Below are 72,089 nucleotides of genomic sequence, written 5' to 3' on the forward strand. Positions count from 1 at the left end.
AGATCTCTTTCTTGAGTGGTAACAGCTAATTTAGACCCCATCATTTTATATATATATAGTTAGTATTATGCTTTTCAATGTGCATTACTTTGCATTTATCAACATTAAATTTCATCTGCCATTTTGTTGCCCAGTCACCCAGTTTTAAGAGATTCTTTTGTAGCTCTTCGCAGTCTGCCTGCGTCTTAACTATCTTTAGTAATTTTGTATCATCTGTAAGTTTTGCCACTTCACTGTTTACCCATTTTTCCAGATTGTTTATGAATATGGTAAATAGGACTGGTCCCAGAACAGACCCTCTGGGGGACAGCTCTATTCACCTCTCTCCTTTCTGAAAACTGACCATTTATACCTACCCTTTTTTTCCTATCTTTTAACCAGTTACCAATCCATGAGAGCACCTTCCCTCTTATCCTGTGGCAGCTTACTTTGCATAAGAGCCCTTGGTGAGGGACCTTGTCAAAGGCTTTCTGAAAATCTAAGTACACTACATCCACTGTATCTCCTTAGTCCACATGCTTGTGGACCCCCTCAAAGAATTCTAGTAGATTGGTGAAGCATGATTTCCCTGTACTAAAACTATTTTGACTCTTCCTCAACAAATTATGTTCATCTTTATGTCTGACAATATTGTTATTTATTATAGTTTCAACCAGTTTGCCTGGTACTGAAGTCAGGCTTACAGGCCTGTAATTGCTGGGATCACCTCTGGAGCCCTTTTTAAAAATTGGTATCACATTAGGTATCCTCCAGTCATCTGGTACACAAACTGCTTTAAATGGTAGGTTACAGACTGCAGTTGGTAGTTCTGCAAGTTCACATTTGAGTTCCTTCAGAACTCTTGGGTGAATACCATCTGGTCCTGTTGAGTTATTGCTGTTTAATTTACCAATTTGTTCCAAAAACCTTCTCTAATGATACCTCAGTCTGGGACAGTTCCTTATATCTGTCACCTAAAAAGAATGGCTCAGGTTTGAGATTCTCCCTCACATCCTCAGCTGTGAAGACTGATGCAAAGAATTAATTTAGTTTCTCTGCAATGGCCTTATTGTCCTTGAGTGCTCCTTTAGCACCTCAATCATCCAGTGGCCTCACTGGTTGTTTAGCAGGCTTCCTGCTTCTGATGTACTTAAAAAAAAATTTGCTATTACTTTTTGAGTCTTTGGCTAACTGTTCCTCCAAGTCTTTTTTGGCCTTCCTAATTGTATTTTTACACTTCATATGCTCCTTTCATTAACCTTTTTCTTATTAAGAAAAGTGTGTGTTTGTGTGAAACAAAACAAACAACCAATCTGTGCCCAAGGAGGAAAAGCATCCTGCAACATCGAAAGAGAGGAACAGGAGGCAAAGGTGGTTCTGGAACCCAGCCCTCATTCTCATCTCAGTCAATAAGACATGGCTAAAGGACTCACCTCCCCATCAGACGTGTTGCAAAAGACTGTGGTGGGCAAACACTCAGGCAAATGCCTGCAGGAACAAGGAGGAGACAAGAGTTAGACGTGCAGGTCAAGCAACAAGTTTTAAAAACCTTACTGATAAATTAATTCACATAAATCTCAGATACATTTTAGTTTCTTTAAATATCACAGTAGTGCATTTATATTAAAATACTCATCTGGCAAAGTATCTTCCTAGAACAGGAGCAAAAGAATTTTCTTCCTATGAGCCAATCATTGCTATGAATATCCTACCATTCTGAAAGCAGCAGGAGATGGGTTATGTTCAAATAAGAAATCTTGGGGGAGTCTCAATAAAATAAGAGCAGCTTATCAGTTGGAAAGAAGGCAATAATTCAGCCTATGAATTATGTCTCTGGTTGTTATCTTCCATGTTTGATTTGCTCCTGGGGATAGTGACTGTGTTTGTATGATACAGAGCTCACTGACAGCACTCAAGAAATCAGAAGTGACAATAACAAAATATTGTAATTAAAATATTAGACAGTTAATGCAATTTGAATACAATTTACAAATCCCAGACACACACAAGTGTGACTGTAGAGTAGATATCTCACAGCCCCACAATATCTGAAAATAGAGCCCCTTATCTGAATAAACCATAACGTACTTCTAAAGGTCAAGTGCAAAACTTAAGAGGCAAAAATACCCCAAACATATTCACATATTAGCTATTGAGCATTTGTTTGTGTTGCACAGAAGTTGCCTAAGGATATCTTGCAGTCCTTGGAAAGTCAACAAGCAAACAGTTTGAAAATGATTAATATTGATTTTGTGGAATACTCTGCAGTTCTGTTGGAATTTTTTCAGTCTACAACAGAAAGATATTTTAATTGTTTTGGACATAGGACAATTAATATAGTAAAAGTGACCCCATAAATATTGACCTACACTGTTTCCCTTTCTGAAATTACTCCAGATATTAGTGCTCAATTGGTATTATGAGTGTAGCTGAGAATAACTATTACACTTGGCAATCTCATTATTGATTCAGTCAGCTACATGAACTCATCAAGGAACAGGAGGAAATAACATAGATTCCTTAGGTCGATAGTGAAGATTCCATCTGTACCTTTTGTTAGATTAAGCTTTCCATTGCAGAGATTCAGAACACAGATCAGATTACCTATTAAACTGCTCCAGTTTTTTATACATTATCAAGAGCTCTTTATCAGAAAATGGGTGTTAACTTAAATTGCTCCCTTCTGATTTTGTGGATCCAGATGGATGGACCAGGTCTACAAAATGTTTTCGTTTTCCCTTCAACCTGTCTTTAGGGGATCCTAGCACAAGTTTACTCTGTTGGGGTCAGCACTAATTTGTGCCAGTCTCCCACCTGCAAAGGCAAGCTTCCACAAAGAGAAATGTGGGAGCACTGGAAAGCAAGGTGGGTTTGGCAGCAAGCCATGATGATAGGGAAATGAAGTGGAGGCAAGGATGCATTGCATAGGGCTCCATTAGATTTCAGGAGAACATAGCTTTTACCAGACCCAATCCTTATTAGCTGGGGGCTGTGATGGGATGTACAGATCAGTACTGTATTTTGGGACTCCAGTCAGTGGCAGATTAATGATTTTGCAACCCCTAGGCCCAGAAATAATTGCCGCCCCCCCACCAGCTCACCTCCGCTCTGACTCCGCCTCCTCCCCTGAGCGTGCCGCTGGGTCCTGCTTCTCCCTGCTCCCTGCCAGTGCTTGTGTGCAAAATAGATTCATGAAGGGGGGGGGGGGGAGGAGGAAAACGTGGTGCGCTCAGAAAAGGAGGAGGGGCTGGGGTGGGGATTTGGGGAAGGGGACCAATAGGGGCAGGGAGGGGCAAGGAATGGGGGCGGAGAAGGGGTGGAGTTGGGGCGGGGCTGGGGGCAGAGGGCACGAACCGGCACCGGGGGAAGCAGCCTCTGGCTGCTATTATAAATTTGCTGCCCCTGCAAATTTGCCGCCTTAGGCCTAGGCCTTGTCAGCCTAGGCGTTAATATACCGCTACTCCAGTGCCAGAACATGCTTTTTCCCAGCGATCCTTCAAGTAGGAGGCACCACTGAGCCAGAGAGGAGCCTGAAGTTTGGGGTGATCAGTTCCCTAGCAAGGTTCATATTAGTCCAGGAAGGTGCTCTCAGATGGAAATAATTAGTTGTAGCTCTTCTTACAGTGGATCTCGTGCAGGCTCTTGATCTTGTTTACTACTGGTGGGGGTCTGATGCAGTGGCCTACTCTGTGGGGCTGGGCTCTTACTAGAGTTGCCACTGTCCAACCTCCTGATCTGCCTGGGACACAACCGTTACTCCTGCCATCTTGATTCTGACAGCAGTCACAGAGTTGTAGTTGCTGATTCAGTATTGAGGCAGAGGAAAGAGGGCAATCCACTGAATCAATCAAAACCTCTATATGCTGTTTTAACCTTGGAGGTTTCCCATCCAAATTCTGATTTAACCTAAGAGTGCTTAGCTTGTCCTAGCTAACAGGATCACAGCTTAAGGTGTTATGCTTTGAGACAAGCTTAGCCCCATTATACATTTCTCATTAACAATCTTACTTTTTAGGGGGAAAGGTCTCCATCTTCTTTGGCTTCTTCAGTACTTCTATTTCTTTGTATCTATGTTTGAACTGATTTCTACAGGACAGATGCACAGAAGACAATCTCATTAAAATAACTTAAATTATGTTTTCGCAGGTGCAACACACAAGATAACAACTTTTTGAGTTCTTTGCTTGAAATACCAAAAACAAACATTTTCCAGTGATTGACATCATTCTTGCTTGCACACTTCAGTAGAAGTAATATTTTCAATGCTGTTTTGCAAATGTCCAGAGGAACCATGCATGATACTTTGTTATTCATTTTATATATTAATTATAATATAATTAATATATTAATTTTAATTGCTTGACAGCCTTAATATATATATATATATATATATATATATATATATATATACACACACACACACACACACACATATATTAGGGCTGTCAAGCGATTAAAACATTAATCACAATTAATTGCGCGATTAAAAAAATTCATTGCTATTAATTGCGATGTTAAACAATAATAGAATACCATTTATTTAAATATTTTGGATGTTTTCTCTATTTTAAAATATGTTGATTTCAGTTACAACACAGAATACAAAGTGTACTGTCATAAATATAAAGGGAAGGGTAACCACCTTTCTGTATACAGTGCTATAAAATCCCTCCTGGCCAGAGGCAAAATCCTTTCACCTATAAAGGGTTAAGAAGCTAAGGTAACCTTGTTGGCACCTGACCCAAAATGACCAATGAGGGGACAAGATACTTTCAAATCTGGAGGGGGGGAAAAAGGCTTTTGTCTGGTGTGTGATACCTTTGCCGGGAACAGATCAAGGATGCAAGCCCTCCAACTCCTCTAAAGTTAGTTAGTAATCTAGCCAGAAAATGCATTAGGTTTTCTTTGTTTTGACTTGTAAATTTGCTGTGCTGGAGGGAAAGTGTATTCCTATTTGTGTCTTTTTGTAACTTAAGGTTTTGCCTAGAGGGATTCTCTATGTTTGGAATCTGACTGCCTGTGAGATTATCTTCTATTCTAATCTTACAGAGTGTTTCTTTTATCTTTGTTTTGTTCTTCTAATAAAGTTCTGTTTTTTAAGAATCTGATTGGGTTTCTAGGGTCCTAAGAAACCCAAACTGGTCTGTGCTCAACTTGTGTATTCTCAAGCCTCCCCAGAAAAGGGGATGTAAGGGCTTGGGGAGATTGCTGAGGGAAGAAGAACTCCAAGTGGTCCTTTTCCCTGGTTCTTTGTTAAAGCGCGTGGTGGTGGCAGCATACTGTTCAAGAACAAGGCAAAGTTTGTGCCTTGGGAAAGTTTAAAAATAAGCTTAGGAGGTCTTTCATGTGGGTCCCCACACCTGTACCCTAGAGTTCCGAGTGGGGAGGGAACCTTGACATGTACAATGATCACTTTATATTTATTTTTATCACAAATATTTGCATTGTAAAAAACAAAAGAAATAGTATTTTTCAATTCACCTAATACAAGTGCTGTAGTGCAATCTCTTTATCATGAAAGCTGAACTTACAAATGTAGAATTATGTACAAAAAAACCTGCATTCAAAAATAAAACAATGTAAAACTTTAGAGTCTACACGTCCACTCAGTCCTACTTCAGCCAATCGCTCAGACAAACACGTTTGGTTACAGTTTGCAGGAGATAATGTGGCCCACTTCTTGTTTACAATGTCACTTGAAAGTGAGAACGGGCATTCACGTGGCACTGTTGTAGCTGCGTCACAAGACATTTATGTGCCAGATGTGCTTAAGATTCATATGTCTCTTCATGCTTCAACCACCATTCCAGGGGACATGTGTCCATGCTGATGACGGGTTCTGCTCGACAACAGTCCAAACCAGAGTGAACCAACGCATGTTCATTTTCATCATCTGAGTCAGATGCCAACAGAAGAAGGTTGATTTTCTTTTTTGGTGGTTCAGGTTCTGTAGTTTCTGCATCTGAGTGTTGCTCTTTTAAGACTTCTGAAAACATGCTCCACACCTCATCCCTCTCAGATTGTGGACGACACTTCAGAGTCTTAAACGTTGGGTCAAGTGCTGTAGCTATTTTTAGAAATCTCACATTGGTACCTTCTTTGTGTTTTGCCAAATCTGCTGTGAAAGTGTTCTTAAAACGAAAATGTTCTGGGTCATTATCCGAGAGTGCTGTAACATGAAATATATGGCAGAATGTGGGTAAAACAGAACAAGAGACATACAATTCTCCCCCAAGGAGTTCAGTCACAAATTTAATTAATGTGTTATTTTTTTTAATGAGCATCATCAGCATGGAAGCATGTCCTCTGGAATGGTAGCCGAAGCTTGAAGGGGCATACGAATGTTAGTATATCTGGCACGTAAATACCTTGCAATGCTGGCTACAAAAGTGCCATGTGAATGTCTGTTGTCAATTTCAGGTGACATTGTAAATAAGAAGCAGTCAGTAGTATCTCCTGTAAATGTAAACAAACTTGTTTGTCTTAGCAATTGGCTGAACAAGAAGTAGGACTGAGTGGACTTGTAGGCTCTAATGTTTTACATTATTTTGTTTCTGAGTGCAGTTATGTAACAAAAAAAATCTACATTTGTAAATTCAACTTTCATGATAAAGAGATTGCACTACATTACTTGTATGAGGTGAATTGAAAAATACTATTTCTTTTATCATTTATACAGTGCAAATATTTGTAATCAAAAATAATAAAGTGAGCACTATACATCTTGTATTCTGTGTTGTAATAGAAATCAATATATTTGACAATGTAGAAAAACATCCAAAAATATTTAATAAATTTCAATTGGTATTCTGTTGTTTAACAGTGTGATTAATAGTGATTAATTTTTTTAATTGCAATGATTATTTTTTGTTAATCCAGTGAGTTAACTGTGATAAATTGACAGCCTATATATATATATATATATATATATATATATATATATATATATATATATATATATTCTCACTCACACTCACACTCACACTCACACACACACACACACACATTCTCTCTCCCCCTGATTTTTCATCAACTAAACTTGCAATCTCATCAAAAAAATTCCAAGCTTGTTTGACAGGATCTATTTCCCATAAATGAATGTTAATTAGCATCCTAAGATCCCCTCTTAATGTTGCTGCTGTAAGTTAAAATAGAAAGTCATGTGTTAATATTGTATTATTTATGTGACCATGTTTTAAGGAAAGGGGAAATAAGCTACTAAGTAATGTTAAAATAATGGCTTTAAAAAGGCAAACATCAGGAAGTGCTGTGGACTTCTTGCCAAGTGAATTATTTTTGCAGATGAATTACAGTGGCAGTTTGAACATGGGAACATTTAACAACTCAGAGCCCTGCAGCAGCACTTTTGGAACATAATGGTGTGTAGTACTTCAGCTGCTGAGGAAAAGCATTAGAAGTTAAACAGCAATCGGGTATTATTAAAGCAAGTATCATCAGGTGGCACTATTACACATGGTGGTCCAAGTTTTGTTTTGTTTTTTTTCTTAGTGCATGAGCAAATGTTGAGTCTTAGAAATACCTGCTGGGTGGTGGTGGTAGATTTTACTCTGCAAAAATCTGTATAAAGGCAATGGTCCTTGGACAGGCAGCTGTGTAAGCAGCAGGGGAGTTTGCTCTCCAATTAGAGTCAATTCTTGAGGAAGAGTTTCTCTCTAGGAACCAAGCATTGGGGTAGTGCTGAGATTCCTGAAAGAAGGGATTGCTCTGCATGTTGTTAACCATCTCTGTTCCAATGGTATATATGTGTAAACAAAAAGTTAGAATATATGAGACTCTGCTTCATGATTTCTCTTCCTCTGGGAAGTCAACATAAAAGTCCCCTGGACAATTGCTCAACAGAGGGGAGATGCAGGTTTCAGAATAGGACAATGGTGTCATAAGAAGAGGCAGCAGTACTTTATCACAAGTATTTCCATGTGCAACTCCCACTAATATTGAGGAGAGCTGCACGCATAAATTCCAACAACCTGAGATGAGGTTATCCTCCCTGGCTTGTGTGATCTCTGTTGTGAAACCTATTTGAAAGTGAATGGGAGCGTTCATCCAATGTCTTCTGTATTTTAAGCCATTACAGCAGAACTGAAACTAGCTTGCAACTGAGAGTAACAACAGTGTCATTGTTGCGTGAGTAAGTGAATAGAACAGCTTCAGCTTTCTGATCATCCAATACGAGCTGTTTATCATTCCTTTCTCTGAGTCTGAGTAATTCATCACTGCAGTTGTAAATGGTTTAATCTGTTCCAAGAAACTCATTTGTTTCCTCATTATTTTGCTATATTTCCAAAAGGAAATCTTCACTATGATACAAAACTTTGCTAATGGCCAATAAGTGATATTGTCTGGAACATAAATTTAGTCTACATTGAGGCTGCCAAGCAGATTTTGCCTAAAGAATAGGGAACGGAAACTCTCCTCTGTAGGTGCTGATCTCTGCTTAGATCATGTATATTTAGAATGTAACTGTAGAATGTTACCGTTAAATCCTGTACATTTTAGGATGATCTTTCCAAGGAATAAGGTGAGGTTTAGTAAATCTAATCTGAGGTAAATATGGCAGTGTAACATGAGTTCTCATCCAGAAAAGAGATGACTTTTTGTAGGTTTTGCAGTTTTCTGTTATCTGTTAACTTTCACTTTGACTCTTTTGGACTTGCTGGGCCTTCAAGAGATGCAGCATGGAACCTGCACTCTAGGGGAGTGATTTAAGACACCTTTGTGCTCTTCCAATCCTGGGCTGCTTCAGGGGCTCGAGAGGCCCCTAGCATAATTTAATTTTAGACAACTCTGGGCCAGGGTCCTATCTAAGCTACAGCAGCCTCCTGGGGCCAGGGCCAGCCCTAGACCAAATGGTGCCCTCGCCTCCATTTGTTAAACTTTTGAATACCTTATTTTTATTGCATTTGTACCCCATTTTATGACTTTGATACATAATTTGCATGCATGATTTATCTCTGTCATATAAAATGATAAATTTGCATGCTGGGATCTGTAAATCTTTATTCATGCCATATATAAGCAAATGTTTTAATTTTAGGAATAACTGAAATGTACTAAAATCAAGAAATTGAACTGTGCACCAACATTGGGTGGACTAGTATTAAATAATGATACAATAGGTGACAGCCTTAGAATGTTAACCTTAGTCCTTTAGTTCAAAAGGTCGCTTTTCTCGCCTTTGTCCTCGTAAACTGAAGCACAGCTTCAGAAAGATCCAAAGACTAGCCAATGGCATTTTCAAGCAGTAAAATAGCAAGCAACGTCAGTCTCTCATAGGCCATCATCAATTAAAGTTATGTTTTAATAAGCCCGAGCTTTGAAAACCGCTCACGACTATGACCGGCAGCATAAGCAGAATCCTCAAAGCTAACCACACATTAGGAAAAGTGTCCTTCAGCTCTTCAGCATGAATGAATTGGAGAACTTGGAGTGGAGAGTGTTTCCAATGTTGCAAAGTGTGATTTATGTTGTGCAGTTTGACATAGAGGTCTTTATCATTGACGTCTGAACATTCCCCATGTGTGAGCATCTGGTGCAGATCCATACAATTGTTCAAGAGTGTTTTCCTGCCCGCCAGCTACTTACTAAGGTCATACAAAAAACTCCAGGTTTTTTCATGGTGCTTCATTTGTCTGAACCTTTATTTGATTGAAACTTGAGCAGTGTCAATGAGCGAGCAAAACAAATCCCTCTTGAATTTTAATTCTGAGCGTCCCATCACCTCATCTCTGCCCTTGTAACCCAACTGTCTCTTCTTCCAAGGAATACAAGTTTCCTTGAAGGCAAGCTCAATTCCTGAGTTTTCTGCCTTTTCTTTGGCAGCAGCGATGGCAGCTTCAAATGCATTGTCTCTGTAGGCCACAATGAAATCAAGACAGCTTCTCATCAGAGTACTAGTTGTCGCGATGTCCATCAACTGAGTTTGTAATGCCTGGCTTACAATGTTTACTTGGAACAGGATATTGATTGCCAAACCACAAGTAAGACCAGAAATTTGCAGTCAGTGATCTGGTTTGCCAAGTTTGCGCTTTATGTAGGATTCCGGCCTCTGCTTTACTCAACTGCACCAGTTCCATCACAGTGTCATAAACCCCAGTCACTTAGTATCTCACTGGTCTAACCCTGTCAATGCGGCTCTCCCAGCAAGTGTCACTTAGCGGCTTCGTGGTCAGATTTGTAACATTGACCGTGAGGATCTTCCAGCTGATAGTTGATGTTGAAAACAGGATGTATTTCCTTTGCAATATTCTGAAGAGAGATACTGAATCTAGGAAGATGACACTGCATCTGACACAACCAGGTTGAAGGAATGGCAGCCACAAGGCATGAAGAAAACTCTTGGATTCAGCACAAGGATCCTTGCCTGGACACCACTATTTCTTCCCTTCATGTTCATGCCATTGTCATAGCCTTGGCCGCAGCAGTCCTGCAACTTTGTTTTATTCTCATTCAAAACATTCATAAACACTTCTGTTACGTCTTTTCCAGTAGAGTTGTCCACAGACCGGAAACAAACAAAACGTTCCTTTACTTGGATACAGCCATCCTCGTCATCAACAAATCTTACTGTAAATAACATCTTTTCACTGTGACTAATGTGGGAGTTCAGTCCATTATTATAGCGTAGTACTTCGCTTTGCCAAGATGCATCAATATGTTATCAAGCACCTTCCTTGCCATGAGGTCAATCAATTCATTTTGAATTGTTTTGCTGCAGTAATGGTCCATAGCTTCTTTACGAACTACTCGAAGTAGGTGTCACATGACATCATCGTATTTCCCAAGGAGCTCTACCAAACTGAGGAAATTACCATTATGTTCAGTGAACAACTTATCCAATAAAAGCCAAATTATTCTTTGCGAGGGAGAGGATAATTGAGATCAGACACTTAAGCACATTCCTTCAATGCTGGGTTTCTACATTAATAATGCACAGTTTTTCTGCATCTAAGCATATATTCAGCTTGAGCCTGGACTTGACTTCTATCCATTTGGCGGGAGTAGGCCGTAAAATGGCCAGGTGACTTTTCATGTTGCTTTAGAGCATCAGCTCAGTTATGCCAGTAATTGTACCTGGAAATTACAGGCAATGGTTTGGCATTCTTGTCAAATATTTTGAAACAAAAACAGAGCACTTTGTCAGTTGATTTCAAATAACAAGCCAATGTTGATTCAATTTCTCACCATTCTTGAACCCCTTTTGCAGTATGACTTTGAGAAGTGTCGTTTCTGCTCATTTACTGGAAACGTCATATCCTTGATTTTGCCTGGACCGTTCAAAATTGTACGATCAATATCGTCCGAGTTTAGGATTGCTGGCCATAAAGCAGGATCTGATGTATCCATGTGTGGTGTGCAATTTTTCCTCACTGCTGTTTCTGTCATCATGCGAGGCTGATTCTTCTTTATCATTTCTCTCCTTTTCATGTAAACCAGATTTTATTTTGTCACTACTCCCCTTTTCATGTGAGCCACATTCTTTATCATCACTCTCCTTTATGCCACCAGAAAAACTGGACAATTCTCCACCGCTTTCCTCACATTTCCATCCCTTATCTTCAGGTAAATCTGTTAATTCCTTAGTAATAGGACTTCCATCATTTACGCTTCACTCCTCAATTTCTTCTGCACTGGGAAGATTGCTACTGCCTAAAGCCCAGGGTATGTTGTTCTGTTTCAGATATTTTCCCATCAAATTTTCCCCTGGCTGCAAACTAGATTGCAACTGGGCTTTTCATTTCCTATACTGAGCTCCTGAAGGCTTCTGTGGGGGTATCTTCTCTTTTCTATGGGGGAAAACAGACAATACTGGGAGAGCAAAAGTGTGTGTTCTGCAATGACTTTAGAAAGTCATCGAACATTACGTGTTAAGCATGGCAAGAGGAGTAACAGTATTTTTTTATATTGTTGCATAGATAGGGGTTCAATAGGCGTCTCTGGTGTCTCATTAAATATGTCCTTTATTAGTCGCTGCTTACACTCTTCCAGTCTTAAAGCACGAGTACACTTTCACCATTACACAATGAAACAAGGTTCACAATAAACTTCACTTCGTTCTTATATCTCACTGACTGGCGATAGCCCTCCTCTCGTGTGAGGACATGGCTTACAACATTCTAGGAGGTTCAAGGAAAATGTAGTTCTCAGGAAGTCTGGATGATTCCACAACATTCGACAAAGGTCCAGAACATTCTTGGAGGTTAGTGAAAAATGAATCCACATATGGAATACCTGAAACATTTTACTTCAAATATTCTATTTACCCTTTTGTTGCTAACAACAAAAACAGCACCCAGAGCCTGGGGCCCCCCAAACCTGGCACCTCCGGCAGTTGCCTGGGCCACCTGCTCCTCAATCCAGCCCTGCCTGGGGCTGCCCTCTGGCCTGCAGTGCTGCCCAGAATCAGCCTACCTCTGTGTGCTGTGACCTGCTTCTGACGCACACCTCCAAGCCCCAGCCTGCCCCCCGCCAACTCCCTACACCAGGGCTTGCAAGCGGTCTTTGGAAGACAGCCTGAAGGCTTTGTTCCAGAGTACCTGCACTCCCAGATACAATGCTTTTAAGGCCCCTTTATGCTGCTTCAGCCCTTTTACCTGCCATAATGGGCAGTAGTATGGGGTGAGAATCTCCCCTTTGGTATTTTGAGCCAAAGTGGGATGCATTGGAAGTCACTAAAAAGACCACAGATTGCTTCATAGGTAACTGACTTCATAATCCATTAATGTTCAAGCTTTCTCCATCTTTAGAGGTAGCTGTAACTCCTGTGCTAGGAATGGTAGGAAATTTAGGGTGTTTTGTCCTTTAGAACCCTGTAAACACAGTTTGCTTGTCTATATCTATTTTCTGTATTCAATCACTCTGCGTCAGTTCTTTTATTTATTTATTTAGTGGCTTCAGCATATTTAACTTGAGACTCTTCCATTTCAATACATAATGCTTTAACCTGAGAGACCTGCTATCCCAGGCAGGATATTCTGACCAAAGAAGATTCTGCTTGCTTCACTTACTTTCTGTATTTCTCACCCTATTTTACTTTTTCCTAAGGACACTTACATGAAAAGTATCTTTGATGCTTAGGAGTTCATTCATGATCCTTTGTCTGAAATCCCAATTAATTGCAACTGAGATGGTATGATGTCATTAATTAAGGTTTATGGCTTCATCTCTTTCTGCTGTTTATCCCTTGTTCAAAGTTGTTCTCCTTTGTTTCTGACATTGCAATCATAGCAACTAACTGTGATCTCAAACAGAGGCTTATTAGTGCCTAAGCAACAAAGTTGCTATTTCATGTAAATTTTCTTTTTAATAAAAAAAAATGACGACAGATGATCAGGATATAATACAGCAGCAGATTTTTTTCAAAATAAAATGTATTCCAAATTTTCCCATGGGGCACTGGCACAGCAGTAAATGTGGCATGTGTAGTTTTAAGACCCCCATAAATGGCAAAGACTATGCAATAGGACAGTAATAAAGTTAGAATAAAATCCTGAGTGCTGCTGAGTGCTGAGACCCTCTCAGGATATGTCTTTTAGCCAACTTCAAATGTGAATCTTGCTGCTTTTTCTATATCATTTTAAGATTCTGCCTAACTCAGTGTTAGTGTGTAAGAAAGAGATCCTGGAGTCATTGTGGCTAGTTCTCTGAAAACATCCACTCAGTGTGCAGTGGCAGTCAAAAAAGCTACCCAAATATTAGGAAGGGATAGATAATAAGACAAAAAATATCATAATACCATTATATCAATCCATGGTACACCCATACTGTGAATACCACATACAGTTCTGGTTGCCCCATCTCAAAAAAGATATATTAGACTTGGAAAAGGTACAGAGAAGGGCAACAAAAATGATTAATGGTAGGAACAGTTTCCATTTGAGAAGAGATTAAAAAGACTGGGACTTTTCATCTTGGAAAAGAAACAACTAAGGGGGAATATGATAGAGAACTATAAAATCATGAATGGTGTAGAGAAAGTGAATGAGGAAGTGGCACTTCCCCATCATACAACACAAGAACCAGGGGTTCTTGAAATTAATAGGCAGCAGGTTTAAAAGAAACAAAAGGAAGTACTTCTTCACATAACGCATAGTCAACCAGTGGAACTCATTGCTAGGGGATATTGTGAAGACCAAAACTATAAATGAGTTAAAAAAAGAATTAGATTAGTTCATGGAGGATAGGTCCATCAATGGCTATTAGCCAAGATGATCAGGGATGCAATCCTGTGTTCTGGGTGCCCTAAACCTCTCACTGCCAGAAGCTGGGAGTAGATGGCAGAGGATGGATCACTTGATGATTACTTGTTCTGTTCATTCCCTCTGAAGCACCTGGCACTGGCCACTGTTGGAAGACTGGATACTAGGCTAGATGGACCATTAGTCTGACCCACTATGTCTGTTCTTATGATAAGAGGCTGGTCGCTGTTTCATGGCTCATGACATGGGTCATGGTTATAATAAGCCAATTCCCCTATTAGTATCCACTGACTCCAGTGGGCATCTTTGCTATTTTTATTTGTTCCTATAAATATTTTTGCCCTGTTCTGACACCATTGTTTCACCTTTGCTGAAAGGTGGTAGATGTTCAGGGCCTTGCACATTGGCTTTCTAGGAGAGAAGAAGTCAGTGATTTCATGTTCTGTATGTACGGAGTGCAGCCTGTTTTATTTACACATAAACACCAGTTCTGGAAACAGAGATGGTCATATAGCATGCAGGCAATCCCTTGTGTCAGGAATCTCAGCCCAGCACCAATACCGGATTCCCACAGAGCAACTCTGCCTGGAAAAATTAATGTAATCAGAGACCAAGGCAGAAAGAAAACTCTCCTGCTGCTCGCAGAGCTACATGTCCAGAAGCTGCTTCTACACAGAACCTTGTACACCAAAAGGTAACAATAAAACAGCATGTCTTCCCAGTACTGAACATTTGCTCACACGCTAAAAATTGTTTTACATATCTATCTACATCTGCCATAACAATATTATGCAGTAGGAACAGAAATATGATTATTTAAAAAGATATAGGACTTCTTATTCAAGCAAAACACAACCATCACTGGGAATTTTAATTGAGTACGCAGAGCAACCTCTTGCCCTTATCATTTATTTATTTATTTATTTTATTTACTTACTTACTTACTTATATTACCACAGTATATAGGATCACCTGTCCTGGACTAGCATTCCATTATTATAGGCATATTACAAACACAGAACAAAAAGATGGTCTCTGCCCCAAGAATCTTTCAATCTAAGTATAAGACAAGAGACAACAACTGGATACAGACAGACCAACGAGCACCAAGTAAACAAGAAGACCAGATAAGTCAGCAACATGGGCAGTGGTCTCTGCACACCAACAGCCTCTTACCAAAATACACATTGCAAAGACAAATGGGTTTATATACAACAGATGTTGTTCGATTATCTGAGATGACTTAAAGAAAATAACTAATCAGAAAAATAGTTTCTTGTCATTAATAGGGCTCTTAAGTCAATTCAATTGGTTAAATGAAAATCTTAGTTGTATGTAAACCTCTGATACTTAAAACTCAAGTTTTTTCTCATGTACAGTGACGTGTACAGTCCTACTGTAGTGGAAACATGTAGTACATAATGACTTTAGAAAAGATGAACAAACATACAATGGAAAACTCAAGCCAAAGGATTCAACAAAAATTGAGTGAGCTGAAAAGGGAGAGCTACTAATTGACCCGCATCTGAATTTCAAACAATGATGGACTTCATCATTCATTTCCATTGCTTTTTGTGCACCTGCTTTTTGGGCCTAACTTCTGTGAGCCAGAGTGAAAATCTGTCACAATGTGTCTAATAACAAGCAAATGTGTTTGCTTTTTAACACTAAAGTAATAGCTTTCTTGTTTTGTAATGAAAACTCCCTTAGACCAAAGTTTCAGTCCTCTTGATTTCATTGTGAATGTTCTGTTTTCCCAGGAAGATATGTCCTAGTTCTGACAGCTGCTCATTTTCATTCCTTCCATTCCGGTATGTTTTTTTAAATACATGTATCTATTATTTTTGCAAGCTGCTTGTTTAGCAGTAGGAATCTTAATGTTAGAATGATATGTTCCCTTTAAGGATAGATAAAGCAGTTTAGATAAAATAGGAACTTTGTCTGTATCTGAAACCTGAGCCTTTAAGTTTTGAAGAAGTGTGATTTTACCTTTTTATCATTCAATTTTCATGTTTCAGTGCTTCCAGACATTCCAAAATATTGTGGAGGTGTGGGGGCAAGAGATGAATTTTCTGGAGCTGCACCAGACATGATTTTAACATATGGTTTTTCTAATTCAGTGAAACCACAAAGTCTAATTACCCTGTAAGGTATTTACCATCCTGATTTTACAGAGGTGATTCTTTTTACTTCTATTAAAATCCTTCTTTTCAGAAACTGAATGTTTTTTCATTGTTCTTAAGATCCAAGGGTTTGGGTCTGTGGTCACTTATGCAAATTGATGAAGATTTTTACCAAACCTTCCCCAGGAAGTGGGGTGCAAAGGTTGGGAGGATTTTGGGGGTAAAGACATTTCCAAACAATGCTTTCCTAATAAAAATAAACCCAGATAAACGTTTGGTGGTGGCAGTGGAAGTCCAAGGGCAAAGGGTAAAATAGTTTGTACCTTAGGAAAGTTTTAACCTAAGCTGGTAAAAGTAAGCTTAGGAGGTTTTCATGCAGATCCCCACATCTGTACCCTAGAGTTCAGAATGGGGGAGGAACCTTGACAGAGCTGTTTCCCAAAATTTCCCAAAATTGTTTTCCTAAACTAGGCTTAAGAAAAAGATCCCATGGCCTATTGATAGATTTATTCTACAAATAAACTATCTCAAAAATAGTCAAGAAATTCAGACTAAACTATGTATCCTATCCTTATTTATGATTCAGATGTGCTTCCACAGGATGGCTCCACTGAGCCACCACAGCTCACACAGCCAATCCTGTCATAATCCTTTTAAAGTATAAAGCTGTGTTTCACACTATCCTTTCATCACCCTTTTGCCTAAAGATTTTTTTCAGTGGAGCAGTTCTAGCCAAATCAAACATAATGCTAACAAATGGAAACATTATATGTCTGTAAACCCTGATATGCAGCAAATATCCAAAAAATTATTCAGGGTTAGTTAATAAATAGAACTAAAACATTTTCAATTTATAATTTGTAAACCTATTCCCCACACTCAGGAAAGAGCATTCTTAAATAACACAATATAATTTTTTTGCCCATACTCGTGATTAAAATCTGCATGTCAATGAGCCACTGCAGCGTCTGTTGAGAATCGAGATGATTTCTCTTAAGAAGCAGGGCAGTTTTTTTGCAGTATTACCATTTCATAGTCACTTTAAAATTCTTGCTGTCAAATCAAATACTGAGGAGAAAATCAATGTACTCTTCTTCGTAAATACTGCTGGCACCTGAAGTATGACTCACTAAAATGTCCCCACCAAAACTGAGAACATTCTATTTCCAAAAGAAGAGGAAATATGTACAAAGATGATTCACTAACAGTTCCTGAGGGATCAAACAATTGCTTCAGACTATTTCATCCTTGCTCAGTAAATTAAGTAAATTTAAGCAAAAGTAAACTAGGAAATAACTCAGAGCTCACAAGTGACTTTTCCAAAGTAGCAAAAATAAGCATTTGTTATAAAACAGGGATGATTTTATGTTTTGGAGAAGAAAAAGTAACTTTAGCACTTGTGAAATATCCTGAATTGACAACTCTGGAGAATAAAGAGCTTCGTATAATCACCACATAGGCAAAACATGGACTGGGGCAGTGCAAACTATTCTATTCTGCTCAGCCCTGTCCCTTCAGCTGAGTGACAACAACTAGGAATGACAGCATAGTATGATGTCCATTGTTAGGCCTTGGTTTCTGTGCTTAAAGTCTTGGGATGCCAATCGTACTGTTTTTGTGATGCTGATGCCTGCCTGCCTATTCATTTTTAATTGATCTGAGACCACCAACCAAATTTCACATTAACTACCAAATATCAGATAGCAACAACTTTTACTTTGGGCCTACAATGTCTATTAAATCCATCTCTCTTTTTTTAAATTTGGGGGTGGGGAAGCAGTTTGCTAGCTATAACTAAGGAAACTAAACTATTGGAAAACTTCTGTTCAAGAAATCATCTCTTGATGTGGGCAGTCTTGTTAATGACGGAGCTGTATTCAAACTCCTGTTGTTGTTTTTTTTTGTGGAAAGGAGGAAGAGATAGTTGGAGTACAAAGATTTCCTTGAGCCCACTCAAGTTTTAGTCCTGAGTATGGGACACAAATTGCACTAATATTGATCAATTACCTCGTCATGACAGCTCAGAATAAAGTCTATAAGCTAAGTCTTTTAGACCTGTATGTTGCCTTACCATTGTGTATGAGGTGGTGTTGACATAATCCATGGCCCCGAAAAGGTGGAAGAAGTCACTGTTGAGTGGCTCCTTTCCTTTCTTTGTGAGGAACCCTGAGAGTAGTTCTGGGTAACTGCTTCTATAACATTCTAAGTTGTCAAACCTCGTGTTCAATGTAGACAAAAGGCTATTATAAAGGTCAGTAAAGAGTCGTTGGCTTCAGTGTCTTCAGTACACTAATCATACCATTTGGTACAGTGGAACAAGTGACCCGGAGTCTGAATGGGACTGAAGCTGGCTAGCTGTCTTCAGTTCATTTTACATAGGCCTGATCATAAATGGGAGGGGAAGGTTTTCAGTTTGAATGATCTTAACTGGGGAGTTCGTGTCTGTTATTTGTATTTTGATATTTTTATTTCTGTTTGCATTTTGTAATTTAAAACTATTTCTAAAGGCATCCATGGCTAGACATCTTTTATAAATAAAACACCTAAATGAATAGATAAAATAAATATATCACTGTTCTTCTTCGAGATGTGTGTCCCTATGAGTGCTCCACTTTAGGTGTCTGTGTGCCCCTGCACCTCTAATCGGAGATTTTTGGTAGCAGTGTCCCGTTGAGCCCGTGCATCTGCTCTCCCTCCCTCGTGGTCTTCCTTGAGGCTATTTAGCACTGCACAGGGGAACCCCCCCCCCACTTCCTTCTCTACCGCCTTTGGCCTCTGACTAAACGAGTAGTTGTCCCTTCCTTATCTGTGTCATTAGCATAAATAGTGTTTGTTTTGTTACCTTTGTTCTCCCGAAAAGTACTCAGGCTAGTGTTTTGTTTTATTTTATTTTATTTTATTTTATTTTATTTTATTTTATTTTATTCCTTTGGTTTAAAAAGAAAAGAGAAAAAGGAAAAGAACTTCACTTTCCTCCCCTGTCTGGGGGCATTGCCCCCCCTCCCCAAGCACCTAGTAGACTCATAATTATTTTCTTTTTCAGCTTAAAAAAAAATAAAAAAAGGTAAAGAGGATATTCTTCTGCATATTCCTCCCTGCTCGAGGATGACAACCCCCTGCCCAGGGGCTTGCCTGGCTCTCTCTGCTCCAAGCGGTGCCTCTCCTGCCAGGAGTCAGTTCCTGGAATGGCCAGACACTCACTGTGCCTGGGAGACCCTCACAGAAGTGCTTTACCTGCCACACCTAAAACTGCAGCCTCACAGGAGCTGGGAGCTGAAATAAAAATTCTTCTTCGAGTGCTTGTTCACGTCCATTCCACATTAGGTGTGCACGCGCTGCGTGCATGAGCATCAGAAACTTTTTCCCTTAGCGGCTCCTGTTGGGGCCCCTGAGTGGCGCCACTGCGCCGTGCATATATACCCCCGCCGGCCCGACCCCCTCCGGTTCCTTCTTGCCATCCGTGGCGGCGTTGGAACAACCTCTCTCTCTCTCTAGAAGAGCAGTCCCTTAGCCTTTAGAGTAGCTGTTATCAGTTTGTTTACATACAGATTGTGAACACTTAAGTCATTAGGTGCCATCGCTTATTAGCATCGTAGTGTCCAGGAAGTGGATCTCTTGTGTGGACTGGTCCAGGCTGAGGTTGATGATGGGATGGAAATTGTTGAAATCATGGTGGAATTCCTCAAGGGCTTCTTTTCCATGGGTCCAGATGATGAAGATGTCCTCAATGTAGCGCAAGTAGAGTAGGGGCGTTAGGGGACGAGAGCTGAGGAAGCATTGTTCTAAGTCAGCCATAAAAATGTTGGCATACTATGGGGCCATGCGGGTACCCATAGCAGTGCCGCTAATTTGAAGGTATACATTGTCCCCAAATGTGAAATAGATATGGGTGAGGACAAAGTCACAAAGTTCAGCCATCAGGTTTGCCGTGACATTATCGGGGATACTGTTCCTGACAGCTTGTAGTCCATCTTTGCTACTCTGAAACCTGTCTATATGGAGAATGAGCACTTTTGTTTTTAGATTAGTTTGTTACTGATTTTCAAAAACAGACAAAAAAGGTACAATAAAGTAAATGACTTACAATTTGTATCTGTTTCCAAGTACCCCATGCTTCACAGGATCTCCAAAAGGATTATGGAATTGCGCAATTTTACAACTTGTCAAAGCTGCAAGACCAGACGGAACAAAAGCAGACAATACTACTGTAATGATGCTGCCTCTGGCAGGACACAACTGAGAGTATCAATTCAGGACAAATTGCTTAGAGCAGGGCAGTGACAGCCCAAGGCTGGGGTTTCTCCACTTCTAAGCCACACCAAACCATCCAAACAGAGAGGACTTTGGTCTCACCCCACCGGCTAACCATAAGTCATACAAGCAATTCCCTTAGACACTCCAGTTTCCCGGTATCACCACCAGTGCCACTCGTTATGGGGATGAATGGTTCTGGAAACCAATACCCCAGTAAAAGAAAAAAGGTTCTCCCGATCCCAAAGGACCAAGCCCCAAACCCAGGTCAGTATACAAATCAGATCTTACTCACAAATCACACTGTTGCCAATCCTTTAGAATCTAAAATCTAAAGGTGTATTTAGAAAAAGAAAGAAATATAGATGAGAGCTAAAATTGGTTAAATGGAATCAATTACATACAGTAATGGCAAAGTTCTTGGTTCAGGATTGTAGCAGTTATGGAATAAACTGCAGGTTCAAATCCAGTCTCTGGAGTACATCCACAGCTCGGATGGGTCATTCAGTCCTGTGTTCAGAGCTTCAGTTTATAGCAAGATTCCTCCAGAAGTAAGAAGCAGGACTGAAGATAAGATGGAGGAGATGCAGCTGCCTTTTATAGTCTCTTGCCATGTGGCCTCTGCTTTCTTTGTTCCAAAGACAAGCTGTCCATCACATGGCATGGAAAAACCTTAGAATTGTGTCCATAGACATGTCCCTGCATGCCTTGCTGAGTCACAAGGTGTATCTGCCTTCTCTCAATGGGTCAGTTGTACAGCTGATGGTCCTTAATGGGCCATCAAGCAGGCTAGGCAGTTCTGACGCCAAATTGTCTAGGGTGTCACCCAGAAACATACCACAAGTTTGAAATACAGACAGTACAGAGCCAATACTTGTAACTTTAAATACAAAAATTATACATGCACACAGATAGCATAATCATAACCAGCAAACCATAACCTTGTCTTAGACACCTTATTTGACCCCCTTTATACAAGATTTGGTGCTGCTACAGGACCTGGGTTGCAACAATAATCTATACGGTCCCAGTTCATGTCATTAACGTCAGAACTACATAGACATAAAGTCTTAGGGTAAGGGTAATGGTAGGAGAAGGCATACATTAATAGTAAAAGGAGGGGAGGAGTTGGGGAGAGGATGGGAAAAGATGTGGGGTTAGGTGGAAGGAAGGTCTGGCATTCTTTCAGACATCTCAACATTTTTTATTCAAATGTTTCTAGAAATGGGGTTCAAATCTCCAAATCCACACAATTGCTCTCCTCAGCTCTTTCGCTTCTAACTCAGACAGGTCTGAATACCATTGCTCCATTCTGGGCATAAGCCTACTCTTCCATTGTTGTAAAATCACGCACTTGAGCCTGGATGCACAAAAGGAGTTAGCTGCCTAAATTCCTGTTTTAGGCTCCTAAGTCTCATTTTTGGAGCCTCTGTGATCAGGCCTGCTGACAAGAGGGGGCAAAGGGAGCAGTTGCCCAGGGGCTCGGGCAATTTAAAAGGGTCCAGGGGCCCCCAGCCGCTGCTGCTGCCACAGTAGTAGCAGCAGCCAGGAGCTCCAGGCCCTTTTAAATCACGCGGCGGGCCGCAGGGCACCTAGCTATGCAAGAGCACTGCAGGCCCCATGCTTTGTGGGGGCCGGCGTGGGCAGTCCCTGGCCCTGAAGCCTGGAATTTCTGTCAATGTGCCTGACTGTGATGCACAGAACTGATGCTGGAATCCTCTAGGTTCCTATACTCACTCAGCACCTAAGTTTATGCAGTTAAAGTTCCCTCTGTGCCTATGTCTCTGACACTGAGCATGTGCACTGCGGCCTCCCTGTGCTCCTTTTGATCAGGCAGTCCTTGGCATTCATTGAAGCCCTCAAGAACCAAAGTGGTTGGTAAACCCAGCTGGAAACCTGACCACATGTGACCAGCCCACTCTCTGTCAACCATTCAGAAGTGCTCCACAGACTACCAGTGGTCTGTAGATCTCAGTGTGAGAACCTCTGATGGAGAGCATAAAATAGAATAGACAATTTCATTGTAACTTGCATGTCCTCAGATATACATTGTGCAAATGAATTCAGCACAGTCTTCCAAACAACAGCAAGGGTAGGAGTACAAGGGTTAGAGTTTTTTATGGCTGGAGTAAAAAGTTTTGATTCCATAAAAGTGATTCTTGCAGAGGCTAATTTTAGAAACAAACAGCTATATTCCAAAACCTTTAAAATACTTGGAGCAGTATTTGATTTCGGAAATAACTGATGATGACAGTAGCAAAGTGCAAAGCAAATCCACCTTCCAAAATTTAGTCTGCAATCTGTCCCCAAAGATATTTTTAAAGCAAACTGCTCACCATTGGAGGGACTCCCATATATACTTTGCACTAACATAATGATTAGGAAGGTAGAGCTGCCAACATCACCAGTTTGGCTATTCCAATCCTGGGTTTTGAAATTTATTCTTCTTGTTCAGTCCTTATGAGTTTCGAATTTTTAGCAAGTTCCATATTTGAATTTCTAAGGACAAATCCCTCCCTCTTGTGTGTTTTTATAGACCTAATAGTCACAAAAGAGCTTCATGTGATTTCTCTTCTACCTACTGATCTAGAAAATCAGTTTTTAATCAAGACCAGAGAGTGCCCAGGTAGCTCCTTCTGCCTAAGTTAATTAATGTCAGAAGTTAATGTAACACCAGTGGCACTCTGTGGTCCTTGGTGTCTAGCGTAACATGAAATATGCAGAGGGTAGAATGCTGGATCAAAAAAGCCTGAGACTTTTTCCAGCATGTTGATTGAAAGGAAGATTTAATCATTCCAAAGTCAAATTTACTGGGACTCAATACATACAAGATTTTACTTAGCTTTTCATTTACACCCATTTTCTTGGTGCTTAGAAGGAAATTTCTCATCAGTTTCTTAGCTCAGATTCCCATTACTGAGTATTAGGAACTTTGCATATCTGTCTTTCAGAACATCTGACAGAATCCTGAGCTCAATACAATTAAAGTGCATGCAGAAAAGTTAAATTAGTTTTAGACTGTACATTGGTGCATATTGAATTACATGACTTTGATTGCTTCTTCTTTATTAATTATGTTTTGTTATATGTTAATGCCTAGTTACCTATTTTTAATTACATTTCCTATCCGTACTTTTCATACTCAAAACACATTAGTACATAATATTCTATAATACATATAAATATTTGTATTAGCCAGTCTGTGAGTGACCTATTGCAATTAATTTCCATGTTTCTATGGAGCTAGCATCTTGAAATTTGGAATTATCATTCACCATTGAGGTTTTTATTAAAGTGCCATTTGGGAAACTTGACTTTTCTTGGTTTTTATCAGATACTTGAAGTACCCTTATAGGTATAATAAGGGTTTATGAGTTACATACTTTTTTTTTTTGGTATGCAGTGGTCTTGTTGGGTATGAGGCCTCGAATACAGGGAAATAAAAGTTGTCTGAGCTCACCTATTCTTATTGACTTGTTGGATTAGAGGGCTGTGTTATGGGAATCAGCACCATGTGAAGGGCTGGTGGAGGAGGCTACTCCATTAGTCCAATGTCTCTGTTGTTTATGGGCTCCCGCATGCTTCTGCTTCAGTTAACCTGGCAATGCTGTTCAATGAAGCAGAAGTGATATGGTAGCAGTGCTATGGGGAGCGTCTCAAGCACTGATACGCAAGGCAGCATGCAGCCTTGGAGCCTTTAAAGAGGACTGACAACTGAGCCAAGGAATCTTTGTGTCCACTCCACTGACTCATAACAATCAACAGAAGTGTTACATGCAAATTAGCTGCAGGTGGCTGGTGATTGTTTGAGTTACCTCTGAAATCACATTGGTCCAACTTCAGACTTACCTGACCTGTTCACATGATCTTTCCTGTTGCCTACATTATCAATATAATTGGATGCAACAATTGTTAATAACTTCCTTAATTACAACCTATTGTTGTCAAATATAGCATATGCACAAAATGTCAATTAACTTTAATTATAGGGAAAGTTAGAGTCTGTGTTATTCCATTGTTAAGATCATTCAGGGCAAAGAAAAGACTTGACACAAACATGACATTTCTGAAAGGACCAATTTTTAAATTTTAATTCATAAACTGGCTTTAAAGTACCAGAAAATTTATTTCATACACAGAGAATAAGTTCTCTAATTTGGGGAGATATGTGGTATTTTTCATACATAATTAAGGGACTGAATCCATGCTTTAAATGCAAAACAGAACTCTGCCTTAATTATGAGACCAAGAGTGGTGCCTTCATAATATATATGTGTATGTAAGATCAATAAGTCATGAAACAAGTACACCAGACCCAGTAGTTTTTCATTATTTTCTAATATTTCAAACTAAATGTGAATTTCTCCTCCTGGAGAGAAAACAAGCTTCTGTTTATTTGTTTGTTTTTTTGTTTTTGTTTTGTTTTAAATTGAACTCTGTTGCATGATTATCAGTCCTTGAAACCTAAGACTTGTTTTATTTGTTTGTCTATTGTTGTGACCATTCATTTCCCTAAATATCCTTTTACAACTTTGCAATTCAAATGACTTGTAACTAGTTCTATTTGCAGACAACTTTGGTAGTTCAGTTTAATGAGGCTTCAGATTTATAATGGATTATTTTCAAGCAATAAAATTTTAATGATTGGGTTCATTACGCTGAATTTTGAAATATGGCATGTTCCTAGGCCCTACGGCCTAGCCAGAGTGCTTCAGCTTCATCTCTCACTTTCCAGAAGCAGACATGATTGATCTTTTGATGTGAAACCAGAGGGAAATGGCTATCTAGGTCACTTGAAAAACTTAAGTGGGCCGTATACACAAGGGATATCAATACTTACAGATAAACCAGGAGTTCACATAAGACAGTTTACTGGAAAAATTTTACTTCATACTACTAAAAGCTATAATGCACTCTTTGCATCATGCTATCTAATTACAGCCATACATTCCTTATGCTGGCACACAATAAAAAGTCCATTTGTTTCAGAGATGTGCAGCATAGCGTATTCAGTATCTGCAACTTGCATCTAGCACACACACACACAGACAGCAAAGCCCTTTGTTTCCACTCTTCTGACCTCTCATTCTTATGACTTTCTGCCTGGAAAAGGACCATATAAAGAGATACTTTTAAAAATCACTTTGCACAGGCAGTGAGTCATAATTTGTATTGCTGTATTATTTCTACAAGGAACATAGCAACTATGTATGTTGTTGGCAGGCAGGATCGAACCTGCGACCTCTGGAGCTTAGTGTGTGAGTCTCTACTGCATGAGTTAAAAGCCAATGGGCTCGTAGCTAAGGCTGTAGCGGAGACTCATTTAACTATCTCTAAGTGGTCTCGGTGCCACTAGATGGGTCAGAGCACCATACCCAGAAGGTATGTGGGTTACGTATGCATATGGTGCTACAGTTCCAAAAATGGCAGTCAGAGTAGTGAGATGCATGCTGTTGCTTCTTCAGTAAGGTAAACAGAAACATTTCCCCCCAACTTACAGATCAATGGGCACCCCGTATATTAAGGGTTGGTCTGCACACAGTGTTTTTACAGGTTAGGGGTGTGATTTTTGGGGGGTTGTTTAACCAATATAATAATACTAGTACAAGTGCTAGTATGGATGCAGTTATAGAAGATATATAAAAGTGTTCGTATACTGGTCTGTCTTAAACCCATATGGGAATAAGTTTTACCGATATAAGCATAGTTATACAGATATAACAACATGCTTACTGGGGGGTGGGGTAGTGCTTTGACCATACCAGTATAGTTAAAGCAGTAAAATCTGTATGAGTAGACAAGGCCTTTGTCTGTCTGTAAGACTCTAAATACTGGTGGTGAGAAAGACAAGCGCTTCTTGTCTGAGCTGCAGAAGAGCTCTATGTAGCTCGAAAGCTTGTCTCTTTCACCAACAGAAGCTGGTCCAATAAAAGATATTACCTCACTCACCTTATCTTGCTAATATCCTGGGACCAACATGGCTACAGCAATACTGCATGTAAGACCCTAACACATTTTTAATTGCTCCAGCAGTATAATGATCATTTAAACTGCTTCACAGCTGTCCCCAAATCACTGAGAAAACCTGGTGCAATGCATAAAATTATCTTGTAAGTAACTGACAGAAGCATATGATTAATATTTCATGATTAATTTTTTAAGCTGTAAGATATACTTTCAAGAATCCTTAAATTCAGCTCTAATTAATTATAAATTGGAATATGGGTGCCTTATAGTTGCCAAGTATTGGACATATTCCATTCTCTTCATCATATAGAGTAATATACTGCAATTAGACAAGTCAGAATGCAAGCTTGGGGTAGATTTTGAACTTTTTTTAAAATCATGGGTTAGGAAGATTGTCTGACAAATATGAAAATCTGAGGTTCTAGAAAACAACATGAGTTAGTCAGTAATCAAATGGAAACAAGTACTGTAGGAAGATTAGTAGCATGAGAAGGAGTGGGAGAGAAAATGGTGACCAAGCATCAATGCCGTGATATGTCAGGACCTCCTGTGAGTGTGTGTTCGAGCTCTGGTCATGTTGGGAGATCTTTTGAGTGGCTTTTTTGAACAGTGATGTTGAACACCATTGAGTGGTAATGATTAGTGAGGTGAAATGAGTTCTGGAGTTGAGAAATGGTCTTATAAGGAAGTGAGAAAGATAATTGAAACATTGAGAAAGAGGTTTGAGGAGAAAAGATGCTGCTGCTGTGAAGAGAGAGGAATACTTCAACTTAAAGCGGCTTGGCGGAGGACTAGATGGCTCTAGGGACTGAGATACAAACCACTTCATTTCTATGGTACTAGTTCAAATTTGACCCTAATCAGTGCTAGTGACAGAAAGTTGTTACCATCTGACAGGTGTTCATGATTTGTGTGAAATGAGCCAGTGAGTACAGTACTTAATGTGCCCACATCACAAAAATCATCATTGCTACAGTTAGCACCAATTGGTGGCACCTTTGCCAGCAGTCTTTGCAAAGAAGTGAAGCACTGAATGTATCTGGAGACTGCATATGTCCTCTCTCCCAAAAGGTGGTTCTTTCAGTTTAGAACAGAGGCAGGTTGGTGGGGAAGCTTGCATAGTACTTGTTATGTGAATCAAAAGAGCACCTCATTTTTAGTGCTGTCAGATTGACACCTTTGTGGGCCCTTAAAAATTAAAATGAGGTAATAAACATAAAGGCCTGGTGCTGCAAGAGTTGCTCAGAACACACAATAACAGGACTATGAAGTGGAGGAGCAATAAGACATTATTGCTGGAAGTTGACAGAGAAGAGTCCCAATGTTTAATATTAATGAAAGGATGGAATTGAGAAAGTCCAGTTAGTGACTGGACAGGGTATCTCAAGTTAGTTTAATCATTTGAGCTGTTCAAGGATGGGTTTTTATGACCACTAGAGATGTTCAAAAATTGGAAAAAACAATTTTATAAAAAATATTCCCCATTTCTCCTGGCTTCAAAATATAACAATTTTCCTTGCTTTTGATTAAATACTGTTTTGAAAATTTTTGAATTTTCTCCACCCCCATCTTGACATTTTTTATTCCTCCCCCCCCCCCTTTTTAGCCTCTGAGTGCAATAAAATGAATGATGCCTAGGCTTTCCCCTCCCGACTTTTCCTTTGGCTACTCTGCTACTTTCAAACACTTATCCAACATTGAAAAAGTTGCAGAGTGGCAAAGGGAATAATAATTTTGCTAAATTTTAATTGATCGAGCAGAAAATTTCCAAATTTAGTCTAAGCCTTAGACTGGAAAATTTAGAATGTTTCTGTGCAAATGGTTTAGCCATTTCCAAGAATGAGCCTAATGAAAACTAGGTGGTTTTCAAATGTTAATTTCCTCCAACTGTTTCTTCAAGAACTCTGGTATCTTCATGCTTTGACGTAAGAACTTGAAATGTGGAAGGTGGAGTGCTCCTGGAGTCAGATAGGTGTCTGTTGCTGTCCCCATGAAAGTACACTGAGATCTGACTGAGTTATAAACCTCTGAAAATTGCCATTTGAACGTGCTCAGTAGTACTTGTCAGAGTACTGCTGAGCTAACTGAACATGTTCAAGACCTACAAATCTTCCTACAGGCAACCCCACTGAGCATGTGCCCAGCCCCTGCCGAGCTTCCTATAAGCTAGGCCTCAGGACACCAGGCATGTAGCAACAGCTGCTGCCACCTCCATTTCTCTCCCCCTTTGGCCTGTAGTATTGATTTCCAGTGCCTGGATATGAAGAACCAGACAGAGGAGGCATGGTCAGACCTTTGAATTGTTCTCCAGAGTCTCAGATTTCATTTTTTTAAGGAAGTCCCTAGCTTATGGTTGTGAAAAAACCTTTCCAAATGTTGAGTTTAACCAGTGCAGAACACCTGCCTGAGTTCGCAGAGTTTGAAATAATAATATCTAACTCTCATATAGCACTTTTAACCAGTAAATTTCAAAGCGCTTTACAAAGGAGGTTGCTATCATTATCTCTATTTACAGATATGGAAAATGAGGGATAGAAAAGGGAAGTGACTTGCCCAAGGTCACCGACCCAGGTCTCCAGAGTCCTAGTAAGTTGTGAATTGCCCTATTCATTTCCATTTCATTGGGTACTAACTCAGGTGCCAGTGATCACATTTTAAATTTTAACATGAGTGTTGCCAACTTTCATAATATTTGGTGTTCTTCTTATAGCGTCAGCTCCTGGAATCAAGAGATTGTATGACATTGCTCATCACAGGATGCAAGAAAGGGCAAAGAAGATGTGTAAATTAACATGGCTGGGCTTTTTAATAACACATGACTGGGCTGTTGGGGTGATATGATTAGTTTCTTTTTTTCTTGATGGAGGGGTCACTTTCAAATGTTTGGGAAACCATGGCCTAAGGTTTCACCCTAAGCAGTGCAAACAGATAGCAGGGGGACATCATGACCATTCTACCCTTCCCATATTGCTAACTGGCAGGTGGTCTCAGATATATGGAACAGGTTCTGGAGGAAGATCTTAGTGTGGAAAAGAGGGTACCAATACAGTAAGGTTGAGAACCAAACCACTAGTCTAAGATTAGATCCATAGTGTTGGAATCTAGGTGGAGACTGAGTTATAGTCACCAGTCAGTGGAAGTGATAGCCTGCACAAGGGCACTTTTGATAGAGTTGAGAATAGAACCCAGGTCTGTCACAGGGAAGGTCTCATCTTCTTGGCCATTCTGGCTTTGGGGATGAGTGTGTCAGGGCTACAGGCTTGGCTGTGCTGTATGTAACTACCAGGCTACATTCCCTTTTAGAGATTCATGGTTGTCATTAGTCTTCTCCTGTCTAACAAACAGTTGTGTAAGACGTTGACAAAAAGTGTAGCATCTCCTTCTAGTGGCTGGTCCATGGAGGAAGCCAGCATAATTCTGATACCAGTTACTCCTTTATCTCAAGTGGCAGAGGTCCTATGGGTTTAAAAGTCTGGGATTTCACACCTGCTGATCATCCATGTGGGGGATATATGAGTCCACACAGTGGGATTTTGATTATTTTTGTTTGTTTGCTTTACAAAACACCTGGGAAATTAGTTTGCAAAGTCAAAAATTCAAAAGTTAAGGAACTCCAGTATTAAGGTAGCCTTTCCAGCCTTAATTAAACCCAGTTTTGATTTTTTTATTCTAATAAAGTTTTTTTTAATTACATGAGCACATGCTATTTATTCAGTGCAAAATATGGACAATGAATGGATATCATGAATCAGGACTAGCAGCAGAGCTAGTCTCCAAGTAGACTCATCAGTACAGCAGGCCTGCAGCAGGCTGCCTGATTAGCCACACAACCTGATTGGCTGCAGGGGCCAGCAGGCCAGCTCTCAAGCCAGCAGCAGTTCCATGGTTGCTCCATGCTCATGCCCATCAGTGTGCTTGCTCCTGTGTTACTCTGTGCCTGTGCTTTTGCTTTGCACCCAGCCTTATCTCTGCGCTCCTCGTGCTTTGAATCCCTCCTTGCCTGCTATCCTGCTTGCTCTCGTTCCTGACCTCTGGCTTGGTCCGTGGCTTTTGGCTCCGGCTTCATCCTCAGCTCAAGTGTCCAGTCCTACTCTCTGGTTTTACCCTGGGATCCAGTTTCTAACTACTAACACTGGTTTTGACCCCAGTCCTTGGTTCCTGATGCCTGCTCTGCTGCCCACTCCAACCATTGAGCTAGACCACCCTCCTCCCAGTCAGCTGAAAATGGGGCTGAGACTTGCAAGAAGAGAGAGGATGTTGTGTTTATGGCCCTGAAATGTATTCTGTCTCTGTCTCTGCCATAAACTTTCTATTTGATGTTGAGCAAGATTTCATAATGCATACACAAAAGTGGGCCAAATTAGCACTACAAGGGCAACCTTAATTCTGGAATTTCCTAACTTTTAGAATCATAGAATATCAGGGTTGGAAGGGACCCCAGGAGATCATCTAGTCCAACCCCCTGCTCAAAGCAGGACCAATCCCCAATTTTTGCCCCAGATCCCTAAACGGCCCCCTCAAGGATTGAACTCACAATCCTGGGTTTAGCAGGCCAATGCTCAAACCACTGAGCTATCCCTCCCCCTTGTATGCTTGACTTTGCAACCTTAATGTTCTTTTATCATAGGGGTTTTTGCAGGTAATCTTTTATATAAGAGATTATACGGCATTATTTAATAAAGCTGCAGCTTTTCAAGTTTGGAGATGTTTCTATTTTTGATATTACTGAGTTTATAAAGATAACTTTCTATGTAGAATTTATTTTATTTTTTCACATACACTTTATGATGTAGTTATGCTTGCAGAGTCTGATACACAGTTGTTATATGATAGAGAAGTATTTTCAAGGCTCAGATTAGAAATTGAAAGATTCCGTGTCTTTCATAGGGCTGTTTTGTTCTCATCTGTTGGAAAAGAACAAGATCATTTTCAATCTCTGGTAACAAGTGACGAGTGCATCCCATTTGTGTCAAGATTATGCCATGGGAACTGACAGTCTGCATCCCAACTTAACCTTACTGTCTTGTGATGTCCCTGCCCCATTGTGTCAAAGGCTCAATGTATGTGTTCCTTTTTATAGTTCAAGTACACCTTGATGGAGAAGAGTAATTTTTTTTAAATTACAGGGGAGGTTTATGCTATAGATTACCTGGATTTTATAAAATGCTAAACTGCAGTTTCAATACTCAGAATGTGAATTTGTTTCAGTATAAAACAAACTATTTATAAAGCATAAATCAAGAACGTTAGCTACATTAATTTCATATGCCACAGAACAGAACAGAAGTATTCCACATGCCATGTGAATTTTATTTTCCTGGGTAGTACCGGAAAATATTGCCCTATTTTTATGGTGACACTAGAGTTAATGCTTACATTTGCCATTGTTTAAATATTGGATTTAGTTCATTGTAGGCCAGTGTGGCTTGGAATGGAAAATCATGTTGCATTATACTATCTTGATAAAACTTGTCACCATAATAGGAAGTGGTAGTTACTCTTCAGTAGTCTCAAGGTGTTAACACGATGTCTGCCAGGGCTGTGATAAGATGTTCACATCCAATAAAGCCTCACATCTGGGGTGTAAGGATTATATGGGCTACACAGTGTTCCACTAACAGGTTTTGCTGTGATTGCAGATGCAGCACCTTTATTGTGCCTAGGAGTATGGCTGACAAACTTCGTCACCAAAAGTTGTTCTGACTGACACCTTGTAGCATAAATTACCTTGGAAGTTTCAGAATGTTCTGGTGTGTGAAAAACAGGACACCATACATAACTTTCCTTCCTTCTGAAATCATATCACTTCTGCAAAGCATTTGCACCCAATTGTAATTTCCACTAAGATCCCTTTACACCACTCTGACCTTGTTAATTACAGTAATGCACACTTTAAAACCCTCTATGCTGACAGAGTGGAGTAAAGGGCCTTTTGTGTCAGATCTATTTTATCATCTGCCTGAGGCCTAAGACAACAGATATGTTTATAGTCTTAGTGTGATACTAAAATTGTTCAGATGTGCAAGATCCCACTGTTTGTCAGTGAGGGGGAGGGGAGAAGAAAGGGATGATGCAAGGAGCCTTCTGCTCTGCTACTTATCTCTCCATTCCCCTGCGTGATCATGATTCTGGTGCTACCTTGACTCTTGAGCACAATGTCAATAGTAATTTCGTGTCAATGAACTTTCAGAACAAACTATTGCTCTGCCTCCTCCCCCATTCATCAGCAGGATAGGGCAGGGTGTTAGAGTACGTGTCGCTTCTCTTCAAAGTTGGTGCAATTGCCTGCTCCCTCAGCCTATCTCCCTACTGTTTCTTACCTCAGTCTGTAGCTTACTGTCACAATCAAACCCAAAGAGTTCCACTAGCGAACAGGATTCAGAAAAGATGCTGTCTCAGGCTTGGCAGTTCAATGGTGAAAGCTTATTAGTACTCCTGAGGAGGTCTCCCTAACCATAAGTGCTGGAACTAGTGGTGCGGGGGGGCTGCAGCACTCCCTGGCTTGAACTGGTTTCCATTATATACAGGATTTACAGTTTGGTTCAATGGCTCTCAACACCTCCACTACACAAACTGTTCCACCACCCCTGTTCCTAACAACTACCATACTGCATGACTGGCAGTTGTTTGCACACTTACAACTTTTTAAAAACAATTTCTCTAACCTAATTAAACAATATCTGTGAAATTCCCCAGTAGCTTTTCTTTATTGTACTGAGAGTTGATTCCATATCCTCTTCTCTCAATGGAGCTACACAGATGTACACCAGCTGTGATCTAGCAACATAAAACAAAAGGTTGACAGCTTGTGATCATGAACAATTCTATGCACTTAATTTTTTGCGGAAGTGTCAGTGTTGGCCTCAGAGTACTAGAATATGTGATGAGAGCGCTCTATATTTCTCTTCTATACAAAAAGCTGCATTCAGTGAATGTTAAGACTGCAAAGTCAAGCACTCAGAAGTTAGGAAAGCTCAGAATAAATGCTGTACAACCTTAATTCAGCCCAGTTGTGGATATGCATTATAATACAGTCTTCAATTACATGATGACATTCAATTTTTTCTAGGCCCTGTTTCATTCAGTGCATCAGACTGTATTACAGGGATCGGCAACCTTTGGCACACGACCCGTCAAGGAAATCCACTGTCAGGCCCGGATGGTTTGTTTACCTGCAGCGTCTGCAGGTTCAGCCAATCGCAGCTCCCATGGGCCGCGGTTTGCCACTCTAGGCCACTGGGAGCTGCGGGAATTGGCGCGGGTTGAGAGATGTGCTGGCCACCACTTCCCACAGCCCCCATTGGCCTGGAACAGCGAACTGCAGCTGGTGGGAGCTGCGATAGGCCGAATCTGTGGACACTGCAGGTAAACAAACCAGCACAGCCCGCCAGTGGATTTCTCTGACTGGCCGTGTGCCAAAGGTTGCCGATCCCTGCTGTATCATTATGTATATACACAAGGAGGCTAAAGTGAGATTGCACGAGCAACTTTAAATTTGGCGTTTCCTAACTTTTGAGCACTTGAATTTACAAACAAAAATGTCATAAAAAGAACGTTCAGGTTGCAATTTTCTAGGTTTTCAAACAAAACTGAAGAAAAAAAAAGTTAATTTCAGCACGTGGGACCAGATGGGTTCCCACAATGGTTCAGTGGCAGGTGTAGAACGATAGCACAGACCTCTGCGATTTGAGGTAACAGTAACTGATAAAGGATGACAACCTACTTTGGCTGTGTAGACCAACAACTAGAGGGAGACACAGCACACATTTTGTCAGTGAGTTTCACTGCTATTTGTAGATGGCAGAAGCATGCTGAAATTCAGGCATCCTGAGTTCTACTACAGTTTCCGAGGCGGGAGTTCACCTTAGTGGTATAGACCTAGTCTCCACCTCCACCAGCATCCCTGAGCCATTCTGCCCCAGACTTTCTAGACTGTCCTCATCTCAGTCCTAGTCCTCTACCCTTGGCTCCATGTCTCAGTTCCAGTTTTCCCAGTGCTCAGCCTCCTTGTTTCTTTGTCCCAGTCTTCCACTCACCCCCTCCAAGCCCAGCTTCTCACCAGTCTCCCTTCAAGCCATCTCCTCCTCCACCCTACCTAGGCACCAGATCATTGAGAGTACAGGAGATTCAGTCTCCCTGTGCACAGTTCCTGTGGGTGGCACCACAGCCACCTCTTGCTGCTGAGAGCAGCAATTCCAGAGAAAATCCTGCTCACATCCCCTGCAGAGCCAAGCTGGAGCATGCTCAGTATAGATGGAATCTTCAGAAAATTTAGCTTCTAAACTCTAACAAGAGAAGAGCAGCTAGTCCTATAGGAAAAAGGGAAGAGTCAATGGAGACTATACCAAATATGAGCCCCAGGAGGATACAGGATGGGTTGAAGAGGATTACAAGGGAGAATAGAAATGGAAAGAACTTGCAGCCAGAGGGAACAGGGGATAGACTGGAGAATCGCACTGTCACCAGTTTCTACATGATCGGGGACTCCTTACTGAGAAGAATAGACAGGCCTGTAACCAGAGCTGATCCAGAGAATGGAAGGGTGTGCTGTCTTCCAGGTGCTAAGATATGGGATATGGTCCTGAGGTTGAAAAGGATCCTAAAGGAAGTGGGAAAGAATCCACTGATTATCCTTCATGTGGGAACAAATGATACCGGTAGATTCTCACTGGAACATATCAAGGGAGACTATGCCAGGCTGGGGAAGATGCTTAAGGAAATCGAGGCTCAGGTGATCTTCAGTGGGATTCTTCCCTTTCCTAGAGATGGGCGACAAAGGTGAGACAAGATTATGACTATCAACAGATGGCTCAGGCAGTGGTGCTATAAGGAGGGCTTTGGGACGTATGGCCACTGGAAGGCATTCATGGACAGAGGACAGTTCTCTCGGGATGGACTTCATCTGAGTAGGGAAGGAAATAGACTTCTAGGATGGAGGCTGGCACAACTGATTAAGAGAGATTTAAACTAGGAATTTGGGGAAAATGGTTGGGAGATATTGAGGTAATCTCCACGTCAGATTTTAGCATTGAGAGGGAAGAAAACAAAGTAAGAAAGGATACAGCCATGGGTAGGAGAATGGACATAAGGAGAAAGGGCAGTGTGGATACCAGTCTAATAGGTCATACTGGCTGTAGAATGTCCATGCATAATTGGGTAAAGAATGTGAGCGAGGCCAAACAGCAAAAATTAAGACGTTTGTACACCAATGCGAGGAGCCTAGGTAACAGAATGGAGGAACTAAAGCTACTGGTGCAGGAAGTGAAACCAGATATTATAGGGATAACAGAAACATGGTGGAATAGTCATCACGACTGGACTACAGGTATTGAAGGGTATGTGCTGTTTAGGAAAGACAGAAATAAAGGTAAAGGTGGTGGAGTAGCATTGTATATCAAGGATAAGGTAGAATGTAAAGAAATAAGAAGCGATGGAATGGATAAGACAGAGTCTGTCTGGGCAAAAATCACATTGGGGAAGAAAACTACTAGACCCTCCCCTGGGATAGTGCTTGGGGATAGACTGCCGGGATCTAATTTGGATATGGATAGAGCCCTCTTTAATGTTTTTAATGAAGTAAATACTAATGGAAATTGAATGATCATGGGAGATTTTAACTTCCCAGATATAGACTGGAGGACAAGTGCTAGTAGTAATAATAGGGCTCAGATTTTCCTAGATGCGATAGCTGATGGATTCCTTCATCAACTAGTTGCTGAACCAACTAGAGGGGATGCCATTTTAGATTTGGTTTTGGTGAGTAGTGAGGACCTCATAGAAGAAATGGTTGTAGGGGACAACCTTGGTTCAAGTGATCATAAGCTAATTCAGTTCAAACTGAATGGAAGGATAAACAAAAATAAATCTACGACTAGGGTTTTTGATTTCAAAAGGACTGACTTTCAAAAATTAAGGAAATTAGTTAGGGAAGTGGATTGGACTGAAGAATTTATGGATCTAAAGGCAGAGGAGGCCTGGGATTACTTTAAATCAAAGCTGAAGAAGCTACTGGAAGCCTGCATCCCAAGAAAGGGGGAAAAATTCATAGGCAGGAGTTGTAGACCAACCTGGATGAGCAAGCATCTCAGAGAGGTGATTAAGAAAAGCAGAAAGCGTACAGGGAGTGGAAGATGGGAGGGATCAGCAAGGAAAGCTACCTTATTGAGGCCAGAACATGTAGGGATAAAGTGAGACAGGCTAAAAGTCAAGTACAGTTTGACCTTGCAAAGGGAATGAAAACCAATAGTAAAAGGTTCTATAGGCGTATAAATAAGAAGAAAACAAAGAAAGAAGAAGTGGGACCGCTAAACACTGAGGATGGAGTGGAGGTTAAGGATAATCTAGGCATGGCCCAATATCTAAACAAATACTTTGCCTCAGTCTTTAATAAGGCTAATGAGGATCTTAGGGATAATGGTAGCATGACAAATGGGAATGAGGATATGGAGGTAGATATTACCATATCTAAGGTAGAAGCAAAACTCGTACAGCTTAATGGGACTAAATCGGGGGGCCCAGATAATCTTCATCCAAGAATATTAAGGGAATTGGCACATGAAATTGCAAACCCATTAGCAAGAATTTTTAATGAATCTGTAAACTCAGGGGTTGTACCATATGACTGGAGAATTGCTAACATAGTTCCTATTTTTAAGAAAGGAAAAAAAAATGATCCGGGTAACTACAGGCCTGTTAGTTTGACATCTGCAGTATGCAAGGTCTTTGAAAAAATTTTGAAGGAGAAAGTAGTTAAGGACATTGAGGTCAATGGTAAATGGGAAAAAATACAATATGATTTTACAAAAGGTAGATCATGCCAAACCAATCTGATCTCCTTCTTTGAGAAAGTAACAGATTTTTTAGACAAAGGAAACACAGTGCATCTAATTTACCTAGATTTCAGTAAGGCATTTGATACAGTGCCACATGGGGAATTATTAGTTAAATTGGAAAAGATTGGGATAAGGAATTGATTAAAAGGGAGAATACAGTAGGTCATACTGAAAGGTGAACTGTCAGACTGGAGGGAGGTTACCAGTGGAGTTCCTCTGGTCCCAAAACTGATCCCTATCTTATTTAATCTTTTTATTACTGACCTCGGCACAAAAAGTGGGAGTGTGCTAATAAAGTTTGCGGATGATACAAAGCTGGGAGGCATTGCCAATTTAGAGAATGACCGGGATATCATACAGGAGGATCTGGATGACCTTGTAAACTTGAGTAATAGTAATAGGATGAAATTTAATAGTGAGAAGTGTAAGGTCATGCATTTAGGGATTAATAACAAGAATTTTAGTTATAAGCTGGGGATGCATCAATTAGAAGTAATGGAGGAGGAGAAGGACCTTGGAGTATTGGTTGACCACAGGATGACTATGAGCCGCCAATTTGATATGGCCATGGAAAAAGCTAATGCGGTCTTAGGATGCATCAGGCGAGGTATTTGCAGTAGAGATAAGGAGGTGTTAGTACCGTTATACAAGGCACTGGTGAGACCTCATCTGGAATAGTATGTGCAGTTCTGGTCTGCCATGTTTAGGAAGGATGAATTCAAACTTGAACAGGTAGAGAGAAGGGCTACTAGGATGATCCGAGGAATGGAAAACCTGTCTTATGAAAGGACACTCAAGGAGCTTGGCTTGTTTAGCCTAACCAAAAGAAAGTTGAGGGGAGATATGATTGCTCTCTATAAATATATCAGAGGGATAAATTCCGGAGAGGGAGAGGAATTATTTAAGCTCAGTACCAGTGTGGACACAAGAACAAATGGATATAAACTGGCCATTGGGAAGTTTAGACTTGAAATTAGAGGAAGCTTTCTAACCATCAGAGGAGTGAAGTTCTGGAATAGCCTTTCAAGGGAAGCAGTGGGGGCAAAAGACCTATCTGGCTTCAAGATTAAACTCGATAAGTTTATGGAGGAGACGGTATGATGGGATAACATGATTTTGGCAATTAATTTATCTTTAACTACTCATGGAAAATAGGCCCAAAGGCCTGTGATGGGATCTTAGATGGGGTGGGATCTGAGTTACTACAGAGAATTCTTTCCTGGGTATCTGGCTGGTGAATCTTGCCCACGTGCTCAGGGTTCAGCTGATCGCCATATTAGGGTCGGGAAGGAATTTTCCTCCAGGGCAGATTGGAAGAGGCCCCGGGGGTTTTTCGCCTTCCTCTGTAGCATGGGGCATGGGTCACTTGCTGGAGGATTCTCTGCACCTTGAAGTCTTTAAACCATGATTTGAGGATTTCAATAGCTCAGATATAGGTGAGAGGTTTATTGCAGGAGTGGGTGGGTGAGATTCTGTGCCCTGCATTGTGCAGGAGGTCAGACTAGATGATCATTATGGTCCCTTCTGACCTTAATATCTGTGAGTCTATGAGTAAGTCTCTGTTGAGCATTCACAAACTGGTTTTTTTCATAGGTTTATAACTTAATCAAATTAGGGTGTGGTTTTTTACCCTCACAAAAATAGCAAAAGACACATCCCTGATGGCATAGAGGCCCTCTCTCCCGAAGCCAAATTTCAAGTCCCTGCTCCAATCACACAGGCACAAGAACTTTTCAACCATACAGTTTTAAGGACAAACTAATGCATTTTCCCAGCCTCATTCTGAGGAATGTGAACCATTTTTGGTTAGTCTCTATGGTGCCATAAGTACTCCTTTTCTTTTTGCGAATACAGACTAACACGGCTGTTACTCTGAAACCTGTCATTTTTGTTAAAAATTTCTAAAAACCTGAGTCAGACACCAGCATGGGAAATTTCAGATGAAATGCTTAAAGTTTTGCAAAGTTATAAACAACTGAAAGCCGGGTTTTTATAATGGAAAATGTCAGGCAACCTTAACTATAGGTGTTGCTACCTGCACCATTATAATTAGTTTATAGATCAGATATTGATAATATGGAATCAGTACAACTTGCTGAAATGGCTTCCTCTTTGCAGCTCTTAGAAGTGGATTACCTTATCAACCTGGGTAATTAAATTCTACCTGCCCACTGCAGTTTCTACTGATTTTGGAAAGCTAACTTCAGATCCTGGTTGGTTGATAAAATTAATAGTATTGACATAAATACTTAGATTTCTGCAAGGCATTTGACCTGGTCACATGACATTTTGATTATAAAGCTAGAATAATAGAAAATTAAACTGGCACACATTAAATGGATTCAAAGCTTACTAACTGATAGGTCTCAAAATGTAACTGCAAAGGGGGAAATCATCATTGAGTGGGTCTTTTTCCAGTCGGGTCCCACAGGGATCAGTTCTTGGGCCTATGCTATTTAACATTTATATCAATGACCTGGAAGAAACCATAAAATATCACTGATGAAGTTTTCAAATGACACAAAAATTGGGGAAGTATAAATAATGAAGAGGACAGCTCACGGATTCAGAGCAATTTGCATCCTTTGGTAAACTGGGTGCACGCAAACAATATGCATTTTAATATGGCTAAATACAAATGTATACAAATAAGAAAAAAGAATGTAGGTTACACTTACACAATGGGGGACTCTATCCTGGGCAGCAGTGACTGAAAAAAGTTGGGAGTCATGGTAGATAATCAGCTGAGCATGAGCTCCCACTATGACACTGTGGCCAAAACAGCTAATGTAATCCTGGATGCACAAACAGGGGAATCTCACAAAGACATAGAAAGGTTATTTTACCTCTGTATTTGACACCTGTGGATATATTGGAATACTATGCCTAGTTCTGGTGCCCACAATTCAAGAAGTATGTTGAGAAATTGGAGAGGCTTCAGAGAAGAGCTGTGAGAATGATTAAAGGATTAGAAAACAGGCTTTATAGTGATAGATTCCAGGAGCCCAGTCTATGTATCTTAACAAAGAGAAGGTTAAGGGGTTACTTGATTACAGTCCATAAGTGTCTACATGAGGAACAAATATTTAACAAAGGGCTCTTTAATTTAGCAGAGAAAGGTATAAGATGATGCAATGGAAGCTGAAGCTAGACAAGTTCAGACTGGAAATAAGGTGTGCATTTTTTAAACAATAAGAGTAAGTAACCATTGGCACAATTTACCAAGAGTTATGGCGAATTCTCCATCACTGACAATTTTTAAATCAAGACTGGATTTGTTAAAAAAAGACATCCCCTAGGAATTATTTTCGAGAAGTTCTATGGTCTGGGTTATACAGGAGGCCAGACTTGGTGATCATGGTGCTCCCTTCTGACTTGAAATCTCTGAATCCTACACGGTTGTATAACAGTTATTGCTTTTCACCCCAGAGTTTGCAGTGTCATGGGGAGGGTAAGAGTCTCTATCTCCAGTGTCCACTGAGGCATGCTGTGGCCCACCAGCTAATTGTCCCTTCAGTCTTGTCCTCTTCTGAGTGGGATTGAGGGACTCAGCTCCAAAATGTTCTATAACAAAAATAGAAACATAAATCAATATTAAGACATCCCCCAGTCTTCCAGAGGACATTCCTGCCCTTTCCTTTAGGTTATTGCTTGGATCCCTAACAGTCTCTGATTCATGCATTGCTCACTCTTTGAGGTCAATGTAATTGTCTTTTTTCAACTGAATGTTGCATAATATTTATAGAACTATCTCAGTTGTGCAATAGGCCTGATTGTGCCTTGTCCCAGTCAGAGGAAAAAGAGCATGCCTGAGGGCATTTCAATAACCATTCTTAGTATTCTGCCAGATCCATCACTTTAAATACAAGTGCGTTTCCCTTGTATTTCATTTACATTGTGTTTACAAGATGTACATTTAACTAGCATTGGGTTCAAAATGGAGCATTGAAACAAGTGATTATGTAAAGGAGGAGGGAACAACTATGCTAGCTAGACTACAGAAGTAACTGTGGGGCAGGGATCATCTCTTCCTTTGGTTTTGTATTGCATTTAGCACAAAAACATTCCAATCCTGACCAGGGCCTCCAGGAACTACTGTAATATAACGATTAACTAATACCTGTCTTAAGCCCTGGGTATGCTTGGTGTGACCTAGAAGTGTCCAGGAGCCCGGGCTGATTCAGATTGAGCCAGGTGTTTAGGCCAATGAAGTGCCTTCTGACATACCTGACTCCTGAGTGCTCATTAGACATTTCAGGGTCTTTCACTGGTTTTGTTAAGTTGTACATGTTGATCAACTAAAGACAACTAAAAGAGTACAGTACAATACTGGCACCATATTCTGCCATGAAGATGCAGATGAAACTCAATGACTTCAGTGGGGTTCTTGCACGTATAATGATTTCAGGTTTGGACCTTGGAACAATAATGGAAAAATATACCTTCCTTTTAATTCTCATCTTTCTTCCTCTGGCACTGATGTCAGGAGCACTCAGACAAAAACATAGGCCACAGGTGACTCTTTGTCTGAATGTTTGTCATCACGCAGTTTTTCTTTCAGTGCTGCCATCTGGATCCTTTAGCAGTTCCACAGGCAATCATGTTGTTGGCTCTAGGGCTGCCTCTGAGACTCTCAAGTGGCTAAGACGCCTTGTCATCTCAGATGTCATTTATCTCTTGACTTTACTTTGATCTTCAGGAGTTTGTGCAAAATTATCTGCTGGAGGAAAAAATGTTTTTGTAACTTTCCAGTCTGATATGTGCATGAAGGATTTTTAAAGGAAGAAAATGGGGCTCAGTCCCTCTATCTACACTTTGTTATATTGTACATATTGTACTGTGTTTGATAAATATGTTTTTAACATATAAATAAGACAACACATCCATCCCCAATCTCTGTGTACATATTTGTAACCCCTTATTTGTTGTATGATACAGAATCTTTATGTTGTTTTGACATTGTCTAACAGGTGCAAGGACTGGCACCATCCAGAAATACTGAAATGTTACTCCACTCCCATTTGTTTTTAATAGGGCATTCACATTTTTCCAATTAGGAGAAAATTGTATCATTGCCACTGGCAAACATCTGTGTTCCTGATATGTCTAATGCTATCTCTAATTTGTTCTGTGAAACAAACTCAAATTTTCCCCTTTATATCTTCAAAATCATGTGTGAGGTTTTAGCATGCTATTCCCTTACAGTTAAAGGAAATCATATAGCTAAACACTGGCTTAGTGCTTTAAGTATTTGAAAGGCAAAATTAGAAAGTAAGTTGAGGTTAGGACAAACAAAATGGCATGATTCTCTGTAAACCAATGTTTAAACCAAAATATTTGTATGTATTAATTTTCTTCACACTTTAGCTCACGTGTGTGTGTGTGTGTGTGTGTTGAGCCCATTTTGGGTTTACACCATGGAAGTTTCTGGGGGTTATGGTTCACTGGACCTTTCTGCTTACCACTCCCAATGGATGATCCTACCTGTAACAAAGATGATACTGGAAAAGGAGGTACTGTGAGTTTTCCCCAAGTTAAACTTGTTCCTTTTCTTGAGAGAAGGAAATGCAAGTGATAGAAACATGCTGAATTTCAAGCTGGTATAAAGGAATGGTTTCTAACCTAAGTTCAAAAGCAGATCCTCAGCCAGTGGCATTGAAACAATTTGTATATTGGGGTTGCTGAAAGCCATTGAACAAAACTATAAATTCTGTATATGATGGAAACTACTTCAAGTCAGCACCCTTAGTTCCAGCACCCCTTTCCTCAGCTGATGTACATTGTCATAATTCCATTGACTTCAATCGGTTTATTGATAAAAAATTTAAAATTTCCACAGAGAGCAGATGTTTAGTTGCAAACCCAATTTTCCTTTGAAAAACAGTTTTAATGGTAAATGTTCAACCAGCCCTAATTCTAACTCAGAAGGAACATAGAAATCAGTTGCCAGTCATTGAAAAGTGGAAAGAAACTCTATAATATAGACTGGCTATCTACACACACACTTATTCACCCACCCAAGTGAGTGTATTCTTGTGCATGTATATGTAAACTACATATATAAAATACAAAGATTAAAGTTATGACAACCTTGCTATAATTTTTATGCTTTATTATTTACATACAAAATAAGCATGGTCAATTGGATTGGGATCTGTATTGAGAAATCTTTTTTATCCTAGGTACTTTGTACACTTTCTAATTAAACTTAGTAAAAACTTTAATACAAAATAAAGAACAAAAGAAAATCTTCCATGATGTTTGAATTGAATAATGGCTGTAGTAATATATCATACCAAAGTGAACTAATGATTTCTATGGGGAAAGGGGAAGACCCTCATTTAGAGGAGTAATTTGCAAGTCATATGGGAGTGTTTCATCGCTTCATGCAAAAAGGTTAGGACTGTGTTAATTTCAAGCAGAGACAATCACATAATTAATTTTCCCAGAAGGAAAACAAGGTTCATAGTACAGTGTTAGTGCCATACAATGACCTCTCACATCTGAATTTACACATAATTGTTACAATTACGGGGTCAGCTCAGAAACTCTCTGCAATTGCTAAGTAAAACTTAACAAGATAGCACTTCTTCATTTTTCCAAGTGCTATTCAATACAATGTTTCCTGATCTTAGGTTCTGTTCTTTCCATCTAGACAATATTTGCATCTAGCACTGCTCATACATCCTTTGTTTGAGCATAAGTGCTAAAATTTTACAAAAAAATTTACAGAATTATCCCAGAAGCTGGGGTTCTGAGGGCTGCCCAGGAAGAGGGAGGTGTTTGCGTAGGGAATTTTAGAGGATTATAAAAAGCTATCTCCATTCTCAGGGTTACAAAATGTTGATGGCTCAGCTAAAAATTTGAACTAATTGAAAGGGGACAACCATTCCTTTCCGAATAGCCTCACCCGCAAATAATGAATCCCGCTTACCTGCAGTTGCCTTCTTTTGGGAGACCCTGATGCCGGCAGTTCCCACACATATGCACACACATTTGGGGAGAAGCAGCTGGCCTATTATCCTTTGTTCCTTCATTTCCCCTCATTTTCTCCTTTTGTGTTCCCTATTAATGAGAAATCACTTCCCCAAAATTAATTCTTTCCCTGTCCTCCCTTCTCCCCAGAGTCCCCATTTATTTAGTACAATAACTGCCCTGCTACAGGCAGGAATTCTGAGTATTAATAAAGCTGCTCCCCTCCACTGTAATTCCCACCAACTTCTTAGGACCCTGCCACAGCCACTGCTGACTGCACAGTGCCCCCAGGGACAGAGAATCAGTTGGTCTCTCTCTTTCTCATGCCCTTGGATGTCAGGTCCATTTGTGAAAAGCTGGGACTGTTTGCAGCTGTGCCCTAGCTGTGGCAATGTTAGATTGGCCATGTTGAATTTCTAGCTATACGTTTTTCAGTTATCAGTTTCAAGGTGGTTCACATGATCCACAGCCGTAGACTCACCAACGTCACGTTATTTTTGTATGTGCTGTTTTCTTAACAAGAGTTCTTTTTTGCATTTTCAAAAATGTACGTCTGAGACTTCTTTGAAGACTGAATCCTTTCCTCAAATCCCCAAACTGGCCTAAATGAAACAACTTGCAAAGTGTAAACAGAGAGATAAGTAAAGATGCTCGGTCTTCTGAGGAACAAAGCTGTGAGGCAATTCAAGCTGGAGGATATTACAATTTGAGAGTCATTCTGTATTCTCTCTCTTGTGCAGACAGATTAATATTTGTTCTTCTTCATTAGTTTTGCCATAATCTAAACTGTAAGGGAAAGCCCTGTTTTTCTGTGGGGAACAAATAAAAGTTCAGAACAGATACCGTTGTACAGCTCTGACTGGCCAGATTTTCAAAAGAGCTCCTCTGCCATTTCGGTACTTAAATGAAATGAGCAGATTTTAACAAGTGTTTAGTGCTCAGCATCCCCCACTGAGAACAATAGGCACTTTCGGGTGCTGAGCACTTGTGAAAATCTGGCTGCTTCTTTCAAGTAACTAAGGGTACATCTACAATGGGGAAAAAAAACCTGTGGCAGTGAGTCTGAGCCTCGGTCAATGGACTTGGGCTCACGCTGGGGGGCAAAAAATAGCTATATATCTATTCCCACTCAGGCTGGTGCCTGGCCTCAGAGACTTGGCTGCAGCCCCAGCAGGGACATCTACACTGCTATTTTTCACCCCGATAGCACAAGCCCCGCAAGCCTGAGTCAGTTGACCTGGGCTCTGAGTCTTTCTATTGACTTCAATGAGCTTTGGACCAGGCCTGTAATTGAACCTGAGCTCTTCTTGCCCAGTTTTTACATCTGTCAGCTGACCATCAGCAATTGGATACTGGGAGGATTCCTCCCAGATGCTGCATCAACAGACACAGAAAGAGCAACGCACCCTTCTCGCTAAAATTACTTATAGTCTCCCTTCTACCAAACACTGAGTGACCACAGGCCTAATGCAAACCCAGTTCAAGTAATTGAAAATATTCCCAATGCCTTCAATAGGCTTTGGACTAGCTGAGGTATTTAGCCTTATCCCCTACTCTGTGTTATTTACAATGGTACCGACACATAGAAAGAAAAGAAGGAAAAGAAGGAAGGCTAAAGATGTTTAGCTTGGAATTTGATTGGAAAATCAGATGGCATAATGCTGAGTGACTTCTACATATTATAAGAGACTTGGTTCTTCATTCTATCTACATCAAGTCTAATGACAGTCAGGTTTAGTGGAAGTTGAGAAGAATGAAGAAAGGGCCCTTTGTGCTATTCTATATCTTCATGCGATAGGGTGCTCTTTTGCCGGAGAGTACCAGTAGTTAACAGTAACAGCAGACAGTGAGTAGGGGCAAAAGCATGCCCCTTTAACTCAGCGCTGGGTGAAGTTACACAGCCTGAAGGAACAGGATCCATGTCAATGCTCATTAACTTTGTCCTTTGTGATCGCTCCTTTTCCCATATGTATTAGTCGGCTATGTCAGTGGGCTGGGAAGATAAGACTTCACTGAGATAGCAGCCATATAAAAAGGATGACAAACTGCAGTGACAAGACAGTATTGATAACTTGGGAAAGAGTCAAATAAAATCTGTGCAGAAAACAGTTCAAAGAGCAGTTCTGCTTAGAGCTGTTAGCACCGCAAAACGACCTCACACATCAGATTTTTATACCAGCAAATGCCGACAGGGCTATGTTATGTGCTGTAGGCATTGGGCAGGTTCCCATGCTGAATGAAGAAGGGGGCAGAGGGGAAAGAGGGAAGACTGAGGCAGATTATCTGCCACAGCTACATCTGCTGTCTGATCTCAGGCTCCCAAATAACTGACCCATTTTACGAAAAAGAGGTATAATCAAAATGGAAATGGGAAACATGACAGTATTTGACAAATTAATGGTGCTGTAGCTTTGGAATGGTTGAGAAAAGGGAAAATTCACAAGTGACAGAGCTAGTGTTGGCCTGTGCTTGCAATGGTGTGGCGCAATACATGACTGTAAAAATTATAATTGGCATCCAATAACCAACCACCTGCCATTCCCTAAAACCCCCCATAACTCAACTGCTGTGGTAGTGGAATTGCTTTTAATTTCTCTTTCTTCTTCTCCACCTAATGCACTTTGAAACGATCATTTTAGTCAAATTTAAAAATAAATGACATCACAGATAGACCAGTAACACTTCTCTCTCCATCAGAGAAAATAAAATAGAAAATGGCATAGACAAACTGTGGAGGAACTGGAGTGGTTGACTGCAGTGCTGCTTTAATTAATAAATGCCTTGCCTTGCCAGGCACAATGTGATAGATATTGATCCTGGAAAGAAATAGAACGGTCCTGTGAATAATACAGTGCTAATTAATGCTGCAGACATGTCTAAGATAACACTTAGCTGGGGGAGAGAAGGGGGAGGTTTGGAAGAGGACAGGTGGTTATGTTTTGTTTACTGCTTTTATTCTGGTCATTGTTTACTGTGAATTTTACTGTCTAAAATGGAAGGCTGGGGGGGAGGTTTCTGTGTCTGTTACAGCAATGCAGGGGTTACAATAATTCTGCCCTATCTACAGTACATTCAGCAACCAGGCTCACTCACTTTGAGTAAAGGTCAGCCTAGTATAGAAGGTCCACATAAGGCCGTGTGTGCCACTTGAGCAAGTCTAAAGCCTGAGTAAAGGGTTTTAGGGAGCTTCAAGTGGTGCATTGGGCCTTGCACATATTCTTTACTTTAGAATGAATTTCATTATTACATGGGGCTTAACTGGTATGTATTATGGTCTTGTGCAGTCCTCTCTGTACTGAGGGTTAAATTGGGCCCTCACAAGGTCCTATACACTTCAGTTCTTTTCTAGTCCACACCATATAGGTCTTCAGATAACACCGTAAGGAGGGAAGTATTAACATCTTCCAATAGTGCATTAACTGATCTGACTGGAGCTGGGTGGGAAACAGGTTTCTCATCTCACGAATATTTTTGAGAGTTTGACATTTTTTCCATTCACAATCAGGATGAAAAATCAAAATCTTGAAAATATTTGCAAACAGAAAAACTGGATAAAAAATAGTTTGGGTCAAACAAAACATATTTAATCATTTAAAAACATTTCAGGTCAATTTCAGGCTTTTTCCTGTAACCTTTTTCTTTTGTTGGTCTAATTGGCTTAAATTGCTAAATGAAAAGTCATTTTGAACTGGCAAGCCAGAATTTTCCATTTTGAACATATTAAAACAAAACATTTTGAAAATTTCAAAAAAAATTTCTCAATATTTTTTTGAGTTGGGAAATATGTTGAACCCCACCCTGTTTGGCAAACAGTTTTGGTTTTGACAAATTGGCATTTTTCAATGAAGAAACAATTAATCAAAAATTCCCAACTGGCTCTAGCTGTAATGAATATCTGTCAGTATTGGTTTGTTATCTCTCATGTGGAAGGCAAGTGGTGCATAGGGCCTCAAGCAGGACTTATGTTCTGAGGTGAGTTGCACCCTTTCCTGGTGTATAATCGTTCCCTTCCTTTTTCTCATTTTTTATTTTATCTACTGTTGCTTTATAAAAGCAAATTGTTTTATTAAGAAATTAAGGATTCAGTTGTGCATCCCTTAATGACAACTCATGTGAAGAGTGCTGTTTGTGAGGGTTAAGGTCACAGAACTAAGACCCAGATTCCAAAGGTCCCATTGATTTCACTGGGAATTAAGCACCTAAATTCCTATGAAGCTCTGGACCGACATCCTTAAAATCTGCATTACTGAAACCTTAAAGTTGCACAATTTTAGCCACATAGTGGGGTGAGGGAGTAAATATTTTCCTGGTGTAATTTCACTGAAATCATCAACATGGATGAATTTGGACCAAGAACTGCAAAAACTGAAGTGCAGTTGTGCCCTAAAAATTAATTCTGTTAAGTGGTGTTGTGGTTTTCCATAATCAATGTGTCATTGATTTTTCCATATTGCATTTGGTCTTTTTTGCAAGTAAAAAGATGCGCTCTAACTCCCGGCCCCATAAACTCACCTTGGCCTCCAACAGTTATGCTAGGTTCTTTCCAGTTCACACATCTGTTGAGGTCAAATTTTGGGAGAGACCAAATTTCACCCTCCACCATCCCTGACAACCACCCATTGCCTGTAGATTGTGTCATAACTCCTGTGAAAATCCTCACACAGCTAGCAGGAGGAGGGGAGGTCTATACAGGGATCACCGGCGTTATAATGGGAAGACAATGGTTGCATATGTGTAATAAGACAGAATTTGACCTACAGATGATGCATGAGATGGAAAGAAACCAGCTCGACTATCAGAGCCCAGGATGAGGCTGTGGAGCTGTGAGGTAGAAAAAAGCATCTTTTTACCCCCAAACTGAGCAAGCTGGATAGGGAACTCAGTGAGACACACAAAGGTGAAGTCTGTGTTATGGAAATTTTCCACTGGCTACGCTCAGTACCCCATTTTCAAACATTCATAATATTGTTAATTTTCAATCACATTTCCCTAACTTGCCTGTAGACATTCCCCTCATTGAGAAATATCATTTTGTCTAATTCTGAGGTTCAACTGTTGTTGAGTTATCGAGGCTGAACAAAAAATTTATTTCTTTCCACAATTAAAACAATAAATGACTACACAAAATTTTCCTCAAACTTAAAATTGTTTGGAAAATTAGGAGTGATTACAAACAGGGAGATTGAAATCAGTTTGCTACCTGAGTACTAAGCAAATGTTAGCGTAATATTTCAGCAAACACTTGACTACTGCTGATTGTACTAGGCATCTTGATGTTTCTTAGATATCAACGGAAAGCAGCAATGGTTAGAGTAGAGGGTCAGCAGCAAAACAGTTAACTGTAACATTGACTCTTAGCAAAAACACCATAAATCAAACTTTATTCCCTAGACAAAAGCATGTCAAACAATGAGAACAAACAAACAATTTTAATACTTGCACAAATTAACAGTTAATTAGTAATTGTCATGCCAATGAGCCACATTCTCATCATAGAGGCTGCCATCTGTGTCATGCCTCCCGTTGGTTTTAGTAGGAATGTCTGCTGAGAAAAAACAATTTGCTTGAAGGCTGGCATACTGATTTCCAAATGGCAGATTACTTGATACACATTTCCATCCAAATCCCTACAACGGATCTCAAATGGGAGGAGGTGTCCAAAGCCCTGTCCACTCCCGCAGTAAGCTGGTGCCTGGGTGCCTTCCTGACCGAGAAAAGATAGCTTTCAATCTGGGTTTCAAGTATGTAGTGGGGGGCATGGATCAGCTTTCATATCACGCTGCCCATCAGTACCCAGCCCATGCCGGGAAAACTAATGATCCAACCAGCTGACCGAATTCAGTGATGAATCCTGGTCATATGCCCCTTGAGGCACGTTACACATCTGCTAAGAAGAAGTATGTAGTAAGATATGTTCTTCCTTGTGGAAGGGAGGAAAGGAAAGTACTTGAAGTGTCCAAAATTTCCTAAGCCAGCTTTACTCCAGCTTTGTCTAAAATACGACCCAATTCTCCCAAATCAGAATCAAAACTCCAATGATTTCTTTGGGAGCCTCCTGTTTATAAAAGTTAGAAAATCTAATCAGAGAACAGAAACAATACCATGTGACATAGGTGGCCATTCATAAAGTCAGTATATAAATTCCAAATAGACTAATAAATAAATAACATGAACAAAGTATCCATATATTTTTTTAATAACAGACTAGTTTATAAACTTCAATCTGTTTGCAGACAATTTGAGAACAGGAAAAACGGTAAAAGTTGATGGATAAATTGCATGCAACTAATACTTCAACTATTTCTAAGTAAAAATGTGTATTTAACCCACATTTGCAATTGCACATGAGGAAGTATGTTTAAATCCTATTGGAACCAATGTTTATTCTGAATTGGTGATGGCTGTCGTAGCAGCTGTAGAATGGAAAGTGGTTTTTTACCCCTTGTGATTGTAGATATAGTAGATTCAGTGTAACATTACACTTTGGGTTTTGGCAGAAATAATAGCAGAGCAGGTCATTTAATAGTTCAAGCAAAATATGTTTCTGTGAGGATGGACCTACCATTGCCAAGCTGTATGAAAACTCTGCTTCGTGTTACCAATTAAGAAAGGCTGGGTATTGCAGGGAGGTGGCGAGGTAGTCAGGGCAGGAAAGAACAAAATGAAATGGAAAATAATGTAAAAAGCAGAAAGAAGGCAACAGAGAGAGAGGAAAGAGAAGAGGCATTAAAGCAGGAAAGAGTTGAACGTAGAATCAATGACACCAGGGCAATTCTCCTCAATGACTGGGAGGGAAATGCTAAAACATAGTGTAGTTACAATAGGGAGGCAGAAGACTTGGGATTTATTCCTGATTTTGCCACTCCAATCCAAAAAAACACTTAAGCATGTAGTGAACTTTACACATGTAAATTGGCCCATTGATGTCAGGGAAACTACTTGTGTACTTAAAGATAAGCATGTGCTTAAGTGCTGTTCTCGGTAGGCGTCTGTGTGACCTTGGGCAAATTATTAAGTATTAGATTAGTAAATTTAAGGCACAGTCCTTAAGACAGGACTGTGAAAACCCACACAACTCCAGAAGGAGCTCAGGAAGGCTCAATCCTTCCTTAAACTTGCAGTGCATAGAGACTGTAGTCCGCACCATCTAATTCCCTTTGGCCTGGTCTGTGGCCTGATACAATATGGGCCATGCTCACCTTTTCCCTACTCTTAACCCCCAAACCCTTTTTAACGCACTGTGTGCCCCGCAGAAATGCAAAAGTATTGAGCAGTCCCTGTGCCGCTGTTTATGTAGTGGTTGTTTTGTGACTGGCCCTTGCAAAAGAGTTAAAGGTTTCTTATGCACTATCATACTTGCTGTGCATTCAGGCAAGGAGGACCAGTCACAATCTGTACTAAACCTGGTTAAACAATTTTTTTAGACAGAATTGTTTTCTATCAGAAAATGCTGTTTTGTCAAAAACAAAACTCTTTGACAGAACATGTCAATTTCAATATTTTTGGTTGAAAAATATCAAACATTTTCTTTTGACTTGTCATTTCAATTAATTCTATTTACTTTTATATTACAATATAAATGTTAATATATTAAATTTATATGTGCTGTTTAATATATATTTAATATTATAATGTTTGGATATTATCAAAACAAAAAAATTTACTCAGGGAAATTAAAAAGGTCAATGTTTCCAAATGTTGTTGATGTTTTTATTAATTTATGTTCTATTAAAAAATTTGAAATTTGGAGTTTTCATTCTGATTGAGTATGACATTTCAATATGTCGGAATTTTTCCACTGGCCAGAAATTAGATTTTCTGAACAGGTGTATGCTATAAATAAGTTCATAAGTTATAACAATCCATTAATAAGTTTTCCTACCTGTGAAATGTGGATAACAGAATTTTTATATCTTTGTAAAGTGTTTTCAGATCCAAAGTATATTACAATCTGTCCCATTGTGTGGTATCCATCCCTCATTCCTTTAGCTGTACATTGTCTGAATTTGAACCTGATCCTGCATCCACCAAAGTCAACAGTGAAATGCCTGTTAACTTCAGTGGGAGCAAGATCAAGGTCTAAGGCCCCAGTACTACAACTGACAACATGTGAGCTGGCTTTGTACCTATGGAATACTTCACTAGCTTCAAGGGCTCTCCACTCACACATATCAGTCCACCTGTGTGGTATCAATTGCAGAATCACGACTGTAAAGCTCTCTGTGAGTTCCTTGTGGCAGGGACTTATCTTCCTGTATTTGTCTGTAAAGCAGCATAAACACCTATGATTGTATAGAAATAAAATCATAATAATGTTGGATTTTAACCTGTGTGCACACACTTAGTTTTTCCCAATGTATTATTTATCACATTTTTCAACTGCATTATGTATAGCTGAGTTCAAGACTCTAAGATATGCACCAAGGAAGGTCTGTGAATTACATGCCTCATCTGATGTAAATTACCTGTGCAAAGTACTTACCATAAAGCTATCATATTTTTGATATTCAAATCCCAATGTACAACTCAATAACAATGCACTTGCTGTTAAAGTATTGGCTTCTTTCATTCTGTCGTTGTACAATATTGACCAGAAATTGATTTGAGAGTGCTGAGCAATTGCTGTTATTACATGGTTATTTACACCTTCAGATTATAGTACATGATAATTTATTTTAAAATTGGCAATAAAATGACTCCCTTGCTCCAAAATCGAAGAATTTATCCGGAACACAACTTGGCTGTGCAATCAAACTCTATTAGCACCATTTGAATTCACAATAAAGCTTTCCTGCCCTCTCTACAGACCACATAGATGCAGCCACTTTAAGAGGGATTGAATTATTGAAACAATCCCCAAATCACTTTCATGCTTGGTCTGAGCCCACACCCCACATTTTCAGATCCTGACTAATAGAAGAATCAGGATTTGGGCTATTCAGTCAGGCATGCAAATACTAAAATGCACTAGGGTCCATTTTACTCAGCATAAATTGCCGAACTGTATCTTAATCTCTATATAGCAAAAATGGTATCCAGCAATCATTCCACATCTTGGGAAAAGTGCTTAGGTGCCGACTCCATGGATGCTCCAGGCTTGGAGCATCCACGGGGAAAAATTATTGGGTGCTCTGCACCCACCAGCAGCCAAGCTCCCCTCATGCCCTGCCCCACCTCCTCCCCCCCCCAAGTGCACCGCGTCCCCGCTACTCCACCTACCTCGCAGCGCTTTCTGCCATCAAACAGGTGTTTGGCAGTGCTTAGGACTTTCCAGGAGGGAGGGGGGAGAAGCAGGGATGCGGCGTGCTCAGGGGAAGAGACGGAGAAGAGGTGGGGCGGGAACTCGGGGGAAGGGGTGGAATGGGGGTGGGCTGAGGGCAGGGATGGGGCGGGGTCAGGAGCGGGGATGGGGTCAAGAACCTACCAGGAACAGTGAAAGTTGGCGCCTATGGAAAAGTGGTCTCTTAAGGAAGCTGCTCTTTCAATATAGATTGCTCAGTGTTTTACTTGAAAACTAAAGATTGTCATAATTGTCTGATACCAAAAAATTGTTGTTGTTTAATACAGAATGTTTTTATTTTAATTCTTGCATAAACACTTAAATACTTAATAGATTTTATTGTATTCTTAAGAATTACTTGTAGATGAAACATTTGTCTTACATTAGACATAGGTGAAATAAAGGTGCAACATTTATTATCTGTCATTGCTGGCTTGTGTTTCAGTATATAAATTTAAAACACAGAACTATGCAGAAAGTACAGGGTTTCTATGTATATGTGTACTGTATTTGGGACTAACTTTGAACAATCTTTTCTCATGTTGGAAAGGTTGTTTCTTAATATATATATATAATTTAACATTATAAGTGCTTGGGATGATCATACATGTGATCACTTAAGTCATAATTCTAAAACTCTTACTCACCTTGAGTCATACTTACTCATGTGAGCACTCCACATTTACACGAGTAAGTATTACTGCAACCCATATACACTTTGAGTATCAGGCCTCGGATAAATATGTGCTTTAGTGCAGATGATGTTTTCATGTGGTCTTCTTACTGGACATTAGATTTTGAGTGAATTGCACTCATAATCAAGAAGATAACCCCATAAAGAAAGAGTAAAGAAATAATATTGGGTGGTGCCTATTCAGCTACATAATAGGCTCACTTTTCACTTATCTTTCTCTGACATGATTTTGCTAAGAAGATCTTTTGGGATATAGTCTTGATTCCTAAAACTAAATTATGATTAAAATGTTTGGCTTCCTATAGTATCCACAATGCAAGTGTTAAAGTTGACACTGTCTACGTGCAGTTTAATTTTATATTGTATCTAGTTATACTGTATATCTAAGTACTATTATTACTTATGCATGGAGAAAATAATACTGAAAGAGTTTCCAGAAATATTTGTTTTAATTTTTAAATGAATTCACTTTGGCTGTGTTCTCACCTCTTTTGTATGAGGTTAGGGGTGGGAATCTTGGCCAAAAGAGCGAAGTGGAAACAAATTTTACAAAATAGGGACAGAAAATGAATACACATTTTAATCAAGGGAATTCACACTGGAAACCTGATTCTATGAGTTATACTCATCCAGTTATGGATCAGAAACATAGTCTGTGACCAACAGAGCCAAACAAAACAGCCCAAATTTTGAATAGTGAATACTAGTATTGAGCTATAGACCAAGAATCATTCCCAGAAATTAATCCATGAAAAACTTCAAATAGCAAATATATTTGGTAAAATTGTGATCACTTAATGGAGAATTCATGAAAGAAAGACAAGTTAAATAAGCAGCTTGATATGAATTATTTTTCCAGATCTGACAATTGCTTTTTTATTCTGTACTTGTTCACCATGCAGGTGCTTCAATGGTAGAACCAAGGAGACCCGAATTGAGACACTGGTCCACTCCCCGGGCAATAGGAAGTACAGGACATTGCAGGGGAGATATGGAAGGGAGTAAGACACTTCTGGAAGCTGAAATAGATGGGAATAGCACTACAGAAGATTGCTGATTTCGGCACCCAGGTGAATAAACCCACCATTCCTTCACATAGATCTGACTTCTGGAGGGAGCCCATTTCTTCAGCTGTAGAAAACCAGAAATGATGGGATCAATATGTTCTGCCATGGGGATAAGTCTACAAAATTAAGGCTTTGGGAACCTGCATATTCTTTCACTGTTTAGACATGGCTTCTGTTGCCCCCATCTGGGAGGATGCAGTGGTGGTAGTGGGAAGTCTGTGACATAGAGACTCATTGGTGGTTCACTACCATGTATCAGCAACTCTTGTCAGGCCTGGCATACTCAGTGTACCCCAACATTGTTGTCATGATATATACCCAAAAGGTGGAAAATTAATAATTCACCAATCATTAATACTTTTGCATGAAGTATGTATGGTAAACAGACAAAAGACATGTGTTGGGCCCTTAAAATGTACTTTGCAAGCAGTGCCTAAGCCATGCCTGTTCCAGTTAAAGGAACATGGTTGCACGTGCTTCAGTGTGTCTCCAACGTAAATTAGACAAGATGTGACCAAACAAAGCTAAACAAAGCCACCAGGAGAGCAAGTGGGAAAAAATGAACACTTAACAATCTTGACAAGGAATGGAGACTGCACCCCCAGGGAGCCTTCCAGCCTCTTGAAGCAAGGTCAATGAACTTTGGGAAGACAGCATGGCATCCACAACTTAGCAGGAGAAAGAAGCTTGGTCTGGGCGTACCTTTCAAAGAATACATTTTGAATGTTTACTGAGTTATAAAGATCGGTGTGGAGGGGTCTGAACTTCAAATGATAAGTAATTGAATCAACTGGTTTTATACAATATTACCATATTATAAAAGTACATCAAGTAAGGTCTTTTATGAAAGCCCATGACACACTGGTGATTAACAGCATTATGAAATGTATGTATTAACTCTGTATAAGGAACTATGGATACTCACTGATTTTGCGCTGTAAAATCTGTTACCAAACACAGGGAGGAAACAGGTTTTCTCCCAGTCAGGAGGGAAGGTAGTTCTAGCTACCTGTCTACAATGTAAATGGACAATTATGGAATCAAAACAATGGAAACCCCATTTACATACGAACCAGCAGGGGGATGGGAACTCCAAAGAAGAGAAGAAAAGTAGGAAGCCTTCCTGGCTCTTGAAAAAGAGACAATGGATTTTGGGGTGATATAAGGGGGCAATAAAGCATTTGAGTTGTCTATCACTTGGGGAGTTCCAGAGCACACAGCTTTTGAAATCACACAACACTGGATCCTTCAACCAAGGGGGTAGATGCCTCAGGGAACTGAATATAAGTGAAAACCCTGCTTAGGCAAAGATTGTAACTTGCTGAAGTCAAGATTTAGCCTTAGACATGTAATTTTACTTTTGCTTGTTTGCTACCATTTCTATCATTACGCCTTATAGTTGGTGTCACTTAGACCTATGACTTTTTGTTTAATACACTTGTTTTACTTTTACTGTAAACCAATTCAGTGCTGTGATTGAAATGAGTGTTTGTCAAATTAATGAGCTGCAGAGCATTGTCTCTCTAAAGGAGTGATGACCTTAATATCTTCTGTGAGTGTTCCAGGAGAGGGCTGGACACTGCAGGGAGACATCTCTGGGGAACTTGGGAGTTGGGGGTTCACTTTTTGTTCCCGGTAAGGTGCGAAGATTTGGACTGGCAGAATCCTGAAGCAAGGCAAACAAGCTGGTGTGTCAGGGAGTTGAGCAGCAGCAAAACTCTCAGTTGCTGAAGCTGAGAGGGGTTACACAGGAACTCGCACTTCTGAAAACCTCAGCAAATTGTGACAAAGACAGGTGATTTGGGGGGAGATTCAGGACTGGGAGGGTGTTGGAATCACTGTGCAGGAAGTAACAAAGTGGAAGCCAGGGTGTGAGTTGAATGCTTGTATGCTGGCTGGTGGTGTCAGGGATGTGAACCAGAGCTGCATAGCATTTAAGGCACAGAATTGCAGGGCAGGCAGTAACACAACCCCTTACTGATCTGGGCTGAACCCAAAAACATTACAGCATCTCACAAGGAAATAAGATGGCAACTATATGGAGTCTGAAAGGCTTGCAGGCAAAGAAGTGTTCCTTGAGGTGCTTCTTAAGACCCTTCATCATTGAAGTCAATGGGAGCTTTTACCATTGACTTTAGTGGTTTCAGGATCAGGCCCTAAATGCTTTATTGCAATATACATTTCTGGAAAGGTTATGTAAAAGAACAGTGCTAATTTTCCAGGACTTAATTCACTGATTCATCATGAATCCTCAAGAGATTATTTCCCCAGCTGCTCCATTTTCCCTCTCAGTCCTGAACCCCCCTCAGTGTTTGCAATGGTTCTTTGTACTTTTGAAATGTTTATTAGCGATGATTTCAAAAAGATGTCCTTTATCCCTCCAATTGCCTTTGACCTGTTCTACATTCTCATTAGCACCAATTATTTGTATTATAACATACAAAATGTCAAAGGCATTTGTGTTGCTTTGTACTTTTAAAAGCAGATTTTACTCTGTGTTCTTTCAGGAATGTTCAGTAGATTACCACTTGCTCCCTCAGATCTTTCCAAATTCACCCTATTCTGACATTCTCTTCCAAGCAAGCAACAAAGTTGCTTCAAACAGCCCAAAGATTTGTCATCCTTAATTATTGTAAGCACTCAGCTGCTGAATATTTCATTTGCCCTCTATAAGCAACAGGAACACTGATCCTTCCTAGCACTGCAAAGGATTATTTTGGACTGGAATCACAACCCCAAAATAAAGTATATACATGATTGAAGGCAAACTGGCAGTCAAGAAGCTGCTTGTATTTAAGCAGGAAAGCTGGGATCAATCAGTCAATGAACATAGAAAAATCCCCATACTTGATAATCACTGTCATTACTGAATGCAAGTTGCTCTCAGTTACAAAATCAAAAAGCATGATGAAGTAATATTTTTCTTGTATGCAATGTATTTATCAAATGTATCATTTTACCAAAATAAGGAAGTATTAACAATAGGAATTGCCATATAGACAGTGATCCACCTAATCCAGTATGATGTCTCTTACAGTGGCCAGTAATAGATGCTTCACAGACAGGTGCAACAACCCGACGGTGGACATTTAGGGAATATCTTACCCAGAGGGGAAGTTTCTTCTTAACACCCATCAGTTAGTGTTTCGCTTTTGCTCTGAAGCATGAGAATTTATATGATTTGAAAGTTTTGGTTAAATACTTAGCATGTATGACATGTAGCTGTTTACACCTTCACAGTACTGCACAAATTCATAAAGCCAAATCCCTCTCATGTTAGCTTTCCTAGTGACTTCAGTGGGAATTAGGCAAAAAGCAGAGATGATGAATGCAAACCCTCCACCCCAGATTTCTGCCAGGGAGGGTTCATATCAGAACGTGGCCAGCAGCAGCCTTTTGGCACTGTGCGGGCAGGCAGGAATGGGAGCTACTTCCAGCCACAGAGGGAATCCCCTCCTCCCTCCTGCGGTTGGAAGCAGCTCCTGTCCCTTTCTGCCCGCATAGCACCAAAAGGCTGCTGCTGGCCACCGACATAACCCAGTCTCCTCTTGTCCCGCAGCTGCAGAGCAGGCAGGAAAGGGTTAAGCCCTAAGGAGTCATTGTGCACTGGAGCCCTAGGAAACCTGACTGCAGGGGCTCGAGGGCCGGGAAGCCTTGCCAGAGGTGGCTCAACAGGGAAGGTTTCCTAGGGGACTGAGCAGCCCTGTACTCCCTGGAGCCAACAGGACCCAGAATGGCCGGAGGAGGAGGTGTGAAGAGGATAAAAAACAAAGTATGATGAAGTAACATTTTTCTTGTAGTACTTCATGCAATGTATTTGTCAAATGTAACATTTTACCAAAATAAGGAAGTATAAAAATAGGAATTGCCTTACAGGTTCAGACCAGTGCTCCACCTAATCCAGTATCATGTCTCTGACAGTGGGGCTGTCAACCCGGGCGGACTGCTGAGGAGCCTGCAGGTTGGGCTGGAAATCACTTCCCCGCCATACTCCAGTGCTTATCTGAGGGAAGGAGAGCCTCCCCGGTGCCGGTGTAGTATCCACCTGGCGCTGCACAGGGTTACGGGCGGCTTTGGCACATACAGGACTTGGCATCTTTTGGGCAGCGCCCTGTGCAGGAGAGTCTTGGGCTTTCCCGGGGACATGCCCTGCGGGAGGGTTATGGAGGAGCAGCAGGGTTAGTGCTGGGTGAAGGGGTAAAGTGAGGAGAGGACAGTGAGGAGGGGAGCATGTATAGGTCTGATAGGTAGGCAGCAGAGGCGCCATGTCACATGACCCCCAACCTTTAAATTGTGCCCCTCCTCCCATTATTGACAATTACAATATAAGCACTTAGGGCTAGATAATCCTTAGGACTAATTCAGAGCCCTGAACTGAGGGTAGTGCAGTCACACCACATGAAAGGGGATTTAAGGTGGGGATTGTACCTAAAGGATGCTACCAAATGCTGTTTCTGGTGTGCATAGTTCACTCCACAGACCACTGTAGGGCATCATGGTTCTGCCTCCTCCCTATCCACTTATATTCCCTTTGGGGAATGAGTGCTCTGGTTGGTGCTTGGAGGAGAAGTCCCTGTGCTCCACTGAGGGTAAGGATTGTGATTGTCCTTGGCCCTTGGGCTGGCTGCATGAAGAGAGTGACATTCCCTTCTCCCCACCTTCCCTACATAAGGGCTAGGACCAATCTGGACATTGCTGTAGCAGTAATATTTTCATCTAGTTCACTTAAGGATGAATAGATTCCCTTCTTAATGCTGGGCATCCACCCCTGAACACACACAAGTTCAGCTCCTGCACCCACAGGACCAAAGCACCGTTAACATCTAGTCTCTCTTGTCCTATAACAGCAATCATATGGGGCTGATTCTATTACTCACCTTGAGTAGCACCTCACTCTGCAAGTAGTCCCTTTGCATGTCCATAATACATTGCAAGCATATTGATATTGAGTCTATGAACAACCTGGTTAAATCAATCACAGTCAGGATTTGGGGTTTATCATAAATGTATCCAGAAAACAGGTCGATAATTTAGCTTTAGTCCCTTCATGACAATTAGCAACAGAGGAGCAAAAGCAGCATTTGAGTAATCCCAAATGATACAATGTGCATAGAGATAATATGAGTTGCAGTATTCATTGAAGTACTGTGAACTGTCACACAGCTTTTTTCATTAACTACTTGGCAGTTTTATTGGAAGCAATGATATCTTCATGCTAATTCATGGTAACTTGACAAATACTTTGTCACCACTGTAAGTCAGGTTTCTGCTTAGTTTTCATTCAAGAAACAGAGCAGAAACATCATTATAAACTTCACCAAGCCATTCATCTCCATTACTTCATTAATATGCTACACCATTGCCACTTCTCCAATCAACCAAAAAATACCTTGAACAGTAATAAGAGGATCAGCCTTTTAAAAAATAATTGTTTGATCAGGTCTGGAGCATCTTTTTCACCAAATGTTGTTAAATTAGTTATTGGGTGTAATTAGATTGATTAGAAGTCAGAAAGAAGCAAAGCATTCCCAGAATAATACCCTGCTAATTACCAAGTGGAAAAATAAGTGGATAAATAGAGTTCTGGTTCTAAAAGACATAACAGAGCAACCTTTATTCCTCCCCAGTGTCCTGCATTTATAGAAACCAATTGCAGGACTCTTTTTTTCAGGCCTTATTGCATTCTGTATTTCATTTATACAACTATGAAGTTAGTGAACAATTTTAGTGTCATCAGTGCCACTTCCTTTACCGTGATTGCATAGGGTAATTTTAAACAAGCATATTATGACCTGAAATTACAGACCTAGTACAGAAATATTAGACACATATAAACCATACTGTCACCTACAAGTTTTCTACTTTGCCCTTAGTATGAGTTCTGATTCCCGTGGGAAAGCTGGGAATGCTGATCTAATCTATCAAATACTTTGTGAGCTGAGCTGTAAGCATAGCTTATGATTTCTTCCTGCTTACCCATTCCGAGCTGCAAACTTCAGCGATAAAACCCTGACCTTATAGAAATCAGTGGGAGTGTTTCCACTGACTTCTACAGGGCAAGGATTTTACCCCAAAGATTTAAAGAATGTGCCTGGAATTAGAGCAGAACTGAGGGACAGTGGGGCTTGTAAAGTTTTGGGTCTAGAATCCTGGAACAGAAGGACATGCATACTTTCCCCCAGTAGTTTTGAAATGTGTTTTGTCAGCTTGTTGCAGGACATGTGATCTCTCAGTTTTGATCTGTGGATGGTTTGGATGTGAATCTTATGAAGAAGAAAGTTACTTCAATTAGGAACCCTTTTTTCTTTCCCAGTTCACACTCTGCCACTGAGTTTCCTCTCACAGTGAGGTATGACTGCCCTGTAGTAGTTCTGAGTGCCTTCCCTAACAAAATTTCCTGCCACTTACCGTGAGGAGGTGAAATCTTAGACTCTCCTCTTGGGAAAGGGTTGTGCTTAGGTGGCCAGTTCTGAGAGGAAAGACTTCACAGATTCCAAGGCTACGGTGCTCATCTGGTTTGAACGCCCTGTAAAACAAAGTCCACAGAGAACTTCCCCAAAATAATTCCTAGAGCAGATCCTCCAGAAAAACATCCAATCTTGATTTAAAACGGTCAGAGATGGAGAACCTATCCCGACCCTTGTTGAGATGTTCCAACAGTAAACTGTTCCATGACCTCATGGGCCATCCTTTTTTGGCATAGAGAATATGTGATAGGGTGTGTTGCATCTCAGAGCTTCTTCAGACTCTGTAGCTGTACAGATTCTTATAGATTAGATGAAACGTCAGTTGGGTAGTATGTTTAAAATCCTGAATGCTGAAAAACACAAAAAAAAAAAAGTGACAACATATCCAGCACAGAAAACCCCAAAGGAGGCAATATATGGAAACCATAGTTTTTTAATTAATTCATAGCATTTGCAGGATAAATTCTAGACCATATACCTCTTACGATCTCAGCATTTATTTGGGCATGTTACTGAAAACCATGACTTCCATTGGAAAGAATAGTGTGTGGCCATAGATAAATGCAGTTAGAGGTATTCATCAAGTCACATATTTTCATGCTAAAAGCCTCATGAATGCCTGTTAGTTCTATAATTTTTCTTTTTTTCCCCCAGGTACCCATGCACAGTACAATGAGTTTGACCCATACCACAAATACAAGACTTTGAAATATCTATCCACTCAAAAAAGCATGATGGGTGTAGAAGCACTATTGCTTTTTTCACTAGCTTAGATTAATTACTTTGTTCCTGCTGATTGTTTGCCTAGGAGTTCAGGTAAAAGGCACCTCTAGAGTGTGCCAGATAAATACACCACTTTGGAAAACCCGTTATTAATGCTGGCACAGAAAGAAACAAAATTTGAGTTGCAAAGAACTTTACATAAAGGCCCCATCTTCAGTCCTGTCAAAGCTACGCTCAGAACACTGGGAAGGGAGAAGGGCTCAGACGTGGCTTTAAAGACACTTTTTGCCATCATGTGATTCTAGGGCCTGGTAGAATCCCTAGCATGAATTAGAGCAGCCTCAGGGTCAGTCTAACTTTTACTGGCTTGTGAAGATAACTTAGACTGGCAGGATCACCAGAGTTATGACATGCCCTGCCACAATTTCTCCTTCCTCCAACCTGTTCCTTATTCCAAGGGAAGTGTCTTAAGGGGGATATTTCTCCTAAGGAAGGGGAATCCCCAGCTGTCCCTTTAAGGGCAAGTTTATGGTCCATTTACACCACGGCACCAGCACCAAGAAGCAGCTTCTGGCCCATATATTTTTCTCAACTTTCTCTCGCTCTCCAGATTTTTACATCTTCTTGCTGAGGAATCATTTTGACGACTAAAACATCCAGGTCTATAAATGACAATGCTTTGTGTCCACTTGAATCCTTGGCTTTGAATTTTACTGAATTGTTTTGTGTGCACAGTAGTTTAGAGTTCACCATTTGCTCCCATCATCCAATTCATATTTGAAATGGTTGAAGAGTGGAAGATATGAAATACAATTCAGTCAGGAATTTCCAGATTGAACAGGTCTTGTTTACAAACTACTTTAATCATTTTGGCTTTATTAGTGTACTATGTTTTTAAAAATGTAGCATATTTGGTTCAGCTGTCAGTACTCTAGGGACAACAGCAAAACCAAACAATAAACAAACCCTCCTGGCAACTAGTTTTGTTTGTTCCCAGTGACACATAGTATATGGTCACAAAGAACTCCATAAGCAAATTGCAGGGTACATATGCCTGTCTTCCACACGCAATGTTGCAACGTCTGGCACTTTGTGGCTTGAAGCAAAAATTAGCAAGGCCTAGGATGAAGAACAAGATGGCACTGAAGACTAGGAAAAATTCAAATCATATGGCTGTTGACCAGGGGCATGCAAAAGCTTTACTGCCCATAGCACCCTAATGACACCATCCACAAGCTGTTGTAGTCTTGCTCCTCCTGGAGCGGTACCAAATGACCACCACAACAAATAGGATATTTATTTGTAACTCTCTTGCGTTTGGATTCTGACATGGAAAGCCATTTTCCGTGTAAATAGGCAAGCCCTCATACCGCTGAATACGTAGATAAGAGGAAAGAGTAAGAGCAAGTGTTCAGAGTGCACTATGCAGAAGTCCCTGGGCAAGCAAACAGATGTTATGCCATCTAGCTTACACTGGTTACACTGGTCAAAGCAGGGATGTTGAAATCATAAAACATTCCGCTTCGCTCAAATGTAACCAGATGTTCACTTGCTGTACAAACTTTAGAACAATAACAGATTTGGCAGGTCTCAGAGAATTGGTTTTGACTCAGAACAGGCACCACACAATGTGTAGTGGTGAAACAACAAATGCTGCACATGTATAGTATTTCTCACTGAACCAGCTGTTCAGATAATAATAAATAAACGTAATAGTAATAATAATATATGCTTTTCACTTCACTGGCCAAATAATGGAGTTGTGCCCATTTTTTGCTAGAGGGAAATTTAGTCCTACCTCTTCAAAGCACAGTGTAGATATAACTAATGAATCCTTCGCTACATTCCTGTCATAGCTACTACTCAGCTACTCCATCAGCTCCAATAGCATTGTTACTGGATAGAGGAAAGTTGGCAGCAAAGATCAAGAGAGAATGTTGCTAAAGTCTTGCGCCACCATAGGCTGGTGAAGGTTCTAAATGCACTTCTTGACAGTCAGACTACATTGGCCAGATTCGTTAAAGGGTGAGCAGACAGATCTTTTTTATATATACATATTTATTTTTATTTCAGTTTATTCCTTGGATTAAATATCTCTTTAAAATATTGAGGTGATACTGTTCTGAGCCTGCCCTTAAAATAAAGTCCATGCGCATACTGTGTCTAGTCAAAAACGAATCTCATCTCTAGGGTTTAGCTTTGTGAAGTAAGAAATTAACACTAAAATTCAGGTCAAGCCTTCTCCACATACTTGGCTTCTCATAGAGTTCCTGCTGCAGGATTGCTCAGCCCACACCCTAGAGCCTTTCTCTCTCTAAAACAGTGGTTCTCAAACATTTTGTATTGGCGACCCCTTTCGCACAGCAAGCCCCTGTGTGCAACCCCCCCCCCCTTGTAAATTAAAAACATTTTTAAAAATATTTAATTCTACTTTAATTCTGGAGGCAAAGCAGGATCAGGGATGGAGCTGGAGGCTCAAGCTAACAGCCCCGCCATGCCCAGGGCTGACAGCTAGTGACCCACCATGTAATAACGTCATGACCTTCTCAGGGGGTTGTGACTGTTAGGATATAGATTTCAGGCCTGTCTGTAAAGGCCTATATTCTAAGAATTTAGGTGTATTTTTATCACTTGGCTAGTGTCAAGGTTCCTCCCCCACTCTGAACTCTAGGGTACAGATGTGGGGACCTGCATGAAAAACCTCCTAAGCTTATCTTTACCAGCTTAGGTCAAAACTTCCCCAAGGTACAAAATATTCCACCCGTTGTCCTTGGACTGGCCACTACCACCACCAAACTAATACTGGTTACTGGGGAAGAGCTGTTTGGACGCGTCCTTCCCCACAAAATACTTCCCAAAACCTTGCACCCCACTTCCTGGACAAGGTTTGGTAAAAAGCCTCACCAATTTGCCTAGGTGACTACAGACCCAGACCCTTGGATCTTAAGAACAATGAACAATCCTCCCAACACTTGCACCCCCCCCTTTCCTGGGAAATGTTGGATAAAAAGCCTCACCAATTTGCATAGGTGACCACAGACCCAAACCCTTGGATCTGAGAACAATGAAAAAGCATTCAGTTTTTTACAAGAAGACTTTTAATAAAAAATAGAAGTAAATAGAAATAAAGAAATCCCCCCTGTAAAATCAGGATGGTAGATATCTTACAGGGTAATTAGATTCAAAAACATAGAGAACCCCTCAAGGCAAAACCTTAAGTTACAAAAAAGATACACAGACAGGAATAGTTATTCTATTCAGCACAATTCTTTTCTCAGCCATTTAAAGAAATCATAATCTAACACATACCTAGCTAGATTACTTACTAAAAGTTCTAAGACTCCATTCCTGGTCTATCCCCGGCCAAGACAGAATATAGACAGACACACAGACCCTTTGTTTCTCTCCCTCCTCCCAGCTTTTGAAAGTATCTTGTCTCCTCATTGGTCATTTTGGTCAGGTGCCAGCGAGGTTACCTTTAGCTTCTTAACCCTTTACAGGTGAGAGGAGCTTTCCCCTGGCCAGGAGGGATTTCAAAGGGGTTTACCCTTCCCTTTATATTTATGACACGCCCCCCAAATCTCAGCTAGGGTGAAACACTGGCTGGGATTTCTTCCTGGAGCTCTAGGAAAAACAGAGTTAATGAGACACATGCATCTCTAAATATACTACCAAGTACATAATGACTAACAATATTTTCCACATCTCAAGGACGATTTTAACCAGTTGATTCTGGGAAACTTTCACGGGAGAGTGCATCAGCCACTTTGTTAGAAGCTCCTGAGATGTGTTGGATGTCGAAATCAAAATCTTGGAGAGCTAAACTCCACCGAAGAAGTTTTTTGTTAGTTTCCTTGACGGTGTGAAGCCACTTTAGTGCAGCATGGTCGGTTTGCAGGTGGAAACGCCGTCCCCAAACATATGGGCGTAGCTTTTCCAGAGCATAGACAATGGCGTAACATTCTTTTTCAGTGACTGACCAGTTGCTTTCCCTCTCAGACAGTTTTTTGCTGAGAAACACTACAGGGTGGAATTCTTGATCAGGTCCTTTCTGCATTAAAATTGCTCCCACACCATGCTCGGATGCATCTGTGGTTACTAGGAACGGTTTGTCAAAGTCTGGGGCCCTTAGTACAGGGTCAGACATGAGTGTCGCTTTAAGCTTGTTAAAGGCCTTCTGACACTTTTCGATCCACTGAACAGCATTTGGCTGTTTCTTTTTGGTTAGGTCTGTCAGTGGGGCAGCGATTTGGCTGTAGTGCGGTACAAATGGTCTGTAATAACCGGCCAAGCCTAAGAAGGATTGAACCTGTTTCTTTGACTTTGGGACAGGCCACTTTTGGATAGCATCCACTTTGGCCTGTAGGGGGCTGATAGTTCCTTGACCCACCTTGTGTCCAAGGTAAGTCACTCTGTTTAGGCCTATTTGACACTTCTTAGCCTTAACAGTTAGTCCTGCCTCCCTTATGCGCTCAAGGACTTTTTGTAGATGTTCCAGGTGTTCTGCCCAGGAATCCGAAAATATGGCCACGTCGTCAAGGTAGGCGACTGCATATTCTCCTAATCCCGCTAGGAGACCATCTACAAGTCTTTGGAAAGTGGCGGGTGGATTTCGCAGCCCGAAAGGGAGTACATTAAATTCATACAGCCCGAGATGTGTGATGAAGGCTGACCTTTCCTTGGCAGATTCATCTAGCGGTACCTGCCAGTACCCCTTGGTTAAGTCCAAGGTAGAGATGAACTGGGCCCGTCCCAGTTTCTCTAATAGTTCATCTGTGCGTGGCATTGGATAGTTGTCTGGGCGAGTTACAGCATTTAGCTTACGGTAGTCCACGCAAAAACGTATTTCCCCATCTGGTTTGGGAACTAGAACCACTGGAGATGCCCATGCACTTTCAGAGGGGCGGATTACACCCATCTGTAACATATCCTGGATCTCCCGTTCTATAGCAGTTTTAGCTTGAGGAGACACCCGGTAAGGTTGGACCCTAATTGGGTGAGCATTACCTGTGTCAATGGAGTGGTATGCCCGTTCAGTCAGTCCTGGGGTGGCTGAGAACGTTGGCGTGTAGCTAGTGCACAGCTCCTGGATCTGCTGTCACTGCATACGCCCAAGGGTCATGGAGAGGTTCACCTCTTCCACACCACCAGCACATTTCCCTTCGTAGTAGACACCTTCAGGCCACTCAGCGTCGTCTCCTCTCTGGGCTGTAAACTGACAAACCTTTAATTCTCTGGAATAAAAGGGCTTTAGAGAATTAATATGGTACACCTTAGGCTTTCGGTTGGAGGTGGGGAATGCTATGAGATAATTAACAGCTCCCAGGCGCTCCTGGACCATGAATGGCCCTTCCCACGATGCTTCCATTTTATGGGCCTGGAGCGCCTTTAAGACCATGACCTGGTCTCCTACTTTGAAGGAACGCTCTCTGGCATGTTTATCATACCAGGCTTTTTGCTCTTTTTGAGCATCCTGTAAGTTTTCTCTAGCAAGGGCTAAAGAGGTTCGGAGGGTGGTTTGTAGGTTGGTTACAAAGTCCAGAATGTTAGTTCCTGGAGAAGGTGTAAATCCCTCCCATTGCTGCTTCACCAACTGCAATGGCCCCTTAACCTCACGGCCATATACAAGTTCAAATGGGGAAAACCCTAAACTGGGATGTGGTACAGCTCTGTAGGCAAAGAGCAACTGCTGCAATACTAGGTCCCAATCATTGGAGTGCTCATTTATGAATTTACGTATCGTGGCCCCCAAAGTTCCATTAAACTTCTCCACCATGCCATTTGTTTGATGATGGTAAGGAGTGGCAACCAAGTGATTTACCCCATGAGCTTCCCAAAGGTTTTTCATAGTTCCTGCCAGGAAATTAGTCCCTGCATCTGTGAGGATGTCGGAGGGCCAACCTACCCTGGCAAAAATGTCTGCTAGTGCCTGGCACACACTTTTAGCCCTGGTGTTGCTTAGAGCTACTGCTTCCAGCCATCGGGTGGCAAAATCCATGAAAGTCAGCATGTACTGCTTTCCTCTGGGTGTCTTTTTTGGAAAAGGACCCAGAATATCCACAGCTACTCGCTGAAATGGAACTTCAATGATGGGGAGTGGCTGGAGAGGGGCTTTGACCTGGTCTTGGGGTTTTCCCACTCTTTGGCACACCTCACAAGACTGGACATAGGTAGAAACATCCTTGCCCATTCCCTCCCAGTGGAATGACCCCCCCAAACGGTCTTTGGTCCTGTTCACCCCAGCATGGCCACTAGGGTGATCGTGGGCTAAGCTCAAGAGCTTGGCCCGATATTTAGTTGGAACTACCAACTGTCTCTGAGGATGCCAGTCTTCCTGGTGTCCCCCAGAAAGAGTTTCCTTGTATAAAAGTCCTCTTTCTACAACCTGGATCGATTAGAAGAGCTGAGAGGCGGTGGGTTGCTCCGTGCCGCCGTCCAAGCTCTCTGGAGGCTTTCATCTGCTTCCTGTTCGGTCTGGAACTGTTCCCTTGATGCTGGGGACATCAGTTCCTCATGGGATTGTGGACCTAGGCTTGGTCCCTCTGGAAGCGATATAGGGGATGGAGCTGTTTCTGTTGACTGTGAACCGCTCTCCGCTGGTGCACTATGTTGGGATTCAGGCTCCGGCAGAGCCTCTTGTGTAGGGTTATCGGCTGCTGCCAGTTCAGGTTCGGTGGGGCCCTCTGGTGTTGAGGTTTCAAGTACTGGATTCAGTGCTGACACGGGGTCTGGTGTTGGTTGTTCGGCTGGTTCCGGTTCTGGGACTGGTTCCGTCTGGGTCTCTGGGACTGGATCCACTACTGCTGTTGCAGACATTGGCCTGGGGTCCAGGTCCATCACCTCTGACCGGGTCCTGATAGAAGTTTCCAGAACAGAGCTAGGCCTCACGGCTTGTTTAGCCTGGCTGCGGGTGACCGTTCCCACCCTCTTGGCCTGCTTCACATGCTTGGCCAAGTCTTCCCCCAACAGCATGGGGATGGGATAATCATCATAGACTGCAAAAGTCCACATTCCTGACCAGCCCTTGTACTGGACAGGCAACTTGGCTGTAGGCAAATTGAAAGAGTTGGACTTGAAGGGTTGAATCGTCACTTGGATCTCTAGGTTGATTAAATTGGGGTCCACTAAGGAAGCATGGATAGCTGACACTTGTGCTCCGGTGTCCCTCCACGCGGTGACCTTCTTCCCGCCCACACTCACAGTTTCCCTCCGCTCCAAGGGTATCTGGAAGGTATCTGGGCCTGTGGACCTCTGGTGTGATTCCGGTGCAATGAACTGTAATCTGTTGGGGTTCTTGGGGCAGTTGGCCTTTACATGCCCCAGCTCATTACATTTAAAACATCGTCCAGCTGACGGGTCACTGGGGCGAGGAGGGTTGCTGGAGAACGGGGTGGTGGGACGATAAGGGGTCTGGAGGGGTCTTTGGGAGGTAGGTGGGGCTTTGGGCGGCCCCTGGTAATAGGGTGTGGTCTGGGGTGGTCCCTTCTGGTCTCCGCTCCAACTGCGACCAGTTTTCTTCTTCTCTGCCACCTCCACCCATCTGGCTCCAATCTCTCCTGCCTCGATTACAGTTTTGGGTTTCCCATCTAGGATGTATCTTTCTATTTCCTCAGGAACACCCTCTAAGAATTGTTCCATTTGCATTAGGAAGGGCAAATTTACTGGAGAGTCAACACTTGCTCCTGATATCCAGGCATCCCAATGTTTCACAATGTGGTAGGCATGTCGGGTAAATGACATGTCTGGTTTCCACCTTAGGGCTCTGAACCTCCGACGAGACTGCTCGGGTGTTATCCCCATTCTGACTCTCACCTTGGATTTAAACAGTTCATACTTGTTCATGTGTTCTTTAGGCATTTCAGCTGCCACCTCAGCTAAGGGTCCACTGAGCTGCAGCCTCAGCTCTACCATGTATTGGTCAGTAGAGATGTTGTACCCAAGGCAGGCCCTTTCGAAGTTTTCTAAGAAGGCCTCAATATCATCACCTGCCTTGTAGGTGGGGAACTTTCTGGGATGGGAAGTGGTACTTGGAGAAGGATTGCTAGGGTTTGTTGGGACATTCCGCTGAGCCTTTATCTTCTCCACCTCCTCCACATGCTTCCTCTCTTTTTCCTTCTCCTCCAGTTCTTTGTCCCTTGCTTCCATTTTCAGCCGCGTGAGTTCTATCTGTCTTTCATGTTCCCTTTGTTTTTCCGCAGCCTGAAATCTGGCTAATTCCAGCTTTAGTCGAGCTGAGGATTTGGTCATTCTAACCTCTCTGTTTTTAACTAACTTTACACCCGAGGTTTAGAAATAAACAAACAAAACTTGGCTGTAAAATTTTGCTGTGCTGGAATAGAATACCTATTCTCTGATAGTGATTGTCAGCCTACAGAAAAAGACAATTCCCTTGTCTCTGCTCTGGGCCCAAATCAAAGCAAAAAACCTCCAACTACTTGGAAACCTGCTTACCAGCAGCCCAAAGGAAAAAAAAATTCCTTTTCAAACCTGTGCTCCTTGTAAAACAAAAAAATCAAAATCCTAAAAAAAAAAAACCCTACCACTTTTGTCTCCAGGCAAATGGGTAGAACACACACCCCCTATTTACTTTTAGGAAGAAAAGAAAAAAAAAACCTCTGGGTTGGAAGACTGTGAATTTCCCTGCAGGAGTTAAGTACCCTGCCTCCAAGCAAAGAAAACCTGCAATTCACAAAGATAATCCCCTTTTGTCTCTGCTTGGCCACAAAGCAGAGAAAAACCAAGCTGCTTTCAGTTTCAGCTGCTTTCTGGACTTCCTTTCCAAAGGAAAAAAAAATTTCCTTTTTAAAATCTGTATTTCTAGTTCAAAAAATCTCAACTGGATCTCAAAATGATTTCAAGTTAATCCCACCACTATGCCACCATGTCAAGGTTCCTCCCCCACTCTGAACTCTAGGGTACAGATGTGGGGACCTGCATGAAAAACCTCCTAAGTTTATCTTTACCAGACTGGTTTGTTCCAAGCAAACATTGCCAAATCTGTAACATCTTATAAAATATATATAAAAAAAAAACAAACCAAAGTTTATTTCATTGGTCTTTGGTTCATGAACAATATGCACTGTACTTTATCAAAATATAAAAATGTTTGTTACTGAAGTAAGCAGGGTCTGAATGAGCTCTGTTCTGACATTTAGTGATGAGCCGGGGGAGAAGGCTTCAGAAACTGACCTTGTTTGCATACACACACCCACTCTGCCTAGGTGCGCAGCATGATGGAGCTGCTTTGCCCATATGAGCACTTTTGGCTGGTATTGGATTGCAAGTCACTTTGTTATTGGGTGCAAGGATAATAAAGTGCCATCCTTGTGTGAACAGAGGGCAACAGAACTGTGCCTGGCATGCCCTGATTGAGGACAGTCACCCTCAACTGAAGTGCACTTGCTAAGCAGGGGCTAGGGGTGTCAAAGCCTACTGGAGATGGGGATGGCGATATCGATATAGTGTTTGTTTAGCGGCAGGGGCTCTGCTTAAGGACCCTAAAGACCATTTGACCC

This window comes from Lepidochelys olivacea (assembly GCF_965140295.1).
Source record: "Lepidochelys olivacea isolate rLepOli2 genome assembly, chromosome: 1".
NCBI lineage: Eukaryota > Metazoa > Chordata > Testudines > Cheloniidae > Lepidochelys > Lepidochelys olivacea.